Source organism: Callospermophilus lateralis, chromosome 3 (assembly GCF_048772815.1).
Source record: "Callospermophilus lateralis isolate mCalLat2 chromosome 3, mCalLat2.hap1, whole genome shotgun sequence".
Lineage (NCBI taxonomy): Eukaryota > Metazoa > Chordata > Mammalia > Rodentia > Sciuridae > Callospermophilus > Callospermophilus lateralis.
The window spans coordinates 11,546,311-11,616,665 of record NC_135307.1 but is presented as its reverse complement, the minus strand read 5'-3'; the positions used below and the strand labels follow the sequence as shown (position 1 = coordinate 11,616,665).

At 54.5% G+C, this 70,355-nt stretch overlaps 2 long non-coding RNA genes across 3 annotated transcripts; both read left to right on the top strand.

Annotated features, from left to right (window-relative positions):
* The first annotated feature begins 31,570 nt into the window (after positions 1-31,570).
* LOC143393609 (uncharacterized) lies at positions 31,571-34,074 on the top strand. Of its 2 annotated transcripts, XR_013090640.2 has the most exons (4): positions 31,571-31,773; positions 32,112-32,148; positions 32,536-32,660; positions 33,552-34,074. It is a non-coding gene; the product is annotated as an uncharacterized LOC143393609 (long non-coding RNA). The 2 variants fall into 2 exon arrangements; XR_013090641.2 differs by lacking the exon at positions 31,571-31,773 and having other exon boundaries at positions 32,101-32,148.
* Positions 34,075-39,039: 4,965 nt separating this feature from the next.
* LOC143393608 (uncharacterized) lies at positions 39,040-43,703 on the top strand. Its single transcript, XR_013090639.1, has 3 exons — positions 39,040-39,686; positions 39,997-40,117; positions 42,727-43,703. It is a non-coding gene; the product is annotated as an uncharacterized LOC143393608 (long non-coding RNA).
* The last annotated feature ends 26,652 nt before the right edge of the window (positions 43,704-70,355 follow it).

Below are 70,355 nucleotides of genomic sequence, written 5' to 3'. Positions count from 1 at the left end.
CCCCTGCCCTCAAATCACACTTGGTGGTCCCTCATGGCCCATTATGTCCTCGTGGCCCTGTGCACAGGGTGGACAGTAAACAGCAGGTGCTTGATAAATGCTGACGCTTTCTTCCAGATCTGAATCTGGCTGATGGGTGCTGGCCCAGGCAGAGGCGCTGAGGATGGCAGGAAGTCCATTGGCACCTCTGAGCCCCGGGCCGGCGGGGAAGTGGACTCTCTTCACTGATCATTTCGCTTCCCACCAACATCCTGAGAGTGGGGACGCCCTGGTGGGAATGTGTGCATGGAAGAGGGCTGAGCAGGCCTCTGTGCAGGCTCAGCTTGAGCCGTGGCAGCCTGAGAGCTCTCCCTGCTCTGAGGCACATGGGGCAGCCGAGCAACCTGGGACTCTTGGCCCCCAGCATGGAGGTTGGGACTCAGCACACGGCACGCAGCCCACGGAGACGGACGGCTGAAGACGATCCCAGCCACGGGAAGTGGACGGAGCCTTGAGCTCTGTGCCAGGCGGCAGATCTGGGGGACGGCAGGGGCAGCAGGAAGGGCCTCTGTTCTGTGGGGTCAGGAGAGGCTTCCCGGGGAGCCACACTCGGAAGGTGGACGAGAGCCCTGTGGCCATGAACGTGTCACTTTTCCTGAGCAGGCTCTCTATCCGTCCACGGGGTTTGGCACCTGGCTCTCAGAAGGGTATGACCTTGACCCAGTGTCCTCTGTACCTCCAAGAGCAGGTGGGAAGCAGAGCAGGTTTCCCTTCAGCTACCAACCATGAGCAAAGGTCGCTGAGTGGGAGGCTGGGGGGACAGTCAGCTGTGACCCTGCCGACAAGAAAGGTGAAAACCTGGTGGCAGAAAGGGCTGTCCCTGGAAGAGAAGCTGGCTTCCCAGCACCCTGCCAGAATGCACCCTCGGCCTGAGATTCTCGCCCTGGGTGCCAAGGCCCTGCTGGCAAGCTCTCCGACAGCACGTGGGTCCTGTGCACTGAGCACGTCCTGCCTCCCGCACATCACAGCTGTCCCTGAGACGGACAAGCAGTGCTCCTACCTCTGACTGTCGGATTCGGCGGCTCTGGCGAGGCTGTCTTGGCAGAGTGGCTCTGATGGTCATCGGCTCTAACCGAATCTGCAGAGGGGCTGAAACGCCGACACCGTCCGCAGCCGTGTGCCCTGGGTGAGGCGGGCGAGCACGTCCCTCTGGTCAGAGTCGCTGCCGAGGCTCAGGCACGACGACCCTTCTTGGTTGCCTCAGGTGGCTCCCGGGTGCCAGCCCATCACATGACCTCAGGGAGACCCTCCCATCCCACCGCAAGGCTTTGTGTCTGGTGGGACCATGAGAAGGTGACAGTGTGGGACTGTAGCCCCTGCCCCAGGCCCTGGTGGGCCGGTGAACTGGGAGCTCCAGGTGTCTGGGTGGGGTCAGTCGGCCTCAGCAGCACTTGTTCCTTTATTCTTCTCTGCACCTGCCCGGAGCACAGTCCTCCCAGGGCTCGTAGTCCAGGGGACTGAGGCTCTAGCTAATGGTCACCTGCACCTCACAGCATGCCGGTCACAACATGCTACATCAGTGCAGTCTGGACACCCAAAGCGTCAGAGCCCGAAGGACTTCCTGGAGGAGGAGACCCAGCCGGTACAGCAGAGGCAGGGCTGGGAGCGGGAGTGTGGTGGCAAGACAGCCAGGTGAGGGCTCTGCAGCCTCCTCGTGGGAGGGTCGGAGTTCCCAGATGCCTGGGAGTCAGAACACTCCTGGGAGTGGGTGAGGAGGCAGCCGGGTGGGTGAGGACTCATGGTGCCCATCCAGCCCCCTGCGTGGCTCCCTCCTTGCCAGAAATGGGCACATGGGGAGGAGCAGCTCAGGGCAGGACCCTCTGGTGAGGCCCTGGGAAAGGAGGCCGCTCTGCGTGACTTCAAGCTCTCTGTGGCAGCCCACCGCAAAGGCTGGGCTGACTGGTGCTTCACACGTTCCGGGCCTCGAGTCCTCCCTAAGAGTGGCCTGAGCCCTGTCCCAGTGAAGGGGACAGAGGGCTGGGGGGTCCACAGCACCGGAGGAGCACAGGTTGGCCCAGGCTTACAGTGGGGAGGCAGGTGGGGACCAGGAAGACAGAAAGCCTCTGCGCAGACAGGCAAATGGGAGCTTTGGTAAGTGCCCTGAAGGTGATAAAGGAAGACGGGAGGCTGGGAGGCAGGGAGGCTGGGAGGCTGGGAGGTCGGGATGAGTGAAGGAAAAGGGGACAAAGGAACGAGTACTCTCAGTGAACCCCGGGCACGGTCATGATGCTTCCCAGCACGTGAGGACTGCAGCTGCCCAGGGCAGTGGGTAGAGACAGCGGAGCCCATCGCCTGTGCCCTGCCCAGCCTGGCAAGCTCTGGTCACACGGAGCCCTTTACCTATGTCCTCGTGCCTTGGTTTTCCCATCTGTGAAGGGGGACGGTCACAGTACCTATCTCGTGGGGTCAGGACATATGTGCAGTCACTGCTTTGGTCCCTTATAGGAGGCCTGGCACACACTAAGTGGCCAGCCCAGAGGTCCTAAGTGGGACTTGCTCTTGGTGCCCTGGGTTCAGAAGGACCATCCCAGGCTCAGAGCAGAGGCAGAGGGGCAGGATGTGCCGTCTGCACCCTCATCCCAGCCAGGCCACCCTGGGCCGGTCCTACCCTGAGCTGCCTGCTGGAGGAAGCCCTCTACTCTCCGGGTCCTAGCTGTGGCCAGCGTCCCTGCCTCCTGGCCTTTCTTCTTCCGTCTTCCTCTTTCATTCCTCCTGTCCCTGGGCCGCTGTGGCCATCAGGGTGAGGTCAGACAAGGCAGTGGTGGTGCATCCACAAGGGGACAGGGAGCTGCGGCTGGGAGCTTCCCACTCATGTCATGTGGAAGTGAGAGGAGGGACATTCAGAGGAGGCCAGCCTGGGAGGACCAGGTCCAGCTGGGCTGCTCCCCATGTGAGTCCTTGGGCCCTCCACCCGCTCCCTGGGCCCCACTGTTCTGAACAAGGAGGGGCAGCACCCTTCAGAGAGGGGAGCCCGGCAGTGAGTGGACTCTTCTGTCTTTGGTGCTTGAGACCTGGGGCCCCGATCCTGGAGGGCTCCCTGCCTCCCATGGCAGAGGGCCAGCCTGCTTCAGCCCTTAGGCCAGGTGACCTCTGGGGCCTCTACCACCAACAGTCTGGGGTTGGGGGTTCTGAGCGTTCTGGGGGAGTCCCCTCCTTGCCCTGGTTGGGGAAGTTGTGAGGACGGAGCCGCAATGGCAGTGGGAGAGATGGCCACAAGTGAAGGGCAGTTGAGAGGGGGCCAGAGCTGTGGCTGACGGCGGGCACCCCCAGGCCCATATGTGGCCTCTTGGAGCGTGGGCCTCGCGTCTCAGGAGAGGCTGGCGGTCATGGCTGGGCACAAGAAGAGGGGCTGGAGGAGAGAGGCAGTGGCCCCTCTCACACAGTCTGCGGGGCCCAGCGCCTTGGAAGGAGCCCTGGGCCAACGCGGCTCATCACTCAGGAGCCTCCATTTGTCCAGGGTTCCTTCCGCGCTCGTCGCCCCGCCCTGCCCATCAGGCCCCTCTGGTGAGGCCCGTCCGCGGTCCCCTGGGGCGGCCTTCTCTGCCGTCTGCCCAGAAGGCCTCCCCTGATGGGCCAAGCCCCACGCGCTCCTGGCCAGCACAGGCCTCACTTCCTCTGGGCTGGCTTCCTGGTCCCCTGGGCTTCCTGGTCCCCTGGGCTTCCTGGTCCCCTGGGCTTCCTGGTCCCCTGGGCTTCCTGGTCCCTGGGCGGGTCTCCTACCCAGGAAGGCGCCGGGCCCAGCTGGAGGCGGCCTCCCCAGGTCCTCAGCGCCCCTCCTCCTTCCCAGGGGCATCCAAGCCCCGCCCTGGCAGCACCTCTGGGTGGTGGACACCGGCCTCCCTCCCTCCCTCCTGAGGCTCGTCACTTACAGTGACCTGGCCAACGGCCGGGCTGCGGCAGGTGCTGAGCAGGGCTTCCCTGGACACTGCGCTGCGTATCCAGTGGTCACTCACTGCACCCCTGGCCGGCACAGCACCCCGGCTGCGGAGGACTGCGGGGGCTCGGCTTCTTTTCCGTTTTCCCGTTTTGGGGCTGGGGATGGGAGCCCGGCCCTGCGCCCGCGGGGCACACACTCTACCACTGAGTGGTGCCCACCAAGACCTGAAGCTCCTCTGGGCCTGGAGCAGCGGGTTGTACTCTCCTGGGTCAGCCTGAAACTTGAAAGGCCTTTCTTGCCCTCACATGTCTCTCTGAGACAGCTAGACCAGGATTGTTGACTCCCCCTTTACAGCAGAAATAGGCTCAGAGAGGTCGAGTCACTTGTGCAAAGTCACATAGCTAAAACCCAGAGCCAGGGCGCGACCACGGGCTCCCTGGACCGCGAGTCTAAGCCCTTTTCCCTTCCGCCCACCATCTTCACGCTCCCCAAAAAACACACCTGAAACCTGACGCCGAATATGGTGCCTGAAACTGAAATGGTTCTTTTCCCATCTTGACAGTGACCGGCCGTTCTGCAGGTGCAGGGGGAGGCAGTTGGGGGCTTCTAACAGCCACTGATGGGGTTCTGGCCTTGACCGCCCCCAAACTCAAGAACTGTCCCCACGGCCTGCTCAAAACCCACTGAGGTTCCAGCCGAGCTCAGTAAGGGTAGCAGGGTGTGTGTGAGTGCTCAGGTGAGAGCGTGAGAGCATGTGCGTGAGCTGTGGTGTGTGTGATCCTGTGTGCGGGGGTGTGTGATACGTGGCGTGATGCACGTGTGTGTGTGGACAATGTGGATGGGGGTGTGGTATGTGTGCAGTTTGCATGGGGCATGTGTAATGCACATGTATGGCATGTGTGTGTTGTGTGTGTTGTGGGTAAGATGTGTGTGGACTGTGTGCATAATGTGATTGTGGTATATATACATAATGTGTGTATAATGTGTGTGGTGTGTGTGGTGTGTAATGTGTGTGTGCATGTGTGTGGTGTGTGTGTGGTGTGTAATGTGTGTGAGCATGTGTGTGGTGTGTAATAAGTGTGTGTAGTGTGTATGGTATGGTATGTAATGTGTCTGTGTTTATGGTGTGTGTATAATGTGTATGATGTGGTATGTGTGGTGCGTAATGTGTGTGTGGTGTGGTGTTGTGGTGTGTGCTGTGTATGCATGTGATGTGTGCGTGTGTGGTGTGTGTGTAATTTGTGTGGTGTGTGTGGTGTGTGTGTGTGTGGTGTATGTGTGTAGTGTGTAATGTGTGTGGTGTGTGTAATGTGTGTGATGTGTGTAATGTGTGTGATGTGTGGTGTATGGTGTATGTGTGTGTGTGTGAGTGTGGTGTGGTATGTAGTGTGTGTGTGGTATGTAATGTGTGTGGTGTGTGGTGTGTGTAGTGTGTAATGTGTGTGTGATGTGGTATGTGTGTGTAATGTGTGCAGTGTGTGTAATGTGTGTGTGTGTGGTGTGTGTGTGGTGTATGGTGTGTGTGCGTGTGGTGTGTAATGTATGTGGTGTGTATAATGTGTGTGTGGTGTGTGGTGTATGTGTGTGTGTGGCGTATGGTGTGTGTGTGTGACTGTGGTGTGATATGTAGTGTATGTGTGAGTGTGTGGTATGTAATGTGTGGTGTGTGTGTGTGTAATGTGTGTGTGGTGTGTGTGTGTAATGTGTGTGTGGTATGTGTGTGTGTGGTGTATGGTGTGTGTGTGCATGTGGTGTGGTATATATATAGTGTGTGTGTGTGGTGTATGGTGTGTGTGTGTGTGTGCGTGTGGTGTGGTATGTAGTGTGTGTGTGTGTGTGTGTGTGTGTGTGTAGTGTGCGTCTCCAGCCTGCCACTCGCTGCTCCTGCTAACGGTGACAGGGTCAGGGAGGAATTTTCTGTGACTAATTAGGTTTCAACTTGCCAAAGAGAAGGTGGACACTGGCAGCCGACTGCAGGAGAGTGCACCGGAGTTTGAACTGGAGTGAACTTAATTTCCTTTGCACTGAAAGGAAAGAAAGATTAATGAAATATCCCCAAATCCGTCCTGTTAGTTTTTATTAAATCAGCAAATGAAATTTAACCTCCGATTCTGTTAGAACGTCCCTTCCTGGAGATTGGGTTTCAGCGGTCCAGTGAGAGGACGCGCTCCCTCTAGAGCGACACTGCAGTCCACGCCGGGTTACCAGGGAACAAGCCACTAGGAAAGCAATTAATTCCACAAAGAGCAGAGTGACACATTCGTTGCCTCGAATTTACAAGAGCCACAATGTTCTCATTAAGCCTCGGAACCTTCCGTGAGGTTCAGGAAAGAAAAAGAGAAAGAAATCCGCTGCTCTCGGGTCGTAGCAGCCTCAATACTTTTATCTTCAACAGGGGGGAGGATAGAGGGGACAGAGGACAGGCACGGTTACCTCCCATGCACCCGCTGTGTGCCAGGCACGGTTGCCCCCTGGCCGCCCGCTGTGCCTGGTGGGGACAGGAAGAGGAAGCAGCCCAAGGAAGGCCAAGGGCGTGCGGAGGTCAGAGGGGCCTTGGCAGCCCCCATGCATTCATGGGACCAACAGCGGCGGGCTGAGCACCCCCAGGGCAAGTGCCCTGCTGGCCTAGGGAGCCCTTGGCACCCGTGTGCTGTGGATAGCGGCTCCTGACAGCCCTGGGCCGCCCTGAATTGCTCACCCTCACCCCACACGGCCTCAGTGCGGCCCTGAGAGGGGCTGCTAATGCCCTTTTGGAGTTTCAGAGAGGGACGTCACAGTCCCCAGCCACCAAGAGTAGATGGTCATGCTGTAGCTGAGCGCCCAGCTTCAGCCTCAAAGTCCAGGACAGCAAAGCCCGGCCCCCCAGCGCCCAGTACCTCCATGTCCTGCTGGTGCTGTGATAAGGACAGACGCAGAACCCATGCTCACCCCAGAGATGGCTCTCAAGAGAGCCACACGGCGAAGCCTGTTTCCTCCTGTCTTTCTGCCGTTACTGGGATGAAGGAAAGAAGTACAAACATCTTTCCAGATACCAGGCCTTTGGGACTCCAAGGCTTGCTGCTGCCGGACAAGGGAGACCATGGACCTGTCTCTGGGTGGGGAGATTGACAGGGATGTCACCTGGGTCCCTATCACTCAGTGACTCTGTGCTTTAGGAGGCTTCTCCCCACATCGGCTCAGAGGTGGGCTCTGTGAGCCCCAGGGCACCAGTCAGGAGGCTGCCCCCAGCCAGGTTCTCACCTGGACTTGGGACTCCTGCCTGCCGCTGGCTTGCCCCCCTGAGCCTTGGTTCTCTCATCTGGGAACCAGCGACCAGGACTGGCCCCTTCTCGCCAGGCGGTTGTCAGGGCTAACTGAGGGGGTAAATGCAAGCTCTTGGCGTAGCCCAGGCACACAGTAGATGCTCAGTAAAGGGGGATGGTGATGTCCTTCCAAGCATGAGAATTCACGCAGAACTGACGTGGAACCCCGAAAGTTCTTAACACCTTGTTTCAGGGCCTCCCGAAAACTGCCCTCCAGCGCAGCTGACACCCTCAGAACACAGACACACAGGAGACCCTGCAGATCTCCAAGTGCCCACATTTTGGGCCCCATCGAAACTCTATTAGCCCCATGAACTATTGGAAGCGATAGGCAAGAGGGAGCCCCTTGGCCAAGGCTCCCCCAGCCCATCCTCTGGAATTGATTACTCCGCGCCTTCCAGAGAGGCAGAAGGAAACCGCGCCAGGGCGAGGGACCAGGGGGCCGGCTCAGGTTTCTCATCCAGCAGCCCCCGCTCCCCCACCCCGGAACAAAGTCTTCTCCAGCTTTTAGTAAACTTAACTTGACAATCGTCAAAGGGAATCAAACAGCCCAGAAACGAAGCCTCTAAAAGATGTCAGAAGAAGTCAGAGTCAGTGGAGATCCACGGAGCGGCCCCCGCCCCCGCCCCCGCCCCTGAATTAGTTTTTAAATCTTTTGGAAACAGGCTCCAAGGCCTTCAGGAAGGGCACTGGTGTTGACTCTGGGTCTTCCCCCCTCGCCTCCTCAGTGTGATCTCCAGCCTTAATCTGAAGGTTATCAGGAAGGCACCAATTAGCAGCAATGCCCCCTCCGGTCCCCATGGCAGGAGAGAACCCCCTAGAAGGTAGATAATTAGCTGGAGGCGCTGCTCTGGTCTCTGCAGGCGGAGGCTGGGAGCTGGCCCAGGACCACCAACAGACTGAGGGGGGCTCCGAACAGGCTGCCTGGTGTGTGTCCCTAATGCACCCTGGTGTCCACCAGCTAAGGGGATTGTCCCCACCCCCTAGGCTCACTAATAACTCCAGCTGGGGGCTTCTCTCCACACAATGCCTCTTTACAGCCCAGGATTTAGCACTGAATAGGCTGAGGTGCATCCTCAACCTCTGTGCACAGCTGCCTTGTTGCGACCACACCACAATTAAGGTCCCAAATCTCTCAGCTCATTCACAGTGTGACCAGATTCCTGGGTCCGTGTCCTGATGGGGATGGAGGGGGGCGCAATTCATCTTGGTTGATCAACTTTGCATGCCAAGTGTTGGGCGGAGTAATTCATAAATGCTTTTTAATTTAATCCTCTGTAAAGACCCTCCCACATCTTTGCAGCTCCACCCCCATTTCTGGGCAGATGGAGGCCCGGGTAGCTCCATGTGGCTGTCCCCAGATGAGCACTCTGGGCTGCACAGGGAAACTCAGACGCTTCTGCCCCTCGTGGCCATTGCCTGCTTATGTGTCCCTCTGCTGGGGACTTCCCATGTAGAAGGGCAGCAGTTGGATTGCAATGGGGTCTCGTTGCCCAGTCCTGGGGGCTGCTGAGGCTGCTCCTTTCTGGGCTCCATTTCCAGGCTCAGAAGGGACCGCTGGAGACAGCAGTCCAATGGCTAATTTCTGTCATGCAATGAGTTGCAATGTCTGTGGCCTCCTGAGCAGAGGGGTCTTCTCCCTGACCATAGGCCAGGTGGTCGTGCAGGGCATCTGAGGGGCCTGGGAGAAGCCAGCGTGGAGCCCTGAGCAAGTTGGAGATCAGAGCTGGGGCCCAAAGTGCTGCCTCTGTCCAGACCTGAATGGGCATGTCCCCCCATCTGTGGGGCTGGATGATAATCCGTTTTCCAGGGCTGTCCAGCGGGCCACTCGTGGTTGAGTATGGCGTTCCTGGCACATTCTTGGCACATTCTTGCACATTCTTGGCACAGGGGAGAGACTCTTGCGTGAGATTCCCTCCCTGTCTCGTGAGTTGAGGTTGCAAAGGTTCCTGAAGGCTTTGGCTCGCGAAGGTCCTTGCTCTGATGGAGACACAGTCCACCTCCCAAACAGCTCCCTGATCCTGTGGAGAGTGGCCAGGCCTATGGTTCCTGCCCAAGTTGGGCTCTCTCGCCCAGGGGGAGGCGTCCACCTTCTCTGCTGTCCTGAGGAGCGGCAGGGAGTGGGCAGGTAGCAGGCACACAGGGTGAGACCACGCGGCCATTGTTAGCAATGCGCATTGTTAGAGAGAGGTCAACAGGGTGGAGGCAGAAGCTTTGGTTCTGAGCATGTGACGGCACCAGGCAGTGTCCTGAGGGGCGCACTGCCAGCTCTGTGGGGCCACTCCATGGGCTCAGCCTTGTCCTGCTCTCTGGGCCTCCGTCTCCTCATTGTCTCATGGAGTGGCGTGTACAGTGTGCCTCAACTTCCCAGGTGACCCTTCCCCCCAGAGCCTTTAATCTTGACCCCACACCACGGGACACATGTGAACTCCCGTGCTGCCCAGTCACGCCTGTCCTCACTGATATCCAATCAGCCCTTCCCTCACTAGTTGGTGGGAGCCCACACAAGAACCCCTACGGGAACCCTCCACCTACAGACCCCAAACGAGGTGACTACCGAAGCTAGACGCTGCCGGTGATCCCCAAGATCCCTCCACAGGTTGCTTCCCTGGGCTCCTCCTCACCCCTGCTCTATGCACACAACCCCACGTGCACACACACGCCCGAATGCACACTTTGGCGTGCACACACATGAGGGTGCATCCCTCTCAGCAGTCTTTCTTGCACACAGAGGAGGGGGAGCGAGGTGGAGGGGGTCCTGGAAGGCCTGCCCGTGGTTGGCCACTGATTGCTGGGCAGCCCCTGGTGAGTCATGCCCTCAGAGACGGCCCTGGGAAGCGGCCAGCCAGGAGCAGCCCCCCGGAATTCAGTAGATCCCTTTCCTCCCTCCTCTGCAAGGAAATATCAGGGAGAGGGCAGGGGGGTGAATTAAGGCAATAGATGCGGTGCTTTATGAAACACAAGAAGAAAAACACTCTAAAACCCATAATCATAAACAGCATATGGAAAAAGGCAAGAACGGGTTGGAATGAGCAGCATCTTTTATCTGCTCCCCTCCTGCTTTCTGGTCAATATTAGATAATCAGAGCAACGCTTGAATTTCACCAAAGGCCTGCTCCAGTTGGAAGGTTGATTTTTCTTTCTTTTTTTTTAAGAAATTCTCGACATCCATTCTATGGCAGAAGGATTTTCTTTCTCAAATGCTTTCACCTGTCAAAATCCCTCTGTCCAGAAACTAAACAGACCACTCCACTCACTCTGTAGAGCATGGGGGGGGGCACGTTGAGCCGGTGTCTACTGTGACATCTGGCATCTCCTGCTGGCCTCTTGGAGGGGTTGGCAGAGCAGGGGCTGCCGATGGGCTCGGGCTCGGGGGCTCAGAGAGGGAGCGAGATTGGCCAAGAGCCCCTGCGGGGGCGATGGGGAGCCGGGATTCTGCCTAACCCCAGAGCTCGGGGTGACATCTCCCTGGGAAAACAGAGATGGGCCTGGGGCGTTTTCCCCACAAAAAGCCCAAGTTGATGCCCCCAGAGTTCCTGACTCTTCCGTATTTGTTATTTCTCTCCTAGAAATAGCCACGGGGAAACCATGCCACCCTCCCGCCATTCCTTCCCACCTTCCCTGGCCCCCCCCCCGGTCCCTTTTCCTCTCTTGATTATTATTGTTCTTCCTTATGGGGACCTGGCACACGCCATAACATGCACACTCTTGCAGCAGGTGAAGAGTTTTACATGCACCTGCAACACGAAATCCGCACTCGGTTCCAGGCGTAGGGAGGTTCCGACTCCCTGTGGCCCTTCCCGGTGGCCCCCGCCCCAGCTGAGGAAGGACCATCCTGACCTGTAGCGCCTTCGTCTGATGGAATCGGGCTTCTTTTGCCCTTTATTAGGTCTGTGAGATTCCTCCTGCAGGTACTGGCGGTTTGGTCTTTTGATCTCTGTGTATATGCCGTTGGGTGAGCAAACCGCCAATTATTTGTCCTTCCTACTCTTAATGGACTCTGGTTGTTCCCAGTTTTCAGCCAGCGTGTACGGTGTGGCTACGAGGACTCCTAGAGCTGCCGTTTGGTGGACTCAAGATCCGATTCACTTTTGCAGATAACTGAGAGTAGAACTACTGGGTCTTGATGTATAGAGTGTTTGTCTTGATTATTATGATTTGTATTTTATATCCTTTTTAAATATGAAATAATGAAAAGTCAAACCCCATCCTCCCAGAGTCTATTCTAGCATGGTTGTGTACGAGTTCATACAAAATATCCGGACACACACAATATGCGTAAGGGTTTTTTCTTCATTTCTTTCTTACATCTCTCTTTTCTTTCTTTCTTTCTTTTTTTTTTTTTTAAATTTTGAGACAGGGTCTCACTAAGTTGCTCAGGCTAGCCTTGAATTTACCATCCTCCTGTACCAGCCCCCTGAATAGCTGGGATTACAAGAAGGAGCCAGTCCTTGCTTTTATTTATTTATCTACTTATTTATTAATATTTATTTTTAGTTTTAGGTGAACACAATATCTTTATTTTTTTTTAATTTTTATGTGGTGTTGAGGATCAAATCCACTGCCCTGTGTATGCCAGGCGAGCGCACTACTGCTTAATCCACATCCCCAGCCCCTTGCTTTTATTTTTAAACAAAAATAAGACCATTCTCTAATATTATTGGTGCCTTTTTTGTTTGTTTGTTTGCCTGAACGTCTCCCGTCTTGGCCATTCTCACAGACCGACACATGCTGATCTACTTGTCCTGGTTAATAGTGGTGCAATACCCCAGAACATGAATGTACAATCAGGTTTTCAATCAGATCCCCTTCTGAGGGAGGTAATTTTGGTTTTCACCTTGACACACAGTGCTACGGTGAGAAATTTGAGACCTATGTTATGTAGAATGGCTCCTTTTCCTTTTCTTTCTTTCTTTTTCCAGATATATCAAACTCCCAGAATTGCAATCTCTAGGTCAAAGGATACATGCATTTTAAAGTTTCAGCTACTATCTGAAACAAAAGGTCAAATGCTGTCTGATTCCACTACCTAAGGCACCTAGAATAGTCGAATTTATAGAGTCAAAAAGCAGAACAGTGGTTTCCAGGGCTACAGGAGGGAAGAACAGGCTGTTGGTGTGTAAGGGGCCCCAGAGCAGCTGCTGGGATTGTGAAAATGCTCCTGATGCACAGTGGTAATGGTGGCACACAGTGTGACCACAGTAATGCTAGGGAACTGCACCCTGAAAAATAGTGAAAATTGTGAATTTTTTGTTGTTTATATTTTACCACACTAAAAGACTTAAAAAATAGAAATTTAATATGCCCAGTGAAGTGTTTCTAAAGTCATTTATTTAAGCCAGGCATGATGTTATTATACACCTGTAATCCCAGTGGCTGGGGAGGCTGAGGCAGGAGGATCTCAAGTTCAAAGCCAGCCTCAGCAAAAGTGAGGCACTAAGCAACTCAGTGAGACCCTGTCTCTAAATAAAATACAAAATAGGGCTGGGGATGTGGCTCAGTGGTTGAGTGCCCCCAAGTTCAATTCCCGGTACCCCCGAAAAGCAAGCAAACCTAAAGTCATTTATTTATCAATTACAGTAGACTCCACTTTACAGGGTCCTTTCCACAATTCCAGTTAGCCACGGTCAACTACTGTCAAAAGTATTAATAGTGGTCTTGAATCTTGAGAGGGAAACCCCACATTCACATGATTTTTATGGTAGTATGTTATTGTAATCGCCTCATTTTATTATTGTTAATCTCTTGCTATGCCTAGTTTATAAACTAACCTTTCTCATAGGTGGGTGTGTGTGGGAAGAAATCTAGTGTGTGCAGGATCTGGTACTTTCCCGGTTTCAGGCTCCGCGGGGGTCTTAGGATGCCCCCCACAGAGGGGCGTCTGTACAGCACACATGTCTCCCCGCCACCTCCCGCACTCCTGTGCCGTGTGTTCCAGCTGCACACTCCTGTGCATCTCCAGCTGGGGGCTTCCACGTGGCTCAAGGGAAGAATGCTCCCGGGCAGCCCTCGGCCAGGGAAGGATGGCGGTAGAACAACACCCCAGGCCCTTGCCTCTCGGGGAGGGCCACTCTGAGGCCAGCCTGCACGGTCCCGAGGTCCCCCGTGGGACTGAGCCTCAAGAATCAGGGTGCTAATTTGCTTGGTCAGCATCTTCCCCTGTCCTTCACCCTCCCTTCCTCTCTGCCTTCGCTGCCGACTCTGGGATCACCTCCCCAAGAAACAGTGACACTCCACCATCTCAGGGTCAGCCTCTGGGCCAAGACAGCCTTGGCTCCAAGGCTGCCCCAGGCCTAGGGCTGCGCTGAGCCTCCTGGAGAAGACACAGTGAGGCAGCGCAGCACAGCCAGCGGCACGGTCCCCCACAGGGCTCTGGAGCCTCCACCACATCCGGGAGCTCGTCCAGGCTGGACAGGGAGCCACATCCAGGGCCCCTGGAAGAGTCCTGTGCCCGACAGCAAATGTGGCCAGGATGGAGGGAGTCCCGAGGGTGCACCTGCCAGGAGAGGACCTGCAGCCTGTGTGGTGTGAGGGGCACCCTGGACCCCACCGTGGGCTCGTGGCTCACCTCTGCCTGCAGCAGGGGAGGGCTGGGCCAGTCACTCAGAAGCCGAGGCTCCATGCTGTCCTCCACCCAACAGGCACATTTATGCCCACCACCTGTCTCCGGAAGATCAAGTGACAAGAGTGCATGGACATGCTTCTCAAAGTGAGGTGCAGATGGCTGTCATCTGGGTATGTGCTTCCTCAAGAGGGCGGACATCTGTGCCTGGGGGTCTAAAAGGCTGCCATAACCACCCCACCAGCCCACCAAGACCCACCTTCATGCTCAGAGCCATGGGGGCGTGGGATTCTGGAGACGGAAGGAGGGAGAAGGCAGCTTCACGGTGTCATCATTGGCAGTGACGTTTGTAATGACCTTACGGCTTGATCCCAGGGCGCTCTAGCAACACAGAGGTTTGACTAAGTGCCTCCCAACTTCCCCGGTGTTGTGCATGGGCCACAGGAGACCCAGAGCAGGAGGATCCACAGGCACAATCTGTGAGCAGCTCCTGTCCTGCGGAAACCGCAGACCTGAGAGCAGGCGGTGACTCTGAGCAAGTCATCTGCCTGCCACCAGCCTCGGCGTTCTCATCTGTGAAATGGGAAGAATGCCACCAACCTCACACAGCTGCTCAAGAGGCCTTATCAAGGTGACAGATGGGAAAGAACCCTTGGGGCCTTTGCCTGGGAGCCGAGGAATGAGTTAAATAGCTCTGTCCTCCCAATCCACAGCACATGGAACAGGGAAAGGAACTCCACACCCCGCACAGCCTGTGAGACAGAACATTCCAGTTGCGTGGCATTAGGTTTCATTTATCCATTCATCAGCTGATGGATGTCTGTGTTGTTTCCAGGTTGAGCTCTTGTGAAGAACACTGTTAGGAACATTTTCATAGGTGTCTTTGGTGACCATATGCCTTAGCCCTTTCGTGTTGCTATAACAGAATCCCCGAGACTGGATAACTTAAAAAGAATATAAGTTTATTTAGTGCATGGTTTTGGAGACTGGGATGTCTAGGGCCGTGGTGCCAGCATCTGGTGAGGGCCTCTGTCTGCCTCATACCACTACAGAGGGTATCACTAGGCGAGAGAGCAAGTGTATTAGCTCAGGTCTCCCTTCCTCTTCTGATGAAGCCACTCATGCACCATGGGGACCCTCATGACCTCATCTACTCCTAATTACATCCCAGAAGGTCACCTCCAAATATCCTGAACATGATTTGGGGGGTTAATTTTCCAATATGTGGATTTGTGGGAGACATATTCAAATCACATTCACAGATGCGTCCCCTTCTGGCCTGGGGACACTGGGAGTGGAGTTGCTGGGACATAAAGCAAGCACACATTGAACTTTAGCATACACAGCCACCCAATTTTCTAAAGCAAATGGTACTGACATCATGGGCAAGTCCCTGCAGCTGCGTGACATGGCCAGCCCTTGGTGCTCTTGGTCTCAAAGTGCAGCCATTCTGGGGGCGTTAATTTGCTCTGTTTTGCATTCCCCTGGCAATCTGTTCAATGTGGACCTTTTTCATGTATTTATGGGTCGATTGGGTGTCTTCCTTCATGAACTAGCTGTTCAAATGGCTTTCCTGTTGGCTTGTCTGTTTTTGGACTGCTTTGTAAGAATTCTTCATCTATTCCTACAGCCAATCCTCTGTCCGTTATAGGTACTGCAAATATCTTCTCCCATCTTGAGACTATTTCAGAGTGTTAAATCGTCATGCCCAGGGGCAGACAGAGGGACAGTTTCACTCTCCCTTTTACAAAGACTGATGGGAAATCCCCAGGCACTCTGTCCAGGTGCTATGCTAAAGAGTCTTTGATCAGACACGACCTGGGCCAGCAGACAGCACTAGAATCAGCCACTGCTCTGTCGAAATTGTGCATTGGGATACTCTGAGTTTCTGCCTCGTTGCAAAGACCCTCATTGATCCAAATGTGCCTCCAGGAGAGACCCTTGGAGAATCACCCAACAGCATTCTGACCACAAAGTGACGCTCTTGGTAAATCTCAAAGGCCCTGGTTCTCAAAGTGTGGACCGTGGACCAGCAGCAGGATCTAGGAATTCAGAAATGCAGATTCTTAGGTCCCACCTCACCTACCAAGTCAGAATCTGGGGTGGGGCCAGTCTCCTATGATCCCACAAGATGGGGTCTTCCGGGTGCCTCTGATACCTGGTCAAGGTCGGATAACCCCAGTTATCATCAGCATCACCTCTGTCAGGATACTGAAGGTCACACTGAACCAGAGCGTCAGCTTTTCATGGCAGACACTTATGGAGCATCTCCAGGCCTTACCCTGTGTAGGGACTTGGCAGATTTCATTGCAGTAAATGATACGAGGTGTGATGTGACCATTTCCACATTACTGATAAGGAAACTGGGGCCCAGAAGTATTGAGTGACTTACCCAAGGCCACACAGTTCACAGGTTGGTGAGGCAAGGGTTCCAGCCTCTGCCAGTGTGACTCAGGCCGGTGACTGTCCACATGCTGCTCCTGAGGTCACCTGTGTACAGCGTCCAGGCCCATCATCCCAGAGGAAAGCCACTGTAGGGACCCCTCCTCCACACACTCTGAGAACCAGGACTCATCAGACATCAGATTCTAGAACCCCAGACTAGGAGACCCCTCTGTGTCTACGCAGAGCAATGCAGCCACTGACCAAGTCCTCCCACCTGCGGGGAGCTCTCCTCCCACCTGGGCAGCAGACACCCTCAGACTCAACCCCTGCCCTAGAGCCGCTCCCTGGTAACTTGGGCGGAAGCTGGTCAGAGCTTTGGACGTCTCTGATGGGTTGTGCAAGAAGAGAGAGGGGGAAGGGAGGAGGGGTTTGTTGAGCCTGGGGCCTGGGCTGGGTTTTGCAGGAGCTGGGTCCTAAAGGTCACCTAGGGATGTGCAGGCAGGACCTCAGAGGACCTCAGCGATGACCCAAGGCACTGCAGGAAGGGGACTCATAGGAGCAGGACACGAGGAAGAGACAGAAGCTCATGTTTGTGGAGTGGAGGGGAAGCAACGTCTGGGACAGGAGGAGCAGTTCAGGGACGGGGCTCAGCAAGGAGCATTTCTCTCTCCTGTCCCCTTTTGCCCACGGGACTCCCTGGAGAGGACAGGAGGGTGCAGGGCAGAGAGGGGGAGGTGTTGGAGTGGTCGATCACAGCAGTCATGACCAGAGTATTCCCCAAGCTGGACAATGTGGCACTGGCCCACCAGGTGGGCGTCAGCCTTGAAGGACCTGTCACAGTGAGCTGGACGGATGAGCCACCTGTGCAGGAGTTTCCCACGCTCTCAGGTGAGTGCTGCCCCTTCCCAGCAGCTGCTGGGGCTCCCTGGCTCTATACCCCTGCAGAAGGTGCCCCACGGCTGCAAGGGGACACGGTCCACACCTGCAGCAGCATCACCTTCGGGAGCCAGGAGCAGACCCAACCGGGGACCGTCCAGTGGCAAGTCCGCAGCATGTAGCAGGCTGGTCTTTTTAAGGGTTTGCGAATCTGTCAAAGGTTTTTAATTAAAGGTGAAGGGACCCTTGAGGAGCCGGGCCTTCCCGGTGTGTGTGGCTGTGGATCAGTGCTGGCTGACTCATGTGGGTGGCTTTGAGGTCCCCGGGAAGCAGCCCGCTGGCTTTTACGGGGCTCGGTCTCAGTGAGGATTGCTGAGCCCCTGGTGGCTTCATCTCTGACGCCTGCTGTGCTGGGAAAATCCAGTCTCCAATTCCAGCTCCTTTTCCCTGGGAAGCCCAGGTCCCTCAAACTCTCGTCCAGGAGTCATGGTGACTCTGAAGTCCTCTTTATTTTTAAAGCCAAAGGCCAGTGGTGATGGCACAGCCGGCACTTTCTAACATTCCTTCTGTTTTTGACCTGTTTTCCACGTCCTAGCCCACAGCGAGGCCTGCTTTCAGGTCGGCCTGGTGGCAGCCCCGATTTAACAGACAGGTTCAATTTTAGGAAACCCAACCAACGTAGCGAGGCCCAGAAATCAGAATTTAGGAAACGAAATCCCTGAGGGTGGAGAGGTGGCTAATGGAGTTATCAAGGCTTCCCGCTTCTGCAGAGCCTTCCCTGGGGGACCGGCCTGCTCTGCCGCAGGAGGGGTCTGGCCAATCATAGCACGTCCTTTGCCCCTACCAAGGGTCAAGCACCAGGGAGTGCGAAACCATGATGGTGTACTGTGACACCCGTGGTGACAGAAGCAAGGGCACCAGAGAGCAGGGAACAGGAGAGCCAATCCCAGCTGAAAACCTCCAACTTATTCCCCTTCTTCTTCCTGCAATCCCTGTGCGCCCACAGACCTGCTGAGGAGAACCGGTGGGCAGGGGCATTCCAAGATCTGGGCTCACAGGCTTCTCTCTGGCCTCTGGTCCTCCTCCACCTGCTGATTGGCACATGGTAGCTGCTCAATAAATCAGCAAGTGGATGATAAGGCTGGGCAGAGAGAGGCTCCCGAGCGTGAGACCTCTGCCAACTGAGTCTCAGAGGAGCCCTACAGAAGAAGCCAACTGGAAAATGAAATTCCATTTCTTAAAAATTCAAGTTCCATGCAGTATTTTCAGGTATTCCAAAGGTGGAAATGCTGTGTTGACGTGTGTAACTGTGATGCTTGGTCCTGGTGTGGTCTAGGGACAGGAAAGTAAGAGGAAGGACCACTTGTAAAACGATTGTGGGTTTGGCTGATTCAAGCAGCGCGTGTCGAAATGCCCCTCCCGCTGGCGGACCCGGGCTGAATAGAGCGGGGCTCAGCGGCAGTTGAAGGTGGCATCTGAGACCCCACTTGGGCTTTGCGTCTACTCTGAGGTTTGGAAACCATCACTGTGTGCTCCTTGGTTTCCAGGCTCTCCGTACAAATCCCCGTATTCCATGCTGTTCCAGAACCACAGAACATTCAGGCTAAGAGGGGTCTTCAGTAGGGTGACCAACTGGGACTCTCCGGGTCTCAGTCCTGCATCCTGGAGTCCCCTCAGTCCTGGTTTTTAGAGACCATCGATGGACCCAGGCAGGACTAGCTGGTGCCCTCAGTACCCGCCTGCTTCCTGCCAGCAGGATTTCGGGTGAGGTGCATTACCCTGCTGAGCTCAAGTTTCTTTATGTCTGAAACAGGGAGCTCACCCAAGTCCTCCACGGTTGTCATAAGCACATACAGCGCCTGGCCAGCCCCTGGCCCCTGCTGCGTGGCCATGCTGGAGCTGCCCATACTGTACTGACATTGTCCTCATTGTCACCATTATTACATTCCAAAGGTCCCGCCTTACAGATGACACCCAAATGAAAACTGGCTGGGGGAGGCCTCCCAGTGGGGCAGAGAGGGACAGCCAGGGTCCAAGCCAGCATCCCGACTCCTTGTCCAGTGCTCTTCCTTGGAGCAGACCAGTGGAGGCCTGGCCTCCTTCTTAGCGGCTTCCAGCCTCCACTGACTCTCTTGGACCCACACTTGTCCCATGTTTAGGGCCAAGGGCATGGCGGCTGTTGGAGCTCTCTGGAAACAAGCAACCAAATCAGGTTTCAGTTAAGAAGGAAGAGTTGACGGGAGGAGCGCAGGTCTCACCAGACCACAAGCAAAGCCAAGGATCCTATTTAGGACCCGTGGGTCAGGCAGTCCCTGACAGTGGGACTGCACAGCCGTGGCACTGAGGGGTCGGCGTGAGAATGGGTGGACTTCACCATTTTCTCACCCTTGAATCCACCCAAGAGCCCAAGGTCCACTAGCTAAGTCCCTCTGGATGGACTCCTTGGCTGGAGTGAGCAGGGAGAGATGGGCCTTCCATTGCTTCTGTGCTAGGAGGACAGGCACCAGTACCTGGACCCCTACCAAGACTGCACCCCCAGGGCGTTCCCCCAAAGGAAACCAGGGTGCCATCAGGAAGGGGACACAGTGTTAGGCCAGGGACCCCACAGCACCTCTTCCCTCCCAGCATGGGCTCAGGCTGCCTGCGGTTCTGTTGGGACTGTTAGAACCTGGCCTGAGTCCAACCCCCTTCCAGGAGGGACCTGCCCAGGGGTGGCATGTGCTCATGTCAGATATTCTGCCCCTTCGCTCCCCGACACCACCTTCCTTCTCCAGAGTGACACTCCCCCTTGTCCCCTCCCCGGAGCCACCTGCCTTGATCTCCCGGCCCCACTTGACTTCTTCCAACGGGGGCCTCTGGGGAGGGAAACCCATCTGGGGCTGGACTGAAATCACAGCTGCCCACAACCTCTGAACCCACATGAAACGCAAGTCAAATGCTCTCCTTGGAGCAAAGTGGCTGAAATCTGGGGAAAACCACCGAAATGAAACAGTAGTGCACGTACCAGGAACCCTCAGCGTGAACCAGGCCCAGAAGCCTGTTTTCCTCCAAATGGGTCCATTTTTCACTTTCTATTTTTCCACAATGTTCAGAGTAACGACTTGCTGAAAACCTGGAATATACCACATTGTTTTGAAGTCCAGGCTGTCTTCAAGGTTTCTTTCTTTCTTTCTTTTTCTTTCTTTTCTTTTTTTTTTTTTTTAACCTCCGATTTAACTTGCTGGGCGCCTCTGGAGTCTGGTATTAATAATAAATATTATTGCCGTGCATCCTTATTTTTTCCCTTAATTTAATTAGAGAAAATGTAATAGCCCTTATGAAAACAATATATGAGTTTTCAAACCTAATTAACATGATACAAAGTGCGCAGGTCAGGAAAATTGTTGTTTTCTCTGGAAAGTTTCCATGCAAATAGATAAAAACAAAACTCCATTTAATCCCACAGCCCGGCTAACAGGCAGCTCTGAGATGACGGGCTCTGGCCCGAGGGCTCCGTCTGCCTGGTAATAAATACTTTCCTTTTGTCACGATTCAGGGGAGAACCACAGCGATTTGGGAACCCTGTCGAATCTTCCAAGGTGGGTCAAGTCAGCCCAGGCGCGCGCAGCCTGCCCCGCTGGCCACGCGGAGCTGCGTAGCGGCCCACGAGGGAGAGGGAGCGGCCTCCAGCTTGGACTTTTTTTTCTTTTTCTTTCTTTCTTTCTTTCTTTATTTGGTACCAGGGATTGAACCCAGGGTCACTTAACTACGAAGCCACATCCGCAGCCCTTTTAAATTTTTTACTTAGAGACAGGGTCTCGTTCAGTAATTTGGGGATTTGCTAAGTGGCTAAGGTTGGCCTCCAACCTGTGATCCTCCTGTCTCAGCCTCCCAAGTTGCTAGGATTACCGGCACACCCCAGTGTGGCCTTTTGTGCTTAGCCTTTGTCCCAGTCGAGGCTGGCCTGACCCAGGCACCAACTGACCTCCATTCGCATCCAGTGAGCCTCCCTGGACACAGACAACTGGCCCATCACAAGGGGGATGGACAGATGGTGCTAGATGCCAGGCTCACTGAGCAGGGCCTGAGCCCCTGGCTATCCTCCAAGGTAAACCAGGGGAAAGAGAGCCCCGGAGGCCCGGCTCAGCTCCCCCAGGACCCTCTCCAGCCCCCGATCATGGCCATGTGGGGTGTTCAGAACCTCCCTTCCTTTCCATGGCAGCCCCATGACCCAGGGCTCACCCCACTTTCCTCTCCTGGGCTTGATCCAGCTCCCCACACAGGGAGACCTGCTGGGCCTCCCACCTCTAGGCTGCTCTGTGAAGCAGAGACACCAGTGTCCACCCAGGGGGCAGTGGAGGCCCGAGGTGTGGTCAGTGCTTAGCTGGAGACTCCCCCACTTGTGCCAAATGGGAATGAGCCCCTCCCCTTCCGGGCAACCAGCTTTCCTGCTCCCCCTCACCGAGCAGCCACCTGCAGTCCCCTTTCCTCACGGAGGCTTTTGGAGAAGGGCTGGATCTCCGTTCTCAGGCTGTGTGCAAACCAGGGCGCTGCAGGCCCAGAGCAGGTCCAGCCTCAGGGACAGAGGCTTCAAGGACCGGGATGCCAGCAACCATGGCTACCTCTTGGCCTCACAGGGAACTGAGGTGGGGACCTAGGACACCAGACCCATGTGGCAGGCCCCATCCCCTGAGGCAGTGCCACTCTGCAGGCCTGGAGGACTCTCAAGACACCAGGATCACAAGTTGGGCCCACGTCTGTTGGTTCCAACCCACGGCTGCTTCCATCCCTCCTCGCCCTTGACAGTGGCACACCATCTGGTTACAGGACTGACGTCGGTAGAGAGCTCTGCTTGCTGTCAAACAGGGTCACACTGCCATGGTGCTTGTTGATATCAAGACTCTTATTTAAGTGGTAATGACTAGCTGGGCGCAGTGGTGCACACCTGTAATCCCAGCGGCTCGGGAGGCTGAGGCAGGAGGTTCGCGAGTTCAAAGCCAATACAAGCAGCTCAGTGAGACCCTGTCTCTAAATAAAACACAGAATAGGGCCGAGGACGTGGCTCAGTGGTTAAGTGCCCCCAAGTTCAATCCCCAGGACTCCCCACAATGGTAATTACTATTTTACTCATCAGTTAAGGCAATTGCTTAATAATAACCTGTACATATTACAAATGCATGTGCTACAATGTAAACACACTACATTTTAAACAAAATGTGGATAAAATAAAATGATCTTTTATAACACTCTATGATATTGTAAATATATGACAAATGCTTTGAAACACAACAGACACCAGGTGCTTCAAGTGGTTGCTGATTCTAATTTTTGCAAATTCATGTGGCTGTTATTGGCAAGTTTGAAGTTTCCTTTAGCTGAGCGGGTGTGTCTAAGTGTGTGGCACAAAGAAAGGAGTACCCAGGAGCTGGAATGAAAAGGGCCTGACGAGGTAGTGGGCAGGGAGGGTGGAATACTGGGCCTCCCTCCCCTCTCTATAGTACCTTCAGACCCACAGTGCAGGAATGCTGCAGGTAGGGTCTCACAAAAACCAAGAGACTCATGGGGTGTGGGCCCCAGGAGCAATAAGAGGTTACTGGAAGAAGAATCCTTGACTGAGCAGAGCAGAGCCTGCTGGAGATTGAAGGTGAGAGGAAGCTGGCCCCAACACCAAGCTGATCCAAGAACCACACCCCCAGACACCAGAGGCCAGGAGTAAGGCATGCTTGAAACAAAAGAATGGGTCCCAGAGCTGCTTCCCTTCCCTCATGCTCTTTCATGTGGCACCTGCCATGAATGTTGGCCAAATAGATACCCAATGATAGCAGGTACAGACCAGGCCCAGGTGGGCGCCATATTGAAAATGGTAGATTGAGTAAGAATTGGAGTTCTAAATCATGGGCGTCCTGGTCCTTCTCCCTTGAGAATGCCAGAATGCCAGAAGCCAGGTTTATCCTGTGCATGCATGAGCTTGGAGGAGACCCCTGTGGAAAAATCTGACCAGTCTGAGAGGAGATCATTATAGCGACTCCTACTTGGGGATCTCTCAATGGAAAATGAGGATTCTAAAAAAGCTCACCAATCAAAAAGCATTGACTGCACCCAGTGTTTCCAATCAGCTTTTCAGGGCTTTGTTCTTCAATATGAACAGATGGCCAAGAGTCACAGACATTAGAGGAAAGCACTAGAACAAGTCAGCCAACCAGTGAACAGAACAAAGGAACATGAGAAAACAGAGACTTCAATAGTACCAATGAATATCCTCAGAGATAAGAGAAAATATTCCATCCCAGAACATGATGTCATTCATAGAGCTCTTGAAGCTGCAACCTGCTTCAAATACAAATTTAATAAAGGGTTGGGAAATAGAATTGAGGCAATCTTCCAGGAAATGTAACAGAAAGACAAAGTGTTGGAAAATACATCAACCAGAGAAATTAGAGGGTCCATCCAGGAGGTCCAATACCAAACCATCAGAGTTTCCAGAAAATGAGACACTTGAGGAGAGAAGGAAAAGGTTATTGAAGAATAGAATTAAGTTTTTCAAAATGTGGCCAAATGAGTTTCCATATTAAAATTTTCCACCAAAAACCTAGCTTAGGTGGGAATAAGAGACCCTCACCAAAGCACATCATCAAGAGATTTTAGAAAGTCAGGGGTACAGAGATATTCCACATTTCCAGGGGGAGAAGGGGAAGGTTGTATACAAAGAATCGTGATCACAGCACCTCTAAACTTCTCAATAATTAGAGTACAATAGATAATAATAAAATAATGCTTTCAACATTCCAAGAAAAATGATTTCTAACTCCAAAATTTTATACCCAGATAAAGTACACAAATTGAGTGTGAGGATAGACATGTTCAGACATGGAATATGTCCAAAAAATGTACTTTCATTAACCATGTCTGAAGAAGCTACTAGAGGATGTGCTCCACCTCAATAAGGGAAGGAGCCATGAAAGAGGACAACATGTTTCTTAATCTGCTCCAGCTGCTGAAACAAAACACCTTGAACCAGAGGGTTAAACATCAAAAATTTACTTCTCACAGTTCTGGAAATTAGGAAGTGCAAGATCAAGTTGCTGGCCTATTTGGTTTCTGATGAGATGAACTTGTCAGTAGCCACTACTTGCTGTGTCGTCATCTGGCCTTTACTTGGCATGCTTCACCGCACATCCCAAAGGCTGCTCTTGCAGAGCACACATTTAACAAAGGAAAAAAAGGATGCACGCAGTAAATCAAAGCACTGTGACATATAAGGAGTGACAAGAACTGTGGGCAAAATGGCAATGAGGACAGGGTAGGAGAGGCTGGGAAGGCTGGAATAGGAGGGGTCGATCTACAGCTCTCAACAGGTGGCCAGGATAGGTCTCCTTGAAAACGCAAGTGTAATGGCGAATTTTATGTGTCAACTTGACTGGACCACAGGGTGCCCAGGTTAAGCACCGTTTCTGAGTGTCTTGGCTTCTGGACGAGATTCGTGTTTGAATCAAAGGACTCACTGAACAGAGCCCTCCCCCCCCCCGATATCAGGGGGTGCCATCCCATCTGCTGAGGGCTGAATAAAACCAAAGAGGGAGCAGGGATGCCCTGGCCTCTTCTGCTTCCTGCCTGTCTGCTGCAGCTGAACCTCCTGCCCTTGGGTTGGGGTCCACTCTACTTGTTCCCCTGCTTCTCGGGCCTTCAGCCTGTAGACAGCCGCTGATGGGACATGCAGGGTCAATCTCTCACAGTCGCTCTCACTGCACATACAAATGTGTGTGTCGGTGGGATCTCCTAGGGTGCAGATGTGGTCTCCATTGGTGCTGCTCCTCTGGAGAATCCCAAGCCACACAGCGAAATGTGCACCAGGACTTTAGCCAAGCTGCCTGCTGAAGGAGGAGCCTCGGGCCGAGGGAAGGACGAGGACCCTAAGCAGGAGGAGGCCAGTGGGCCTGGAGGGAGCCAGAAAGGGATGAAAACACAGGTAAAGGGGGTCAGTGTCCTAGAAGCCTTTTAGGCCATGGTCAGGGCTTTGACTTTTATTCGGAGGGAGCTGGGGAGCCGCTGAAGGTCTCTGAGAAGAAGAGGGACCTGATCTGGCTCATAACTGCTGAGGGACCAAGTAGATGCGAAGGCGGCAGTGCCGAGAACTGGTGATGAGAACTTGGCCAAGATGGGTAGAGAGGATAGACGCTGGTTTTATCTTGAAAGAAAGAACAAAAACAACCCCTATCAGATGTCAGATTTTCTTTAGAAACCTGGAGCCCCAAAGCCTCAGTTTAGAATTTGGGTTTGGGGAGAGCTGTTTGCTTTGACATGCAGTTTCTGTTTTCTGAGGGACCTGGGTGCGAGTCCACTCCACTCAATCCAGCCCACATGCTGGGGGGCCGTGGTCCAGGAGAGGGAGGGCTTGCTGCAGGGGCGGAGCTGGGTCTGGAGCCCGCCTCCCCCCCCCACCTCCACCCGCTGGCATCTCCCAGGGCTGCTGCGAGGTAAGTCTGAGGCCAGGGCCTCCCCAGAGCTCAGCCACAGCAGGGGTAGGCAGTGGGACCTGGTCCTGGCCCAGAGGTGGCATTTGATTGACTTGTCCCAGGCAGCAGGGAGAGCAAAGAGAGGGGACATGCTGCGTAGAGAAAGCCGGGCACGTGCTGAGCTGCACCCAACACACGCCCTCCCCCATCAATTCCTGCACACCCCTCTCTCAGGTGAAAAAACCCAGGTGGACAGAGACAAGGTGGCTTCCCTACGGTGACCCACAGGGAGTGTTAGGACCGGACCAGGCCCAGGGAGCCAGCGGGGGTCTGCCTTTGGGTGAAAGCCTAACCCGCTACAGAGGCTGCCAGGCTGCCCGTCAGGGATCTAACCCAGCACAGCCCCGGCTCCTGTGCTGCAGAGAAACCCAACGCTCGCAGCGCTGCTCTGTGGTCCCCAGGAGCTACCTGTCACTCAAGACCACGGGCATCCTTATGAATCTTCCTGAGGTTTCAAAACAGGGGGCCCTGGAGGGGACCACTCAGAGGCCCCGGGGGTGCTCACCCAGGTACCCCCACTTCCCTGCATGCAGCTCTTGCCACTGCCAAACACCCGCAGTTCCCTGACCTTCTGCCCCACAGCAGCCTCGGTGCCTGTGAAGAGGGTCCCGTGGGCTGCAGCTGGGTCTCCCAAGTCCCCTTCCATAGGACCTGAAAAGGAGCAGGGCCCACCCTCGCCCACTCCTCCTGGTGGCCCTGAGTGGGTAATGGAGGGGAAACGGCAGATCCAAACTGAATTTCTCTTTTCTAGATGAAACACGGAAACTTGGCACCAGATGGGCCAGAATCTGAGGCTCCCCTCTGCCCCTTTCTTAGGTGGGACCTCTGGCCAGTCCGGAGGGCTCTGGGGCCTTGGGTCACTCTCTTGCAACACAGGGAGTCCTGCAGCCCAGGGCTTGTGATCATGTGTGAAGTCGCCTGCCCAGTGCCTGCGCCAGGATGCCCGATGCCCTCCCTGAGGGCTGGGCACGCTGGCCCAGGGCAAGCCACACAGGGACAGCATCTTCTATCTCTTGTCACCTGAAACCAAACTTTTACGTGTTTGGCACTGGGAAAATATACATTTGCCCACATGTATTTTTCATTATTTTATTTTTTAATTTTCTCCTTCCTGTAATCCTATGAATTCAGCATCATTATTTTATTTAAGGAAGGGCAAACCCTCAGAGAGAGGTCTAAGGTCACACAACAAGTAGACGTGGGGTGGACTCCACAGGCCCCAGAGTGGGCAGCCTCGCTGGGAGAAATGCCTGCGACGGCCTGTGGGGGGCGCCTGCTCCAGGGGAGGACGGTGACTGGGGCATGTGGGGCGGCACCAACCACAGTGACAACTGGGGAAGGCCACTGTGGGCTAAGCCTTTCTGTGCCCTTCCTCCTGCAGTGCCCCACTCCGAGCCACCCAGCGGGCAGCCCAGGAAGCAGGAAATGGAGCTCACGCCCAGCTCCTCTGCTCTCGGGACAGGAGACCCCCCACCCCACCCCACCCCCACCCCACCCATCAGTCTCCTGACCTGGAAAACAGGGCGATGACTACACCAGCAGCCAAGGGCTGTAAGAGCCCGGGAGCATCCACAGGAGCAGGCAGGACAGGCGCTGCTGAGTGTCGCCCCCTGCAGGTCACTGGCCCAAGGTCGCCGGCTCCTCAGGGCTAAGTGTCAGATATATCAACAGCACAACTCACCAGTCACCGCTGAGCACGTGCCATAGACCAGGCAGTGCAACAGGCAGGGGATGACGTAGAGAGGGGAGGCAATTCAAGGGCATTGGCCTGACCCCACTGCTGAGGACTAAACAAACGTGTCCCTCCAAAGGGCAAAGAGGGAACCGTAGACCCCAGTGTGACAGTGGAGACAGGGCCTTTAGGAGGTGATTAAGGGTAGTGAGGTCCTAGGGTGGGGCCCTGATCTAACTGGACTGTGGCCTTGTAAAAAGAAAAGTGGGGGAGGGGATCCTTTCCTCTCTCACAGCGAGTTAGGGCCATCTCCAGCCAGGCAGTGGCCCTGGGGTCCCACCAGAAACAGAATCTACCTTGCTCTCAGCCGTCCAGCCTGCAGAGCTGTGAGAAAATGAATGTCTGTGGTTTGAGCCCTTTGCTCTATAGCATTTTGTCCTGGGGCTCCAAGCTGACCAGTGCACCCACCCAATTAGAGTCTATTAGCAAAGTAGGTCCAAATGGGCCACTACAGGTGTTCCCCCACAAAGCCAGGCCCCGCTCGGTGAGAAGACAAAGCCCTTCTCTAAGGGCAGCCGTGGAAAAGCACTCAAATAAAACACGTGGAGAAAAAGGCAAGCGGTTGAACAACTTGCAAAGTAAAATCCATTTACAAAAAGCAAAATACTGTACACACACACACACACAAACATGCACAAACACAAAGCAATGCTATGTAGTTGTTCAAGATCTTCTTTAAGTGTAGAAGGAGGTCAGGAAAAGCGGACTCATCAAACTAATTTCCCTGGTTCCTCCTGAGGAGGGTGTTGGGATGGGGAGGGAGGGTTAAGAAGGATTTTGTTCATTATTTTGAGACAGGGTCTTGCTAAGTCGCTGAGGCTGGCTTTGAACTTGCAATCCTCCTGCCTCAGCCTCCTGAATCACTGGGATTATAAGCATGTGCCACCACGCCCAGTGAGGAATTCAGTTTTATCTGAAATATTTTACTTTTTACATTGGAAATATATTTACAAAATATGCTTCTCAAGAACTAAAAAGAGTAATAAAGGTCACACACACGCAGAGTACCAGGGGAGAAGCTGTGGGTGAGCTTTGCTCCCCTGGCATGTGTAACAGCAGTGCAGGATGCTCTGACGCCCCTTCACCCAGGCCTGCTCCATCTCCTACGTGAAAGATGTCTTGCAAACAAGAGAAGGAAGAGGACAGGAGGGTGGCACCGCTGTGCATTAGGTATTTGGGAGGAGGCAGGAGAGGAGGGCAGAGCTGAGCAGGAGGTGAGGCAAAGGGCGCTTCATCAAGGGCTAACGCAACAGGCCTCACTTTTGTCCTCCCAGCTGAGTTCTGAGCGCTGCCTGCTGCTGCTCTGCTCTGCTCTTCTCTGCAGAGGTGCGGGCCCCAGCCCTAGTCGGCCTCCTGCAGGAGGTCAGGCCTCAGCCCTGGCTGGAGGACTCACCCAGCTCCTCCTAACAGCTTGCCTGCTCCAGGGTCACCCCAGCACACCCTGCCCAGAGTTTCAGGCACCTGTGAAAACCGCGGCCAACTGCCTGCTGCTGTGCCCTGGGTTACCCAGTGCCTGGGGTGTCCTGTAATGCCAACCCCACCTGGCTCTGCAGGCCCAGTGCTGAAGAGGAGGCTGTCACCTTTGGGTAGGGCCAGCAGCACCCTCAGGGACCCAGAGCACTGTTTGGCAGGGGTAGAGATTGTCCTTGCACATGGGTCACAGTCCAAAGACTGGGGCACCAAAAAGATGGTCTCTTCAAAGGATGTTTAAGACTAAAAAGGAATCAGGAGACCCGCCCCACACTTCATAGCCTCCTTCACATCAGAGCGGCTGAGAACTTGAGAAGAGCCACAGCAGGGCCTGGGGAGTGTAAGGGGGAACAGAGAGGTGTTTGGTTGCTGTTGCTGTTTGTTTTCAATATTAATGAGATTCTTTTCCTAAACAGAGCACCATGAGTGCCTGGGGTGGAGGAGAGTTGGAATACAAAGAGGTCTCACTAGAACGTCTCCTTCCAGCCCAGAATAAACGCTGTCCCTGGTTCCTCTTCTCCTGCCACGCACACGAACATCTGGAAGTAGACTATACATACCACTCGGGACTTTGTTTATTTTTCAGTTGACAACATAGAATATCGAGGGAGCAGTCTCCCAGCCCCAAGCCTTCTCAGCACCTAGGCAGACCTCGGCCCAAGACCTGGAATCGAGAGTGTTGCCTAAAGATGAGGTCAGAGGGCATTTGCTCAGAGGCCCCCGGGAGGGACAAGCACGTGGCAGAGAAGCCCTTGGTGCACAGGGAGGGTTCCAGGCCTGACTGACAGGTGCAAGCTCTGCTCCAAAGAAGAGAGAAAATGCGTGGAGGAAGGAGGAGGTGGTTCTGATCAGAAGCACCCCAAGGAGCTGTGACATGTGGCCCTCAGGCCGGGGACGCTGGCAGGAGGCCCACCTGGGGCGTGGAATCACGGTTCGAAGACAGCACTGCAGACGGCACAGGAAGGGCCCTGAGTCTTTCAGGGTTTAGGAAGCCGTCCCACGGAGCCCTCGGTGCAAGCCAGGCAGCTCTTTCAACCGAACACGCTACTATATCTTTTTTTTTTTAATTTTAATATTTGTTTATTTTTTTAGTTTTCAGCGGACACAACATCTCTGTTTGTATGTGGTGCTGAGGATCGAACCCGGGCCGCACGCATGCCAGGCGAGCGCGCTAACCGCTTGAGCCGCATCCCCAGCCCCCGAACACGCTACTATACCTCCAGAAAACATTTTAATAATTTTGAGTTGTCAAAGCTCTTTGAATTTCACAAATACACGGAAGGGATTGTGGAGCTTAATGAAGGACGTTCCTCAAGAAGAAAAATACTAAATCCAGGAAGGAGCAGGTTTCAAGAGAAATGAAATCAGTGATTGTGTCACTCAACGTAAACACGCGTTGTTTGTATGAGGCTGAAACAGTCATGCCGTAGGAGAGCATTAAACACGAGGAGGAACTACAATTCATGCAAACAGTAGATGAAAATAGGGAGAAATAATATCAGAGTGAAAAATAATATCTAACGACACGATGTCCTGGAGGGTGACAGACATACTTTTTAAGTTAAAAGTCACACACTCAACCTGAAAAAAATGTCAGGTCAAACACTGAAGTTATAAAAGAACGCAGTGTATGACTCCCAAACAATCAAAAGCAGGGGAAAAAGCCCATAAGGATTGAATTGAATGTTATAAAGCAGGAAGAGAAAAGAGAAATACAATGGGAAATCACAGTGAGCAGAGAACAGAAAGCCCGACGGCAGCCGGGGCACAACAGCAAACGTAAACGCATCAAACTCGCCTACTAAAAGATGGAGAATTTTTCAGATTAATATTTTAAAGCCAACTATATGATGTCGTAGAGCTATAGCTAACCTATGACATCACAGAAATGCAGAAAATAAGGAAACAGAAAAAGATACACCAGGCAAAGAATAACTCAGCCAATAGATCTCGGCTCACACTAGTCCTTCAGATCAAATGATCTTAAAGGGTCAGCTGTGGCTCAGTCAAGACAAAAACCCATCCGCTGTAGGAAACATATCTAAATGTAAAAGATAGAGGATCACCTGTAGGTTAGTGCTCACACGGACCTTGCAGGGGAAGGTGCCTGTGAACGTGTCTGTGTTGGCCACCAGACTCTGAGTTCCTGGGAGGAAGCAAGCTGTGTCTTATTAGAAGCCACTTAGCCCAGGTCTGACTTGGAGAGTTCCTAATAAATGTTTATTGAATAAACCAGTGTTTCTCAAGCCTGGCTGCACATCAGAATCTTCTGGGAGTTTTTAAAAATACCCAGGCTTAGGCCCCACCCCAGACCAATTAAAAAAGACTCTCTAGGGGTGGGACCTCAGGGTACTATATTGTTTTAAAAGCTCCCCAGGTGATTCTGGTGTTTGGTCATGGCTGAGAACCACTGGAATAAATAAATGACTGAATGACCAAATGAATGAGCGTCTTTTGATTTACAAAAGGATTTGTTGCAGGATTCCTCTTTTAAAAACACATTCCCAAGGTGCATTTTCAATGTAATTCGATTTTAAGAAATTTGATTTACACCCAATACTGCCCAGACAATCTATTTTGTAAAGCAAGGAACATCTGTATTATCTATCAATTTTATTTTTATGGATTTGGGAATATTCTGTTTCTCCATTTAGAACTGAGCTGAATACTTGAGCAAAGACTGTATCATTTCCTGTGCTCTGAAAAAATGCTTTCTCCCACTCTGGCATTAAGAGACCATTTCCCGGCAATACGAAGCATGTGATTACTTAACGAGACACTTAAAAGCCGTTTTGAGAAGCATAAAAACATCATTGTTTGAGCTTCCTACACAAGTGACAGATGAAGACTCCAACTTGGTCGGGCCCCAGTGTATTAGCTGGTCGCTGGGCACAGGGGGGCACATAAGGGCCTGCTTCACAGGCCACACACAGGACAAGGGACGTTCCGGGGTGAGTTGAAGTGGGCGTGCTTTTGCAGGAAAGCGTTAATCCAGTGCTGGGAACCAGAGGACAGACTGACGCTCGGTTGAGGCTCAGGTAGGTGAGAGGGAGAAACGTCACAGCCTTTGAGCTTTGTGCTAGAGGGCGGGGAGGGCTGCCACCAGGCAGAAGCTGGGGGTGGCACGCTGCAGAGGAGGGGACGGATGCGGGTCTGGGGGCTGCTGCAGAGGAGGGGCAGTCAGCTGAGACTTCCTGGTGTTTTCTTCAGGGCTCTGTCTCCCTTGAGGTCTCCTTACTCCCAGGTCCCCAGCTGGGCACCCCCTGAGACTCCCTCTTCCTTCCCTGACCTCTGCTCCCAGATTAGCCCCGGGGCTGCTGCAAGGAAGTGCCACACCCCAGGTGACTTCAAACAACAGGAACTTATTCTCTTGCAGTTCTGGAAGCTGAAGTTCAAAACCAAGGTGTCGGCAGGTCAGCGCGTCCCTCTGAACCTGTGGGTGTCTGTCCTCGCCCCTTCCCAGTCAGTTGACAACCTGTGTCACTCCCTGGCTCCTATGTGCGTCAGTCATTCCATCTCCCACATTCCCAGGTCATCTTCCCCCTGTGCGTCTCCCCTCTCCGTGTGTGACCATGGCCAAATGTCCTCTTTTCATAAGGACACCGCTACGTCAGGTTAGGCCTGGTCCCCGTGACCCCATCCTAACCTGATGTCCTCTGTGAAGCCGTCTCTCCCGTGGATCAGGCCCTGCCGTGGGGACCGGGGATTCACTATCTTTTGCTGGGAGCACAATTCAGCCGGTGACAGCTGTAAAGTTGGAAGATGGCCCACTTCTGCCCTTATTTCTTAACTTTTTCCAGGTTTATCCCCCTTCCCCGCCTCTCAGCATGTACGATTTACTCTTCTCCTCCAAAATCCGGTCTTCGTGGTCTCCTCCTCCCCAGCCTCCCTCACGGCCTGCAGACCCCTGGGCGGGTTGGGCCATGTGAGTAGCTCAGCCCGGGTTTCACGGGGGCCTTGCCCTCTGTCCTTCCTGTCCCTGTGGCTCGGCAGGCAAAGCTCCCCTCTCATCCCCAGCAGGACAAGGCGCTGTCCCCCAGCCCCAGGCTGTTCCCTAGCCGCCCCTGGCCGTCTGCTGCAGATGCAGGGCTTGGCTGCCCCCACCTCTGGGACCATCCTGCCAGGCCCCAAATCCTCCATTTCCCCCCTTCAGTAGCAGCACTGCAGAGGTCACCCAGGGTTTCCCCACAACCTCTGTCCCCTTCTTCTCTCTCCAAGATAATCCGAGCAAAGTCCCGTCTTAACTTGTCGGAATCTGTCTTTCTCGGCTGGCGGCTCCCTTCATCTGTCTCCTGTGCATTCTTGAGTGTCTGCAGCCAGAGCTGTATTTCTTCTCTCCCCTGGTCCCCTCCCCTCGGCCTCTCCCTGCCTTCCCGCTTTGCTCCTTGGTCGTCTGTTATTGACATCATGTCCCCCTCCACGTTCTTCATCCTGCGCAGACACCCTGTGGGGCTCCGAGGGACTTGGAGGACTTGGTTGGGGCCACTCAGGCCTTCTCGGTCCCCTCCACCATCCCACGGGACGTGTCTCCCTGCAGGGCCCACGGGGGGTTCCACTCGGCCAACTTGGTTGGGGCCCTCCTCAGTGATCAGAGCTCAGTTCCACCCTCTGATGGGCCAGGGTGGATCCTCAGTGTCGTTAGGTTGTGTGACGATGGCAAACTTCTTCCCTTGAGAGTGGACTTCCCAGTCGCTAAGGGTCAGGGAATGGCATCTATCTCCTGGAGGGGAGAGATGAGTCAGGCCCCCACAGGAAACAGGTGGCGATTTTGAAATAGAACATTCTGGGGTTACTCAGGAAGAGTTTGTCTTCACAGGGTGCGTCCACCAAGTGGCAGAGTGCGGCCATCTGTAACTACCACGGGCCCTAAGAAATTGAGGTGATGGAGACAGGCAGCGGGGAGTTACTGGAATCCCAAAGAAGAAAGTCCTATAAAGTCAGCTGCCTTGAGAGAGCAGGGACCCAATGGAGCACCGCAGCCAGCCCTCAGGGCAGGGGACAGAGGAGCAAAGATCCTGTCCCTCCCTCCTGCCACCTCCTGCCACCTCCTGCCACCTGGAGGGGCTGTGGGAAGTTGGAGGGGGGAGGTTTGAAGGAGCAAACGGAGGGGTCAGCAGAGTTTCGTAAACCAGATGGCCTCGGGCATGCAAAGTCCAGCCCTGGCATGCTTCACATGATCAGTAAGTGAGACCTCTCCTCTCCCCCGCTCCTCGTTTTACTTAGTCGAAGCCACGCGTGGTCTTTGGTCCTTCCTGACTTTCTCCGCAGTCCTAGCTCTCCAGGTAAAGAAAATCCAGGAACAGCTTCCCCTCTGAATGGTTGAGGCGTGCTGGCCAACTTCCGGTTCTCTTCAGGAGCACCCAGTGTGTCCACCCTGGCCTTAGCTGATGGGACCAGGATGGCCAGCCTCGCTCTCCCCTGTCCACGAGACCCACCTGCCTCAGCAACTGGGCCTCAGCTGATTGGACCAGGGACAGGCACCTGAGTCTGGTGATTGATTGGATGGTGACTGACCCACCCCACCAGAGCCCTCTTAGAGGGTCTAGTGGACAGGTGAGGGGGTGAGCAGGTAGGTGCAGGCCTCGGGGAGCCTGATGGAGGGCACCCAGCATCACTATGATGGTGTTAGAAGAGACCGACTCTCAAGAGCTGAGGATCACCAGAGCTACTGCCCTGTCCCCAGTCCCCTGACCCTGCTGTCCCTAAGGTCTGGACCAGCACTGACCTTTCCCTCACCTCTTCAGTGAACTTGTCCTGGCCTGCTGCGACCTCAAAGCACCAAACAAAGACAACACAGCATCCTACAAGCAACTTCCTAATCGCTTCTCAGACCCCTCCCCACCACGGTCAGCTCACAGGGCAGGTAGGCAGGAGGTCCCTCGGGGGCTCCGGAGAGAGGTGCAAAGGTTCACCACCAAAGACACAGCCCTCTCTGGCTTGTCAAAGCACGAGGGGACGGAGATGAGGCCCTCTCAACTATTTAAGGACCTTACTTGATTATGCAGTTACTTGGTTTGTTATTTTTATAATCAAGGAGACCCACTAATATGTTAAAGGAACTCATTCAAAATAAATACTGAACAAATATTTAAGCCATGCGGAGCCGTGGGGGAGGAGTGGGCATGGTCACCAGCCCTCACCTCACCCTTGCCGGGCAATTTCCATACCTTTTTATAATCAGTTGTGATTGTTTTCATCTCCGGATCCAAAATGTTTTACTCTGTGACACATCTGTTGGGCATTTGACGTGTGTTTTCTCCTTTCTCCTTCTGAATGGAAGGCCGGTCACATGGGGCCAGCCTGCTCTTCAGTACCCCAGACCTCAGAGGTAGAGACGGGGAAAAGGGACCAGAACCCTGGGCCCACGGGCCTTCAGTGCTGCTGCCAGTAGTCCACATGTCCGTCTGTCCCCTCTGCGTGAGCTGGGGGCACCTTGGGCCTCCTGAGCTTTTTTTTTTTTTCCCTAATCATTTATTTTGTAGTTGTAGTTGGACACAATACCTTTATTTATTTTCTTTCTATGTGGTGCTGAGGATCGAACCCAGGGCCTCACATGTGCCAGGCGAGCACTCTACCACTGAGCCACAATCCCAGCCCTCTTTCTGCCTGTTTACCTCCTGCTGTCGTCTGGCCACTCCATAATCGGCAGCCCGTGATGGCGTGAGAGGTGACACAGGGTACGCGAGTCTAACTCCCACCCTACCCGCTGCTGGCCCTGTGATCTCCCTGTGCCTCCATTTACTGGTCCATGGGTAGTAAGAGTCTCTAGGATTAAATAAGAGAAGGCAAGCAGCAGCACGATTCCTAGCATACAGTAAGTGCTCAATAAATGCTTGACATTAAACCGGTTATTATTGTTGGAGCTGGAAATCATCCCACCCCACAAGCTTCCAGGACCTTCTCTGTAGAAACAGGACCTGCCTCTTCTATTAACACTTGGTCTCTTTTTTCTATTTTGATCTGAAGCTTGGTTGCTGGCTCCACCCAGCCCCTCTCCTCTCAATCCTTTTAAAAGTGTTCTCCACCTTCGAGCTCAGACTCAGAACCTTTTTCCTTTTGTCATCTTCAGCAAGGTAAGTGGTGTGTGTGTCCCTCAGCTCTGCTCCTGGGCCTCAGCGTCCTGGTCGGGGCTGGGGACAGGGAGGGAGGGTGAAGTTTTCCCTCAGACAGGAAATCCAGGTGGGCTCCAGGAATCTCAGTTGTCATGAGAAAGCACATCTGTGCTGGGGAAGCTCGCTGATGAGATTTGTCACGTTAACATGTTCAGGGGACAATTCGGGGCCTAAGGCACGTTCACAGTCTTGTAAACCACCGTCCCCTGTCCACTTCTGAACTGTTTCATCATCCCAGCTAGAAATTTTGTGCCCTTTAAACAGGAGCTCCGGGCTGGGCATGTGGCTCAAGCGGTAGCGCGCTCGCCTGGCGTGCGTGCGGCCCGGGTTCGATCCTCAGCACCACATACAGACAAAGATGTTGTGTCCGCTGAGAACTGAAAAATAAACGTTGAAAAATTCTCTCTTTCTCTCTCTCTCTCTCACTCTCTCTTAAAAATAAATAAATAAATAAATAAACAGGAGCTCCTGAGACAGGATATTTTGCTGCACGATTTTTAAAGCATCAAAATGAATACAAAAATATCTCAACGAACAAAATTATCAAAATTAAAAAAAAAAAATCAGGCTCAATAAACTGAAGTGAATTAAAAATTCTTGAAGATCATCGCATGGCCAAGAGAAATGGACCAACATAGCAACTCTTTTAATTGAAAATAATATTAATTAAGAAGTAGATTTTATAAAAAAATATTATTGACCAGTGCTTCTGTTAAAGCCAGAAAAACTAAGATCATATCAAATCATATTTGAGATAGCAGGAAAATATAATTTTCAATCTCAAAATAATGTGAGGAGTTTTAATACACTGACTTTCCAATTTTTCAATAATCTTACATCTGATTTAGAGTTCTGGGGTTGGGGAAATGACTGAAACTGTACACAAACACACATATAAGCACACACCTGTTTCCTTCTGCCTTGGGTCTCAGTTCGGCTCTGCACAGCCCATCACTGACCTTGCAGATATAAACTTTCCATGTGGAACTTGGGGCATCAGTGTTGATTTTAAACATGACTTATGTTGGTTACTGGTTTTTGGGGGGTGTTTTGTTTCGTTGGTGTCCTTTCCTCCAGTCCTGGCCTTGCCCCAGAGGCGTCCAAGAGTCTCGGAAGACAGGCTTCCCTGTGCCTCTGTGGAGGTGGGACGGGAAAACAGGGGGCCCCGGCACGGGCTTCTCCTCTCACCAGCGACAGCTCCCTGCTTGGCAGGACCCAGTGCAAAATGAAAACGCGGGGCCTCGTTCAAAAATTAACAATTTCAAAACTATTTATCAATTAATGTCCAAAATAGATAAAGAATTCGAAAAGCTGAACCTCAGGCTCAGCTACTTGGAAGGCTGAGGCCAGAGGAGAACTGTGTAAGAGAACAGCCAATTTTAGGGAGACGCTGTCTCACAAAATATTTGGGCCATTAGGGAAACGCAAGTCAAAACTATCTTAGATTATCAAGAAGGACGAACTGTTAAGGTCTGTAAACAAGTCTGGATGGCGCCTGGCCAAATGCCAGAGGGAGTGGTTTGTGAAGTAACAAAAGCGAGCCATTAAGTGTGGAGATTCCTTATTGGTTGACTGCCCTATCTATTTTATGCTAATTAGATAAGCTGTGTAAAATGTATAAATATCGCTCAGATCCTACAATAAATGGCTCCCATTCCTGCTGTATCAAGGTACACAAGTTATTCGTCACCCCCCGGATATTTTGCTGCAGCCGGACTGCGGCAACGAACAATAACAGGTGCAGGTGAGGATGTGGAGAACAAGGCTCCTCCCCACCCTTGGTGGGCAGGCGGGTGAGCCCAGCTCCCGAGAACTGTCAGGAGGTTCCTCACAGCCCCACACACAGGGCTGGGCTGGGCTCAGTGGTGGAGCGCCTGCCTGGCATGTGTGAGGCACTGGGTTCGATTCTCAGCACTGCATACAAATAAAAATAAAGTTCCATCGCCAACTAAAAGAAATATGTATATCTTTAAATTCGCAGTTAGAACCACCAAGTGATGCATACTTCCTGCTTGTGGCAGCTGGAATCCGGAATGTCCCTCAGAGCTCCTGTGTGGAGGGCTTGGTCCAGGGGAGCAGTGCTTAGAGGTGGGGATTTGGGGAAGTGATTGGATCCTGAGGGCGCTGACCTCATTGGGGGACGAACGCGTTGATGGCATGGATATCGCAAGAGGTACAAACGACAGGAGGCTGGCCTCCTTGGAGGAGTAAGGCCGCTTGGGGAGTGCCCTAGAAGGGTGTGTCTGGTCCCTGGCCCCTTCCTTGCTCTCTGCTTCCTGCTTCCATGAGCTGAGCCCTGTGCCCCACTCTGCCCTTCCACCGCCGTGACGCTCCACCCCACAGGCCCAGAGCAGTGCCCCCAGCCAGGGTCTGAGAGCTCTGAAGCCAGGAGCCAAAGTAAATCTTTCCTCCTTTAATTTGGTTTTTGGGAATATTGAGTCACATTGATGGACAGGGGGATAGCACAGCCCTCCAGGTGTGTACCCCTCAGGAGGGCACAGGTGCCACCCACAGCACTGTGCCCAATAGTCAAGTCGTGGAATCGGCCCAGGAGGCCATCAACAAATGAAGACAAGGGGGCCAATGGAATATTCTTCAACCACAAAGAAGAGTGGGATAGCGTCATTTGCAGGAGAATGGATGAAACGTCATGGTCAGTGAGCCCTACAGAGACAGCTTCTCATGTCTTCTCTCCTAGGTGACGTCCAGGGGGAAACAGTGACCTGAAAGTAGAAGTGGAGATATCAGGGAAGGGGACCTGCAGGCATATATGGAGACGCCACAGTGAAACCCACGATCCGTACAACTACTAGAGTTAATAATTACTATGATTATTCAAAGATTCAAGGTGGTGGCAGCAGAGCCTCGGGACTCTTGCTGGCCCTTCTGAGCGTGGCGGGCGGGGCCCGTGTCCCTGCTCAGGTGATCTCCTGTGAAGCTGGCTCTGCTCTCTCCCAACCAGCTGCAGGGTCTAATCAGAGGCCACCAGAAAACATGCAGCCTGAGGTCCTCTGCAGGAAGCTCCTGGGCTGCCTCCCCCCGAGCCTGAAGCACGGGGCTGCGTCTCCCTGAACGGAGGGGGACCCGTCGCTCTTCCCCTCATTCCTCCACCCTTTCATTCGCTCACCACTCACCAAGCACACAGAGTCCCTGTGTGCCAGGCACTGTGCGAGGCCTCCCAGATCCAGGAAAAAATAGCACCAAAGCCCTGTCTTGGGGCCTTAGGGGACCTGGTAAGAAGAGGTGCCCACAGCGCAGGTGCTTCCCAGGACTGGAAGTAGAGCGCAGGGCGAGGGCCGAGGAGTAGCCTGGTGCTGTCCCCACCCTTCCTGCTCACCCAGGGGCCGACAACTGGCGTATCCGTGGCTCTGCAGGAGAAGGGGCACACGGCTCTGCTCTCTAACCAGGAGTGGGGTGCAAGAGCCCTGACTCAGGGGCCAGGTGTGCAGCTCCTCCTCCTATCAGCCCAGAGGCCTGCACAAGCTGTCCCCTTGCCGCAGTCTGGCTGGGCACAAGTCACGAGCCACTCAAGCCAGAACAAACTTTGTTTCCGAACTCCACCAGCACACTCCCCGGGAACTCTCCCCAACGCCACCCAGGCGGCTCCTCTAGGAATACGCCACACACCAACCGGAACTCCCACCATCGGAACTTCATGCGAACTCTTCAGGAATCCCCAAGAGAGCTCAACCGGAACTCAACGGGAACTCCGCGAGAACTCAAACGTCATCATCTTAATGGCTTGCTGGTGTCACCTCTCAACCACTACTTTCGGGCAAAAATGCCAGGCGTCATCCCGACTCAGCCGTGGCCCTCAGCATCCCCTCCCTGGCAAAGTGGTAAGCAATTTTCTGGCCACTTTCCAGGTGTCCCAGGGAGCAAATCAGTGAATGTTTGTGAAGTTCCCATGCACGTGAGGGAGCCTCTTGTGAATGGATTAGGCTGTGGATCCAGGCACCAAGAGCCACCGCCACCCAGCTGTTGGGCTGTTTTACAGCCAGGCAGCAAGCCCTGGAGTGCAGCACCAAGTCACCAAGCCCTGTGACATTGGTGCCACATTAAGGATCATTAAGCTTTTCTATATATTCTATTTTTTCCTTCCTCCAGAAGGAGATACTTTTTTTAAAAGTTTTTATTTATTCTTTTTAGGTGTCCGTGACAGTACGGTGTATTTTGACCTATCCTACATACGTGGAACATAACTTCCCTTTCTTGTGGTTGAACGTGGTGTGGAGTTTCTCTGGTCGGTGCTCAGAGGAACACAGGAAAGGTATGTCCGATTCATTCCACTGTCTTTCCCATTCCCATCCTCCCTCACTTCCCCCCCTCCCTGTCCAATCAGTGAACCTCTGCCTACCCCCCTATTGTGAGGCAGTATCTACATATCAGAGAGAGCATTTGGCCTTTGGGTTTTTGGAACTGGCTTATATCACTTAGCAGGAGAGTCTCAGTTCTATCCATTTACTGGCAAATGTCATGATTTCATTCTTATTTATGGCTGAGTAATATTCCATTCTGTCTCTATTCCACAATTTCTTTATTCATTCATCTGTTGAAGGGCACCTAGCTGGTTCCATAGCTTAACTATTGTGGATTGAGCTGCTATAAACATTGATGTGGCTTTGTCACTGTAGTATGCTGATTTTAAGTCCTTTGGGTATAGTATAGACCCAGGAGTGGGATAGCTAGGTCAAACGGTGGTTCCATTCCCACTTGGAAACAAGGAATCTCCATACTGCTTTCCCTATTGGCTGCACCAATTTGCAGTCCCACCAGCAGTGTATGAGTGTGCCTTTTCCCCACATCCTCGCCAACACTTATTGTTAATTGTATTCTTGATAATCGCCATTCTGACTGGAGTGAGATGAAATCTCAGTATAGTTTTTATTTGTATCTCTCTAATTGCAAGTGATGTCAGACATTTTTTCATATATTTGTTGACTGAGAGTGTTTCTTCTTCCGTGAAGTGTCTGTTCAGTTCTTTTGCCCACTTATTGATTGGGTCACTTGTTTTTTGGTGTGGAGTTTTTTGAGTTCATTGATCCTGGGGATCTGTGCTCTCTCTGAGGAGCAGGTGGCAAAGACTTTCTCCCATTCTGTGGGCTCCTCTCCATGTTCCAGAAGGAGGCCGTTGATGCTCAATGCACTTTCACAAATAAGAAAACTGAGGCCCAGTTACGTTGAACCCTAAGTCACTGGGCTATTTGGGGGCAATCTGAGACTTGAGCCCCTCTGTCTCTGTGTCCTGTCCCCCTGTGGTTACATCCCAAGGTTTCCGCGGGGCCTTCTGCTCTGCCCTTCTCCCAAATCTGGCCCTGGGAAGGAATTCCAGGCAGGAGTTTCCGTCAGCCTCTTGTACCTGCTCCTGTGTCCCTCGTCCCATCCCTGGCCTCCTAAGTCACCTGTTGTGTCCTCCTGCACTCCTAGCAGCACAGAAGGGGCATTTGGAAGGAAGAGCTCGGGGTGGGCAGGCTGGGCCTCCAGTCCCACATGCACTTGGCTGGCATCGACCTTGACCCTGACCTTCCTGCGTTCTTCTGCACAAGGGACAGTGGGCCCCTGGGCGCCAGGCTGCGGCGAGCACCTCCTGGGGAGGAACGTGCAGAAGGACCTGGGTGTGGAAGGTGCTTCTTCCCCAAACAACAGGAGCCTTGTCTTCACCCTGAGCCCATCCGTCAGTCAGGCAGTGTCCGCAGGTCCCACCCTCTGCCTGAAAGCTTGGTTAGAGGAACCCCCATTGCACCCTGCTCCAGAGTCGCCCCAACCCTTCCTCCCTGGCTTACAAGTGCCTGAGAATCCTCGTGTGTTCCTGAGGCTGTGCCCAGCCCAGCAGAACACCCTGGGGAAGCCTGGTCCCTGCCCCCAGGAGAAGGCCTGAGCTTCCAGCTGAGTGGGCCTGATTCCCAAGGCTCCTCTCTAGCCAGTGCCCGCCCCTGTGGCCTGTGGCCCAGCCTCCCTGGTATCCACACTCCTGGTCCTCCGCCTGGGGCCCGTGACCATGCACGCTCAGAAGCTGGTCACAGGAGTGGACTGCCCTCGGCTATTCCCATCACACACTGAGCGCCTGTTGGGAGCCAGGCGCCTGCTGCGCTAGAAGGATTCCACCTCACTTAGGTCGCCACTGCCTGTTTGTGGAGGCATCCACAGAGGCCGAGAGGCGACCCGCAGCTGGCACGGGCCTCCAGCCTCTGCAGCTTTCCCTGCAGACACGCCTCACCTCCACCCTCCAGAGCAATGCCTGCTTCTGGGCAGTGTGCACTCTGGGAGGGCTTCCTGGAGGAGGAAGAGGCTGAGAGTGATAGGAGCTCATTCCTCCCCCAGGGAGTGCTGAGACATCGACCTCTAGAAACGGTTCCATTCTTCTTCCCCTTCCCGCTATTCGGAACCCTGGTGTAAGCCTGGATCGGCTTTTTCACTCACTAAGTGGAAATGAGGTGGTTCCAACGATGAAGTGATGCAGACGGCATGGCCTTGTGGACCAAATGCCGGTGCTGGGGGACGCAGCCCGGGGGCCTGCTGCCTTCCTGGGGTCGCCCTCCTGACTGGGCACATATCCCTGTTGGCTCCACTGGAACCAGGGCCCGGGCTCACGCTGCTTCCTCCTGCTCACAGGGGCTCGAGTTCGGACCCTGCCTGGGCCTTGTCTCTTGGCCCCTCCGATGGACCCTCCAGGTGGACTGTGGGGAGAATCTCATTTCTCAGGGTCACTTTGCGTGTGTGGTGAGATATGGATGACCTACAATTGACCACCACGACCTTTTTAAAATGCACAATTTCTTGGCTTTCAGGAGTTCACACTGTTGTGTAATCTATCTTTTCTTCTCGCCAACCGAAACTCTGGACCCACTAAACAACAACTCCCCATCCCCGCCCCCCCAGGTCTCCACCCCATTCTCCTTCCTGCACCCACGTGTTCGATGACTCGAGCAGCCTCCTGGACGTGAACTGTACATGAGCTCTCCCTTGGCGTCTGGCTTATTTCACCCACAGGATGTCTTCAAGGTTCATCCATGTCGTATCGTGTGTCAAAATTTCCTGTCTTCTTCGGGCTGAAGAACATTCCATCGTGCGGAGACACGGCATTTTGTTTATCTGTTCATCCCTCAGTGGGCACGTGGGTCGTTTCCTCCTTTGGGCCATTCGGAATCACGCTGCTCTGAACCCCGGCGAGACGCACAGCTATTCACGTCCTGCTCTCTGTGCTTTGGGCCTCTACCCGATGTGGAATTGTGGGATCGTATGGTAGCGCCATGCATAATGTTTGGGGGGAACCACCATACTGTTTTGACATTCTTGGGGTCACATTGTGCCTGCTTCTTTCGGCCCCTGTGCCCCTACTTCTTCTGTGACTGGCACTGCTGAAAGCCCAGAAAGAAGGGAGCATTTAACAGGAAACACAGGGAGAACGGCAGCGTGCGCCCGTACCTCCAGCAAACACCGGAAGAGCAAGCAGGAGCATTCAGGGACTAACCCTGAGTGTGTATCAGTGCCAACCGATGTGCACAGCTTGCCCTCTTGCACTGCCTTTGAGTGTGCCTGTAATCGTGGATGATTTTATTACTTTTCACCAGAGGCGTGGTAGACCTCTCCATATAAAAAGCAATAATTTTTCTTTTGCCAAAGGACTTGGGAAATACCTATTTTGAAACTCTGAATACCAAGGGCTACCAAGCACAGAGCAAGAACTCCAATGCAAATGCGTCTAACTTTCCCCATAAAGAACATTATAGGAACAGAAGATTTTTTTTACGTGCTCATAAAATGATTATACTTGTGCTGAGATTTTCCTGGTTTGAGCATGGCTGTTACAGACTTATTTCATAAGTTGACTTATTCTTTTAACAAGTATCTGCAGGGACTGGTGCTTTAATTCCAGTTGGATTTTTTTTTGGGGGGGGGGGGCAGGGGGTGTTTTCCTTTTCCAGTATCACATCTGAGAATTCTCTTTGCACACTCTGTATTTGGAAGTGGCTAGAATCATAAGAGGTCCTTGGCGCTCCAAAATCCTGTTCGTGTTCTCAACTGCTAACAGTCTGGTTGAAGAGTTTTCCTTGCCTTGAATATTCATTGGCCATTCCTGTTGTTGCATTTACCAAAATAAAATCCTTTTCAGCTTGTTCCTCTCCGGGAAGGGGCTGGTGAGCAGTTTTCTGACAGTTGTATATTAAATGCAGGTGGCTTCATGAATGTGCTTTCTGTCTGGCTCAGAACATTAACCATAACCCACAGTTTCTTCCAAAGGAACTGGAATGAATTAAATTGTTTAATAAAACCTTACTTACCTGGATAAACTCATTTCTATTTTGCATTTAGATTCCCTGATGCATCTTTCCAGATTGTTATTTGTAAAATAAAAAGCTAGACGTGTTTACTTAGAAAGCCAAACATCAGACCCTAATCCTGGTTCCGCTCCAAGTTCACGCAGACCTTTTTTTCACATTTCCTACCACGTTATGAACCGTTGCGTATTTCATTTAGCATGAATTGATAACTCCCACCGCAGGCCCAAATTAGGACTTACTTAGGCATTGGATTTTCTTCTCTGTAAAAGTTCGTCTCCATCCCTCTCCTGAACCTTGCACTGTTTCAGGCAGAAAGGAGCCTGGGGTTGCCCATTTGCTAGTTGATTTCAAAGCTGTGCCCGTGCAGAAGGCCTTGAGTGACTTCTGGGTGCAGCACCCAGGACTCTCAAGGGTCCATTAAAGGAGCTGCTCCTAGGAATGTTGCCCCGGCTCTGGGTGACCATTCTAGAGCCGGCATGGTAGACTGTGCTTGGATTCAGCCCCTGCCGCAAGCAGGACCTGCAGAGTCAATAGCCTTCTCTCCTCCTTGCCAAAGGCAGGTTCTGGCACATAGTGTGCCCCAAGCAAATGCCGGCTGAGTTGAGCAGCTGAATAAATGAATAACAAGGAGGATGCACCTCATCTCATTTCTCCTTTACAGTTTTTTCACAAACCCAGTGCCAAATTTTGCATCCAAATACAATTAAACTGTATTTATCCAGATATGTGATCTAATTGTTTCCTCTCCTTCTCAATTTTTTTAAATTTTTATTTTAAAATTGTATTATATGCCTGCCTTAATACATAATACCAAAGAAAATGTCCTTCTAAATGAGCCAATATTCACTAAACAGATATTTTTCCAAACGTCACCTTATTTGATCTGTTCATCATGTGCCCAAAGTGCTGGAAATCATCTCTATAATAGACCTGAACGTTTTTGTCTTTCATTTTCTTTTGAGAGGTGTGGGGGAGTTGGTAGCTAATTTTGTATAATGCCTACTGTGTGCCAGGTATTGTCCTAACTGCTTGACTTAATCCTCACACAGAAAAGTATTCGTGAGGTAGGTACTGTGGGGACTGTTGGGATGAGGAAACTGAGACTTAGGCAGTAGGAAGTGGCAGAGATGGGCTTTGAACCCAGGACTTGCACCTCCCAGGCCAGCACACCCACCGTCACCCACAGGTGCAATGCAAGATCAAGGTGTGGCAATGTTTCCATTCAGATGCAAATTGTCCTTCCCTGGACGGCCACAGTTCAGCTGCTTCTGTGCTAGGAACTGGCCTTAGGATAAAAGCAAAGTGGATCTCATTGCAGCAGGAAGTGACTATTAGACCAGGCAGTGAGGGATCAAGAAAGAGAGTGGCAAGGTCCACCGCTCAGCTTTGCTGGTGTTCTAGGGCCCTCAGTGGAGGAGCTGGGCTGGAGGGAGCTGGGCTGGAGAGCCCAGGCCTACCCCAGGCCCTGTCCTCACCTTACAGTTCTGGCTTCAGGCAACAGACCTCCCCCTCTTTGGGAATCGTCTCCCCAGATGGAACTCAGGCCTTGGACTGGGTGTGGTTTTTCCTAACCGTTGGCAAGTTGGAAAACCTTCTCTTGGCTCTCCTGTCCTGGCCATTTGCAGGAGAGACCCTCTGACTACCCCCTGTCTGCAGACCTGCTGCAAAACCAGCCAAAGCGCTCGAGAAACTCGACAGGAACCTCAGAGATGAGGTGCTTGAGGTTTATCAAGTTTTCGAGATTACACCTCCATAAACCCTTTACAAGGCCGCTCGGCCCGGCTGGACAGCCTCCCGCGCATCACTGTCACCTCTGGTAGAGGCCGCCAGGAGTCGGAGCACCAGACGGCCCCCGCCCACCCACCCACCATCAGACCCACAATGGCATTGTTAGGGGGAGGGAGAGAAAGAGCAGAATGGGGCACCTTATAATCAAATTTTCACTGCGCTCTCTGACAGGTTTTTAAGTCACTTAAGGGATCTATTTATATGTGAAAGCATCAGCATCGTGCAGTAAATCCAACCACAAGCCAGTCCCATATTTTATTAAGTTTAAGTTCAGTGAAAGTGCAGAGCGAGCGAGGGCCCTGTGTCTCTCCCTTACATCTGATTTGCGGTTCCCATAAAAGGTCCACATGCCGCTGGTTCAGATGTGTTTTGGATTGAAAATAGGATTAATGTGCTAAAGTGTGATTAGAATGGTTAAACACGATTAATTGGAACAGACTTCTGCTGCCCAGGGAGCTCCTCCGAGGCTGGCCCGGCTCCAGGGTTACCAAGTGAACAAAGAGGGCCAACCGTCCGGCTCCCCCCCGCGCGCCCCGCGTGCCTTGCCCCTTGCATTTTCTCATCGCCAGCCTGTCTCAGGGCAGATTAAATGCAGCTGAGAATGCTGGGCTCGCTCAGCTGCGGCGTCCTTCGGGAATAGGCAGGAACCTCGGCCTGCCTGGCCTTGGCGGTGCCGGCCGAGGGCTGCCGTGCACTCGGGGCAGCGGGCCAGGTGCTGGGCCGGGGGTGGGGGTAATTTGGGGTTTTTTAAATGATCTATTAAACCCCTGAACTTTAATCAAGCTGCTACCTCACTGACGGCTCTGATTTACTCGGGGAGCCTAGGAGGGGCAGGAGGGGCCGCACGGGCCTGGAACCTGGAGCCCGGCCTCCTTCAGGCCACTTGGCCGGGCAGCAAGGCCAGGCCGACCTGCACCCGGGCATGCCAGGGCCACCTCTGCTCCCAGAGGTTCTGTCCTTGGCCACGGAGCTGGGCAGAGGTGACCCTTCCTCCTGCCCCTTCCCCAAACACAGACCTGAAAGGCTTCGAGAAGGAGCCCAGCCAACCTCCTCCCCGCTGCCGAGCCGGGCCTTCCCCTCACTGGGCTCCCCGGGCTGTGGCCAGTCCCCCACGGTCAAGTCCACAGCTAAGGTGAGGAACCCTCAGGCTGCAGCTGCTCCCCAGCAAGTCCTGAGGGGAGGTGGCCTGTGGGACCCTTTTATTAAATTCTGCTCCCCATAAGAACTTTCCTAAAGCGGCAGTCTACCTACCAAAGAGCCTGAATGGGCCTGTTCTTAACAACTAAGAAGAAAACTCACTGTAGGCCCTAAAATTTAAAAGCATGTCACCCCTTTAAAAGGGACAACTGGATACTAATGGAAAAAAGTCCTAGAAGTGACCAATCCCTACAGGTCCTGAGTTCTACAAGTGGGTCCCTGGCAATGGCTGGTGTTTGAGGGAAATTTACCACGGGAAACTACACTGGCTTGGCCAGGTAAGGAAGGGTGTGTGTGTGTGTGTGAGAGAGAGAGAGAGAGAGAGAGAGAGAGAGAGAGAATGTGTGTGCCCATACACGTCTATGGTATGTGGTAGCTGTGCATGGAGCACACGTGTGAGATCTCTGTGTGTCCACGCATGTCTCTGGTATATTGTGTGTGTGTGTGTGTGTGTGTGTGTGTGTGTGTGTGGTGTATGGCATACAAAGGTGTATCTGGGTGTGTTCATGCACATCTGTGAAGGTTTGCGTTTGTGTTGCTGATGGGCAGGGACTGGAAGCAGAGACGGGACCTTCTGGAAAGGTCCACACCTGCAGGCTTCAGCCTTAGGTAGGAGAACCTCACCAGGAGGCAGGAGTAAGTCAGCCTGTGATCCAAGGTCTGGGCAGGACACCAGAGAGAAAAGAAGGGCCCCTCAGTCAGAAGTGAGAGGAAGGGACCATCCCTGGGCACCAGGACTGGCATGGGCAGGACCCCCAGGGATCATCTGAGCCCCCGGCAAGGAGACCTAGCCAGAGAGGGAAGGTCGGCGCCAATGTGGGTAGGGGTGAATGGGGCACCTCTCTGCCTGCTGCCCTTTTTGGGGACCCATGTGGCTTGTGTCCCATGCCATCCCTGCTTCCATATTATTCTCACTCCTCCTAGTATATTTCATTCTTTGTGTTTTTTTAAAATATATATATATATATATATATATAGTTGATGGACCTTTATTTTATTCATTTATTTGTATGTGGTGCTGAGGATCCAACCCAGTGCCTCACACATGCTAGGCAAGCACTCCACCACTGAGCCACACCCCAGCCCTTAAAAAACACTTTTATTGGTACATTATAATTATATTTAACAAAGGGACCCATTTGACATTTTCACACATGCACGAGGCGTGATTTGGCCAATTTCATTCCCGGTACCTTAACCACCCCCAGCCCCTCGCTCGACTCTGCTGCTCTCCCCTCGGTTTTCATGAGATCCCCTCGACTTTCCCCCCTTTCTCTCTCTAGTTTCCGCATGTGAGAGAAAACACATGACCCTTAACTTTTGAGTCTGGCTTATTTGGTCATAATGGTCTCGTTCCATCCATTTTCCTGCAAATGTTATAATTTTCTTCTTCTTGATGGCTGAGTAAAACTCCATGTGTATATAGACCACGTTCTCTTTATTCATTCATCCCCTGGTGGACACCTAGGCGGGTTCCAGAATTTGGAGGCTGTGAATTGTGCTGCTGTGAACATGTGTGAGCTTGGGTCACCGTAGTAAGATGACTTCAGTTCCTCAGGATAAGTACTGGGGGGTGGTACAGCTGGGTCACATGGGGGTTCCAGGCCCCCACACTGATCTCCACCCAGCTCCCCTCCCAAGCCTGCACCTTCAGAGCCCCGTCCTAGAGCCACACTGGGTTTGTCCTTCCCCAGCCGCCTCCGGCCCCCAGAGAGCCAGTCCAGCCAGGGGGTAAGAGCTGGAGCTGGGGACAGCTCTGCAGCTCCCCATCTGGGGGACTCAGGCCAGCGACAGAATGTTTGTGATTCCATTTCTTCACCCAAATCCAAGAGCTGCATTTTCATAGCAATGCGGGCACGTTTCACTACGAGAGACACACTGAACGAGGGCGACCTTCTTTCTTTCCCTAAAACGCTATTCAGGTGGTAGTGGGTGTCCCCGTATGGCCATTAGTACTAAAGGTGCCAGGATCCTGGTCGGCCTGCCTGTCAACTAGACGGCACCGCGAGGTCAGCAGCTGGCGTCAGGGCGGCCCCAGCCGGGCGCTGGGGCGCCAGCGTTTCCAGTAGCAGCCCGAGTCGTCTGGCGGGTTCACCTCCCTCTCACACGGAGTTTTTTGAGATGACGGTCACCGCTCTGTCCCCAGAGGGAAGGCTAAGCCAGGACTTCTGCTCGGGCACCTGCTGTAGGGCCCTGCTCTTCCCTGAGCAGGGATTGGAGTGTCCCCAGGAGACTTCTTGTCCCCTTGCCCTCCCACCCCAGCAGGGCCTGGAAGACTCACACTCGACACACCCTAGTTTGAACACCACCCTCACCCCAGCAGGCCACCTCTCTTGTTGACTGTTTTCTCACCTGGAAAAGGCACAGAGCCAGCAGCCCCATCTGGATGGAGGAATTCAGTGGCGTCTTCACAGGTTGCTGCCCCAACACGATGGGCCACGTCCATCGGTGACGGCAGCTGAGTTCCCCAAAACCAGAGCCTCAAGACGAGATGTTGGGACTCAGGAGTAGGCAAATGGTTTAGGAGGTGATCCCAGGATGCCCAAGGGAGTAAAGAGAGGAGGAGGAGGAGGAAGGAAAGCCAGCGTACCTGGTCACTCTGGTCACTGCTATGGGCCACTAGACTCGGTCCCTCTGGAGACCCCCATGAAGAACTCCCCAGAATGTGCCTGCTGTCCCTCAGAGGAGCGGAGGTGAGGCCACGAATCCAGCGACTCCCATCTTCTTGGGCAAAGGTCTTTGAGGTTGCCTCCCTCCATGCTTTGAGGCTGCTCTGCTCTCAGGCTACACGAACTCACCCTTTTTCTAGAAAGTTCTGTGGCAGAAAATCTGAGTGGGTGCTTATGTGGGCAGCCTGGGCATGTCATGATGGGTTTACCACGTTTAAGTCAGAGACCGGCTGAGGTGACGAGGTGCAGGGCACCACCAGCGTCCACCACAGGTGGCCACTCTTTCCAGCCCTGCCCTGTGCCCACCTCTGGCCTCCCGTTCCGAGCAGCATTATGACTTTCCTGGGCCTCTTCCTCACTAAAAATAATTTTAAGTTTTATTTTATAACCGCATTTGTATAAAGGTGAACAAAATCTGGGCTGGACTTACTCTTACAGACGTGTTACCATATTCATATTTTCCTTTTGATTTAAAAAATTGCAATTAGGACATTTTTGTGGGCCCTGGGCATGGTGCCTGGTGCGACTAATGGAAAAATCAGTCCATTCCCACAGCTGGTGGAATAATCCACCTCGTGCCACACCGCCAGAGGGTTTGGGCTCTAGTGTCCCCTACTCCTCCGACTCTGGCCTGCCCTGAGCCTCTCATCCTTGGGCCCTGAGCACGGAGCTTGGCATACATGTCACCTCTTCTCAGATTCCTTCCCTGCTACTTATTCTGCCACCGCTTCCTCTTCTGTCCCTCAAAACGCCAACCACCCCAGGATACCTGGGAATGCACACAGCAGGGTGGTCTTGGACACCCTCCCTCACCTTCTCCGTAAGCACCAAGGACTGAGTCAGCAGGTCCATCGCCGTGTCCCAGGGCTCAGCCCAGAGTGTGGGGACCCACGGTGGCTGCTGGCATGAGCTGCCCAGAGCCCCTGCAGGGGGCATGGACTTGCTCCCTATGGCAGGAGGGCCTTCAGCAGACAGGACCCGGCTCTTGGTCCTTCTGGATGGAGCTCCCTAGCCCCGTGCCCTCCCTTCCCGGGACAATGACCCAGCCTAGCCATGGTGGCACTGTAGCCCAGCCCCCTTCCCACTGGAGAAAGCTCCATGTGCCCGCTCCTCTGTACAACTCCGCAGCAAGCCCAAGCCTCGCCCCGTCCGCGGCACCCATGCTGACCCTAAGGCACCGCCTGCCTCTCCTCTCCCTCTCTGCGCCCACTGCTCCCGCGTCTTTGCAGACACAGCCACCGTGGCATCCGCACAGGATTAATGAGATAGGGCATCAAGCACAGGATTGATCGGGAGCCATGGCATATTTTATGGGTCTCCGAGGAAGAGGGTTTAAAGTGTTCCTTGGTCCCTCAGGGGTCGTCAAGGGGGTGGTTGAAGGGGTTTATTTGGAACCAGCACAACCCTCCCCACTTCCCTCCCAGCAGGGCTTCCCTGTTCCCAGCTTTGGCCTGGGCATCTGCACGTTTGAAGAAAAGTTTCTGCCGTTAAAACAACAACAACAACAACAAAAACGGTTTAAAGACCTCTGACTTCCTAATGAGGCTGGTGACATGGTGAGAGCAAGCATTGACCTAGGGGCGCACCTCCAAGCACCTGGTGCCTGTGCCATCTTCCCCTCAGCCCACTGGGGCAGATTCCATGCTCTTGTTCTGAGTCGGGATGTTGAGGCACAAAGGGATCAAGTGGCATGTCCAAGGTGACCTGCTGGTGGCTGAGGGAACTGGGCTTCCCTTCTGCACGACTTCACTCCAGGGCTCACGGAGATGCGCGGTGTAGGCTGACGGCCTGGGGCACAGAGCTGGGCGGGTGGAGGAGAGCACAGGACAGCAGCTGCCCTCCCCCGTGCCCTGGGTGGGTCTGGACATGAGCTGGGGGCAGGTCGGGCTGCGGGGGACTTCCAGGGGAAATAGCAGCGGTATATTTTAAAAAATGACCCTGACAACTCTCTGAGATCCCAACTCCTTGTTTCAGAGTGGGAGTGTGGAGGGTGACTTGCCCGAGGTCATAAAAAATCTCAGCGGCTTCCAGACTCCCAGCCAGTCCAGGGCACTGCCCCTCTGCCAGTCTGCTTCCCGGACCTTCAAAGCCCCGTCCTGTGAATATGAAGCCAATTCCCCGAGAGTGTGACCGGCCACCGTGCCGGGTCCCAGTGCTCCCGGGAAGCACAGCCCCTCTGGTCTCCAGACGTCATCTGGTCCACTCACGGAGTTTGGCCGTTTTCCCCGAAGGTCCAGGCACAGTGGAGCTCACGTTTGGGATTCCGCCAGGTGGCCCTCACCCACTCCGTGCAGCCCAGCCTCTGCGGGACCGTCCCCAGGTCACCTGGGGCCACCTGTGACCCTGACCCAGCCTGGGCTCTGCAGCTGCAGGACATGCCAGGGCGTAGCCTGGGGCTCCCGAGAGGAATTCCACACTCGGCCACCTCTCCCGGGCAGGCAGGAGGGCACCTGCTCTGGACAACTGAGCCCTGGGTTGGGAGAGCAGGGACCAGCACGGCTCTGCCAGTTCAACTTGACCGATCATCTCGTCCCGGCCACCTGGTCGAGTCTGGCTTCTGCAACACCCTTCCACGGATTAGAGGCACTGTTCACTGAACCCTTTTGGACATGACCGTGTTTGTTGGGCACAGTCCAGTGATTAAGGCAGAATGAAGGGAACATTAATCAGTCTTCTGAGCCACCGTCTTGTCTCGCGGGAATATGTCCAGTTTCAGGCAAAGGTCAGCGAGCCTGAGGTTTTGCATAGGCCATGAGGTCTCTCCAGGCTTTCTATTAGGTTTCTATCAGGTTTGGGCCACATCTGGATGAGGTCTCCTCCACCCCCTATCACCTACTCCTGTGTCCTACCTGTCCTGGGACAGCGATCCAGGCTGGGAACCACTGAGAACTGCAATCCCAAGAAGCCACCAGTTGTGGTCCCGCAAGCCAGCAGCGCCCTATGTCCCGTGCACTGTGTTCCCCCCAGTGCACACTCCTGGACGTGGCCTGGGCATGGCCCGTCTGTCCCATTCTGTCTTCCTGGGCCTGAGCTGAGGGGTTCACTTGGGACCCAGGCTTGGGCCCGAGCTGTTCCCTCGTCTGGGAACAGGGACGGTTGGTCCAGTCTCTTCCCTCACCTATTCAGTAAGTGACGTCCATCTGTAGGATTCAGGCACCGTGGGGTTGCAGTCTGGGGTGGGGACCACGGGTGGTGACAGAGGGGAACCCAGACCCCCCAGGGAGGGGGTATTCTGTCAACAGGACTGAGGGGCCCCAGCATGGCAGGACTTCCCAGAACCCTGTGTCTTCATTCATTCCACGGACACTCACGGAGCCTTCTGAGTCCTGAGCTCTCTCACACGGCTGTGAGTGACTCAGAGGAGACCAGATGCAGCAAGCTGAATAAACAAGGAGGCAAATAAGTGGATTGTGGGTGAGTGAATGTACCATATTATACCGTGAGGGAAGGCGGGGGTGGAGTATGTTATAAACTGTAAGGAAAAAGAAAGCAGGCCATGGGGCCAGGGGTGCTGGGCAGGGTACAGTTACCAACTCGCAGGCCCCTGGGGAAGGTGACACTTGGGCAAAGACACAAAGCAGATATCAGGATATCAGGAGGAAAAGATATCGGATATCAGGAGGAAAAGCTCATGCCAAGGTTCTGGGGTGCCTGCGCTGGAGGTGTGGCTGGCAGGTGTGAGAAACAGTAGAGATGGGTGAAGATGGACCAGGAGAAACCTTCATGGGAGGCCACTGTCCTCCAGAGATAGGCCTGCCACAGGGCAATCAGGACTTGCAGAGGCTAAGACAGGGGTGCCTGCAGGAGGGTTCATGGGGAGGAGTGTCAGAGGGAGTGGTCAGAGCGGAGATGCATTCACGGCCGAGGCCTGGCCCATCCGACCACTAGCTCTGGAGCTGGAATGGCCTTGGGGAGGCTTTGGAAATGGGCCACCCTAGAAGGGGAGCGTGACCTTGGACAAGACCACTCCTTCCAACTGGCAAGCCCTGGAGAGGGACCCCCAGAAAGCCATTGGCTGCAAGCCCTTGTGGCTCTGGCAAATGGGTGCCTCAGTGCTGTGGGGGTCTCTGGCCACAGCACGGCATTCTCTCCACCCGCCATGCCTGTGTCCACCCGTCGCAGGAGGCCACCTCTGCTTGTCTAGCCCCCAGGTGCACAGGAAGCTCAGCGAGGGAGTCAACAGGCCGTCCTGCCCACAGCTGGGATGGCAGGGAAGTGACCCGGCTGTGTGACTTGAGCTCAGTATGTGAGCCTCAAGGCACCTGGGGCCCTGGCACCCTGCGGCGGGGACAGGCACCGTAGTGGCTGAGCAGCAGCTCCAAAGACATCCAGGTCCCCGGGGCCGGGAATGCGGGGTTTTATGACAGAAGAGACTCTGCAGATGGAATGACAGTAAGGACCTTGAGGTCAGCCTGGTCACCCAGGGCCGCCCAAGGGTCCCTGAGGGTCCAAGGGTCACACAGGGTCCCCGAGAGAGAGGGAGGCAGCAGTCAGCTGCGCGGAGGCTGAAGGAGGCCACACTGGGCCTTGATGGTGCGGAGGGGGCCCTGGGCCAAGGAATGCAGGTGGCGGATGGGAGTCAGCGGAGACAACGGAGTCACCCCAGAGCCGCCAGAGGGACCCCGTGCCTCCACCTGAGGACTTCCCAGAAGAGGAGGGTAAGGGGCTCTGTTTGTGTAATTTGTGTTCCCGGCAGTGTGTGCCAACAGCAACCAGAGCCTGGTAGTGCCACTGCGGGGCTCGCGCAGGCACCGGCGGCCTCTTGAACTTACAGTAACACGGAGCCCAGCGTTGGCTACGCAGGAGGAATCCAGTCTCGCGGCTCCCTCCCCTCACACTGGGCTCCAGCCTGCAGCCCCCACTCGGTCCTGACAAGCCCCTCTGCCTGGGGGTCACCAAAGCAGGTGTGAGTACCAGGCCACAGGCCAGGAGTGCCCAAACCAGGCCATTCAACTGCAGGCCTTTGGGGACGATTTTTCTTCCTGAAGCAGCACAACCACACTCGGGGGCAGAAGCTCATACGGGGAATGGGGTACAGTTCTTCACCCCAACCCTCTCCCCGGAGGCAGCCAGAGATATCAACCTCTGGTGCACCCTTCCAGAGACAATATTCACAAATGGATTTGTGTTCTTCCTTCCTGTTCGAGGTGAGCAGTCGTGTATGATATACCCTGTGGGCACCTCACGTGCCTTCCTCCCGTCGAAATTACCCGGAAGAGATTCTCCATCGCCAGACAAAGAACTTCCCAAGGTTCTTCCACTGCAGAGGTTGTATTCTGTTGGATAGAAATTTGTTACTTTTTTTTTTTTTTTGGTGCTAGGGAATGGAACCCAGGTGGGCTTAATCATTGAGCTATCTCCCCAGTCCTTTTTATTTTCTATTTTGAGACAGGGTCTTAAAAAGTTGCTTAGGAACCTCACTAAGTTGCTGAGCTTGACCTCCAACTTGAGATCCTCCTGCCTCAGCCTCCTGAGCTGCTGGGATTTATTTCACTTCTTGATATGTTTTGTTTACTTTCATTCTCTTTTGGGTTGGGGGGTGGATACCAGGGACTGACCTCAGGGGCATTTGACCACTGAGCCCCATCCCCAGCCCTATTTCGTATTTTATTTAGAGACAGGGTCTCACTGAGTTGCTTAGTGCCTTGCTTTTGCTGAGGCTGGCTTTGAACTCACGAACCTCCTGCCTCAGCCTCCTGAGCCGCTGAGATTACAGGCGTGCACCACCGCACCTGGCTAGATCAGATCTTACTTTAATTTTAATTTGAGGTTTTCTTGCTGTGATTGAATTTGCACACTTTGATACTTTCCGGAGCATTCCGTTCTCTTAAAGGCACCACCTGCTGGGGTCCACCTTCCCCTGCGCTATTGATCTTTTTCTGACTCATCAGCAGGGATCTTACTGTATTTGAGAAGTATGAATTACAAGTATTGTTTGCCACATTGTTTGTCTTTTGACTGTTTTCTCATGGTTTTGCCCTAAACGTTGATACTTACGGATCTAGATTGGTCAGTCTTTTTTCCTCCTGTTGGTTTCTGGGCTGCCTGTCTTAAGAGGTCCCCTCCAAAGCTATAAAAAAATCCTCTCATGCTTTCTCTTACTGCTTTTATGTTTTTCTTCACACTTAACTATTGAATCCAGTTGGAATTCATCTTGTGGGTTATAGACCTCAAATTATCTTTTAAATTATTCTAATTGTTTTTAATCAGCAGTCTCTGCACCACTGAAGTCTCGCTGACGTAAGACTTATTGACTGATTTCTGCTGAACTGGTTTCCCCTGGAGCCTGCCTTTGTCCCACTGTCTCTTACCCCAAGTCTGCACCCTCCTGTGGTCTCCCGGCCGCTCTGTCTTAGCAGCAGGAGGGACCAGTTTCCCCACCTTCTTTTTCAGAATTTTTCCAGATGTTTTGCTTATTTACTTTTCCACGTGGGCTTTTGGTTCAGCCTGCCTTGTTCCGGTGGAAAACCTCCTCTGGTCTTTTAATTGAAATTCACCCCACTCATGTTGAGTGTCAGGGACTCCAGGCTTTACTGATTTCATAAACACAAATGAGCAAGTAGAGGCTCCCTCTCAGCGCTGGGCCTCACAGCCCTTACATCTGCAGGATGCTTCTCCTCTCTCCGGAAGAGCCTCCTCCGTTTCCCTCTTCCTCTAGAAATGGCCTTGAGGGGGAGGTGGAAGGGGAACTACTCTTGGCGCTTTGCAGAACAGGAGGCTGAAATTCAGAGACATCAAGCAAGTGTTCCTGTGTCACACAGCATGTCAGGACCTCCAAGCTTAGCAGGCTTATCAGCCTCAGCATTGCTCTAGCTTGCATAATTAGCAGCTGCCATGTCTATGCTCCCTGGCACCAAGGTTCCTGAGATCCTGGCTCGCATTACCCATCCCTGCCCCCGCCCCTGGCAGTGCTTGGAAAGGTTTACACTGAAAGGCCTTGGTGGAGCTGTGGGTTTGTGCGGACCGGAAGCAGCTGCTGGCGGGCAAACCCCTCTTCAATCTTAACTCCCACCAGCTCAGGGCCAGCATTTGGGAAATAACACTGACCGCCACCCCCCAGAAACCCGCGGTCAGCACAGCGCTCGCCACAAGACCACGCTTCCTTGTTCCTGTGTCTGTGGACTCACTGCTCTGACCCCTCGTGAGGGAAGGCAAGGTCCAAGAGAGAAGATATGGCCTTATGTCCACCACGGTATCACCAGCACCCCGCCTGGGCCTGGCAGAGGGTCACGGCTCAGGACACATTTGCTAATGGACAAACGCACGACTCACCGCAACCAACGCCGTGACACGTCCCCCGAGGGGACCTATTCCTCTTGGTCACAGTTAAGGATCGCCGTCTCACAAACACCCCACACTTAACGGTGGAAACGACAATTAGTCCCCACAGTTCTCCACGTCCCCTGGGCCGGACGGGGCCGTGCTCCCAGGGGTCTGATGCCGTCGGATGTCAGCTGGACCAAGCTACCCGTCCATGGTGACCTACCGGTCAGCAGCCAGCTCAGCTGGCCTATTAACCAAGTGCATGCGTGTGGCCTCTGGTTCCTTAGTGGAGAGAATGGGTTCCACAGAAGAACGCCCCGAGGCGCTGAGATATGATGGAGTGAAATGAAGGTGAAAAGGACAGGAGGGAAAGCCGGGTGGGCCAGAAAGGTGGAAGCCCCATTACGGGAAGCCCCTCTGAGTCGGGAGAGTCTGGTCCTCAGGGCCCCCCCGCAGGTCACACCCGGGTGGTGAAGTCCTGCCTGGCAGAGCTGCATGAGAAGCGGGCAGCGCTGCCCTCAAAGTGCCCAGCACACGCCTGGTATACAGCAGGCGCTCACAGAGGGTGGCTGCAGTGAGCAGGGCAGCCACAGACACTTGCAACTCAAGACAAGAGCTGAGAGGGGACTGTGGACAGATGAAACCGTGGACAAGAGAGGATGAGCCCGGTGGCCAGAGTGGGGGGATGGCTTAAGCCTGGGGAGGAGCAGACCAAAGAGGGCTCTGCTGTCCTTGGGTAGAGGGGAAGGCAGGCCCCTGCTGGTTTGCCTGGGACGGAGCAGGTGGCCCAGGGTGTGAGAGCTCCAGCACGCACCCCAGGGCCCAGCAAGCCTGCAGCCTCGTCACGCCCAGAGGGGAGCAGAGTGGTTTCTTTTCCTTCTGCATTTCCAGAGGGGCAGACACTTGCTGGCTGTTTCTCTCTGGCTAATCCATCTCTACCTACTCGTTTAGGCAGAAAATGAGAAGAAATGAAAGGCTTTGTTTGTGGTCAAATTAGTAGCACGTGGGTGTGGTGAGCTCTGAGGTGAGAACAAATCCGCGGCGCACACGTAGATCCCGCCGGCAGCCAGAGCAGTTGACAGAGGGAAACCTGCCAGAGACCTGTAAGAAGGAGGCGGAAGGTCTGCCAGGCGCTGCAGGCAAAGGAGTTGAGGGCTGCATTAGTTTGCGTTGCTATAACAAAAGACCCGAGGCAAGCTACTTGTGGAGTAAAGAGAAGTTAAGTTAGCTCAGAGTTTTAGAGGCTCAAGTAGCCCCGTGGGTCTGGGCTTCTCACGAGGACAGGTGATGGCAATGACGGGAGTAGGTATAGAATGAGCAGCCACATCTAAGCCAGGAAGCAAAAGACTGAGAGACGGGTCCCACGGTCCCCTCCAAGGCACACCCCCAGTGATCCAAGGACCATCCTCTAGGTCTGACCTCTTAGGGGTTGATTTCCCAGGACTGTCATCCTGGGGACCAAGCTCTTACCTATGGACCTTTGAGGGACACCCAAACCACGGGGAGGGCCTTTAGTTCCAGAAGGTGCCAGCCAACATGGACCTGTGTCTCAGCTGGTCAAGAGAAGGGGGCAGACATTCCCTGAGGACCAGACGGGACCTGGCTACGCGGCAGAACCCGTACAGGGAGGTGCTGGAGTTCACTGGACCCGCCCTGGCACGTGGCAGCCACCAGTCACTGGTGGCCAGGGAGCTCTGCCTTTGAAACGCACCTCAGACGTGCCGCGGGTGGAATACGCCGAAGACTTAGAGGCGCAGGAGTGGAAAGTGCCCGCGAGTGGACGTGTTTGGAAGAGGCCGGAGCACGCTGCAGCTCCCTGGTTTCCAAGGAGGCTCTGCTTCCTGATCCTCACGTGAGCTGCCTCCCTCCACCACACGCTTCCTTCATGATGCTCAGCCCCACCGTGAGCCCCAGGGGCGGGAGCCAGCCTTCCATGAACTGAGACCTCTGAAACCAGGAGCCCCCAAATACACTTTTCCTCCTCTACAGTGATTCTTGCCAGGTCTTTCCGTCTGTCGCAGCAGCGAAAAAGCTAAGACAACGGTCAATATGGTCAGTGTGATCAATGTCTCTTTTACCAGGTGCTTAGCAACTGGAAGGACACTTCAGGTTCCGGAGGCTGAAGTCCAGGGGAAGGTGCGGCAGCGCTGGCCCCTCCGAGGCCCGTGGGAGAGTGGCCCAGGCCTCTCCACGGCTCCTGGGGGCTTGCTGGCGATGCCCCTCCAGGTTCCTAAGCCTGCACGAGCCTCACCCCAATCTCTGCTCCTGTCCTCCTGAGGTGTGGCCCCTGCTCACGTCTGTGTCCAAATTTCCCCCTTTCTAAGGACGTCAGTCCTCTTGGGTGAGGGCCCATCCTAATGACTTCATTCTAACTTGGTCACAGCCGTGAAGACCCTTCGCCCAACGAGGTCACATTCTGAGGTCTGGGGGGCTCAGCACTCCAGCGTTGGAGGTTGGGGTCACAGTTCAGCCCACAACCTGGGCTCCGATCCCCTTCCTGTGGACAGCTCCGCTCCTGCCTGGAAAGCAGCTCACCCAGTCTCGCCCCGGGTCTCTCCCTCGTGGCCTTCAGACACGGCCTGTCCCGGTTCCGAGGACTCGGGCATCAGTGCCGGGCTCTGTCAGGTGAGTCTCCACTCCCGAGAGGCTCTTCCAGGCCGGGGTCTGCTTGGGACTCTGAAAATGAGCAAGTCCCCAGGGAGCCTGGCTCTGGGGCAGACGCCACTCTGTGAGAGGCTGACCTGGGGCTCCTGGGCAGCTACCCCAGCTTTGCCTGCAGAATGAGAAAACAGGTGCTTTCCTCGAAGGCCACCGGCACACAGGAGCTGCTGACCCACGGCATGACGGGGAGTGAGGTCCCGTCACAGGGGTGCTTAAGCAGAGTCCAGGGGAGGCCCTCTGCTGTCTTGGGGCCCACGGGGTCATCAGGGCCATCTTGTCTTGAGATCCTCGACTGAGTGTCACCTTCCCTCCCTTTGGCCGCATGAGGGAACAGTCGCGGGTTCCTGGGATCAGGTTCTGGATACTTGGGGGCGGGGGCCGTGATTTGTCACTGCACCCCCTCTGCCTGGCCAGGCCACCTCCTCACTCTGAACTGGGGAAACTGAGGCTCGCGGCCCAGGTGGGCTCAGCCCAAGTCAGGGAGAGGACTGGAAGGTGCTCCCACCTCCAGGGGCGTGGGGACGAGAGGGCTCGAAGGGCACAGCACCCTGAGGCCACAGGAGGAGGGGACCCCTACACCAGGCCTAGCTGGAGCCTCTGGGTCCAGGGGAAGGGGATGCGGACATGGGAGGAGGCTGGAGCACGCTGCAGCTCCATGGTTTCCAAAGGTCTGGGTCTCCCTTTTAAAACTACTGAGTCTCCCAAGAGCTTCACTGATGTGGGTTGTACCTATGAATATTGCTCATGTTAGAAATTAAAACTGAACTTTGAAAAGTCTCTTTATTGCTTCATTTAAAAGAAGATAGAAGCCCATGCATGCTAACGTGACATTTTCAAAGGAAAAAAAAAAAAAAAGAAACCTCTCTTTTCTAAAACAGAAAGTTGAGCAAGAAGAGTGGTCTTGTTTTATACTTTTGCAAAGCTCTTCAGTTCCTGGTGTAATAAAAGATAAAGGATGTTCAAATATGCCCCCACGCTTCGCTGTCATGATATGTTACTTTGATGGAAATACATGAAGCAATCCAGCTTCGCCCAGATGTGTGGTGGTGTTTCCAATGCCTTCTTATTTGCCAAACTTTGGTTTGGTTAGTAAACCAACCCTCGACAGACAGAAGTTAAAAATTCCCCCTTGGGATCGGGGCCACCTCAATGAAACGCTGGTCCTCTGTCATGCTGACCCCGCTGTGTGTCTTGCACTTAGAATAGATGCGTTATCCGTTCCTGCCTTCGCGCCTCCCACGTGGGCCCTAGAAAAATATCCATTCACTGGTTCAGGCAGATTTTCCAAATGTCAACACATGTCATTAGATGATACCAAACAACTTCATTCATCAATGTCACCTCCGCTCACATTTTTAAAAACTCTCTAAGCATTGGGGAGCCCATAATTATAGAAGCAAATTTTCCAAGACTAAAATTTAATTTTTTTATCGGCAATAAACATAATCAGTGGTTATCCTTGGTCCATGCATGTATCACAAGCGTTTGCCAAATGCCCAAGTCTGACCTGTCAGTTGTTCTTTGAGCAAAAGATAGGGTTCTGTGAAAAAAGTATCTCATTCAGAGTACAGCTCGGACCCGCCTCTGTGGGATTAGGAGCCTTGTACAGGTACTTCCCGGTTAGTCCCACGGAATGGCAAAAGATGTGCTCACGGGTCAAGATTTAATGAAATCATCAAACTGCACGCTTTGTCCAGGATAAAGTGGAACCTGCTTCACTTATGTATTCACTTCTGCACGTGGGTGGTGGCGAAGAACTCAGCAACTGCTGCTCCATCTCGGGGCTGCTGCCTGACCCACGCCAGGCCCCTGGACCGCGGGTGCAGATGTTGACACAATGGAAAAGGCACACGTACCATTTCAGTTTGATGCTGACAACAGTTTGGACGGAGCAGACTTCCCACAGGGTCCCAGGCCTGCCCCAGAGGACCCCTTGGGGAATCGCTGCACAACTGAGCAGGCGTCCTGGCTGTCTGTCTCACGTGCCCAGCCTTTGCCCCCCACCTCTTGCACCTGCTCCCTCCTGGTGGGAGCCCTTGGTGCCTCTCTGAGCCCCCGTTTCCTTCCCGCCAGGTGAGGAGGAAAGACACACCTGCTCCTGAGACCCCGGGGAGAGGGAGTGAGAGGAGCCTCACGGGGCACAGGGGCAGGTCAGCTCTGCAGGTCAGCTCTGCCTCCTCTCTGGTCACTCTCCGGTCTTGCTGAGGGCACTGCAGATGGGCTGCAGAGCCCAGAGCCCTCCAGCCTCTCATGCCTGCTGTCCACCCCGGGGCAGGGGACAGCAGCTTGGGCAGGTGCCCCAGAGGCCTGGGAGGCAGAGAAGGCTGGAGGAGCCCCCTCTCTGAGCCTCTGTAAGCGCCAATGGGAGGGTGGTGACAGGTCTGAGCACACCCTTCAGGACCCAGTGAATCCTGCAGGCTGCTTCCCGGACAGCGGCCAGCCAGAACCTCACGTCTGGGTCACCACCCTTGGGACCATCCAGGAGTGTTCCCAGAGCTGTGTGACCTTGGGGGGAGATGGCCGTTAGTCAGCCCAGGTGGCTGGGTGGTCCACTTCCAGGTTGACCCAGCAGCTGGCGACCCTGCCACGTGCCCGCCCATAAGCACCCACTTGCTGGCTGGCTGTAGCCTCATGGGGGTCCCTGTGGGGGACGTGTCGCTCCCTCAACTCCACACTGGTCCCAAGACACTTGGTTTTTTGCCACGTCCTTAATTCCTGCAAGAACAAGGCTCCTGGGCCATCAGTCAGGAGCAATCTCCTCGGCACAGCAAAGAGCTGAGGCCCGGCCACTGAGGAGGCCGTTTGCTCATATAAATGTGACCTCAGGGACAGTTGCTGGGGCTGGCTGGCCGCTGCCTGGAAGACAGTGACCTTCTGGAGAGGGGTGACGCGTTTCCAATTCACTCCTCATTGCCAGGTCCGGGAGTGGGCAGGTCCAGCGAAGACGGCAGGAGGCTGCCCAGGGAGCCCTGGGGAGGGCCTGCGCTGTCTACCCCAGAGGCTCAGCCATCACTGGTCATCTCACCCTTGGGTCCTGCTAGTCTGCCACAGTCTCTCAGGTGTGTTTCTTATGTCCTTTTCCATCCAGAGGAGCAGTGGCCAGAACGTTCTCAGATGGGGCCCGTCTGACGTTCTCTCGTGGTCAGTGGGACGGCGTGGGGGAGACTGCACCGAGGCCAAGCGCCCCTCGGCTCACCCCACCTCAGGTCTGTGCCTTCCCTGGGCCCGACCCTGAGGACACTGACCTCCGCCCCTGGGTCCAGGTCCCGTTGGCCAGCCTTCTCCACTCCACCTGGCTCTCTTTCCCTTCCACATCCGACATTTGGGTGTCGCCCACTGTCCAGGGAGAGGAGTCCTCTCTTGGACGGCGGGGCTGGATTTCCGCCGTCTTTCTTATCAGTGAATTCTTGGGAAACAATCCTTTACCTCCTCTCTCCCATTTACTCACTTATTCAGTCACTGGGGACTCGTGGCCTTGGTCGCCTGCTCTGGGCTGTGGTCCTTTGTGCACTGGGAGCCCCACCGTCAGACTGTTCCAGCTTTGGCCACTGGGAGTCCTTTTGGGGTGGCTCCAGGAGGAGCAAGTTGTTCTCATTAATGTATTTATTTCTTCTGTTTAGTGATATGTGACAGTAGGATGCATTTGACATCATTTACATGGGTATGACTTCCCATTGTTGTGGTTGTACATGATGTGGAGTTACACTGCTGGTGCACTCACATATGAACATGGGAAAGCTTGTCTGATTCATTCTATAGTCTTTCATATTCCCGTCCCTCTTCCCCCACTCTTCCCTGCCCAATCCGGGGAACCTCTATTCCTCCCTGCCCTCTGATTGTTGTGAGTCAGCATTTGCATATCAGAGAGAACATTCTGCCTTTGGTTTTTAGGGATTAGTTTATTTCACTTATAATGAGAGTCTCCAGTTCCATCCATTTACAGGCAAAAAAAAAAAAAAATCATGGCAAACACCATAATTTCATTCTTCTTTATGGCTGAGTACTATTCCATTGTGCATATATACCACATTTTCTTTACCAGGAGGAGCAAGTTTGATGAGACACTTCAAATGACCACTTGAGCAGTGGGTGCTCCTGAGCAAAGGATCCCTCTGACATTGACTGTGTTCCCAGCCCTGGAACCCAGGGCTCCGACACATCCTAGCTGAACCATCAAGGCAGTGAAGGAGAACGCCCACACTAAAGCACCAAAACTTAAGAAAACACCCAAGTTAAAAACAGAACTTTACAAAGAGTGTGATAAAGGGAAGCGGGGTGACTGGAACACAGAGGGAGAAGCTGTGCCTTTGGGGTTCAGGTCCCAGTTCACATCCTGACCTCGTCTGATGTCTCTGGACCTCTGTCTCCTCCCTTATAAAAAATCAGAACCTCTCTCCCATCTCCAGGGAGCCAGGAAGACTAGACGCCCATCCCCCCATTACTGCAGAGTGTTATTTACTGATCAAGTGGCCTGGGCGTCTTCTTGCCTCTTCTTGATTTCAACAAAAGGGGGCAATAAAGTGCCCGGGGAGGGCAATAGGTGGGAGTAAAAATGGGGAGGGGGGAGTGACCATCTGCTCAGAGCAGCTTGGGGACCGGGCTGGGGACACGCCGAGCCTAGGCAGTGGGCACTCACTAGGTGTGCTCGCCATCGACACAGGCATGCCAGAATGGACAGTGGCGACTGGCTAGGTCCCTGGGCTCGCGCTTAGTTTTCCTCTTAGGACCTCTCCCCTCTAGGGCTGCCCTGGGCCCTTCTGTCCTCACTGAGCACCCGGCTCCGCGGGGCCTCCTCTCTGGATCACCCACGCCTCAGCTGAGGGTCCTCCTTGGCTGCCCTTCTCTGAAGGCAGTGGCAAGGGGTGGTGCCCCGTCCAGTGCCGGGAGCCCGCACTCCCTTTGCCACCTCAGGCTGGCTGCGTCTGCAGAGGGCCAGCCCGCCCCTGCCCCTGCCCCTGCCCCTGCCGCTGCCCCTGCCGCTGCCCCTGCCCCTGCCCCTGCCCCTGGCCCTGCCCCCGCCCCTGCCCCCGCCCCTGCCCCTGCCGCTGCCCCCGCCCCTGCCCCTGCCCCTGCCCCTGCCCCTGGCCCTGCCCCTGGCCCTGCCCCCGCCCCTGCCCCTGCCCCTGCCCCTGCCGCTGCCCTGGGACACGTCTTGGAGCTGAGCGCAGGGCGGGAGCAGGGTCTGCGGGGACAGATAACCCGGAGGAGCCGCGAGGTATTATAAACGGTGTCACGTCAACTCAGGATCCTGCCTTGAGCGCGAGGAAACGGGGCTGTGACAGGGAGACGCTTCCTGCCAGACGAATGTCCAGACGTGTCTCCGACGGCGCGATGACAGCTGCGGGCGGGGGGGGGGGGGGGGGGGAGGGCGGGGAGATAGCCGCGACGTCCTTCCCTTGGCCGGGGACACCGAGCGGGACGTCCTTCCTCCCTCCAAGAACTCCCCGCGCCCGCGGGGGACCCCTGCATCCGCCCGGAGACTCCCGTCGGGTTTCACTCCTCCTGGCTGGAAAGCGTCCCGCGGCGCCCCTGCACCTTATCTCTGCTCCTGGAGACGGCTCTGGTGGCTTCGGAGGAGGACAGCTCGGGAAGGGCTCGTGGCATACATCTGAACCCTCTGGAAGCACTCGGCCTGCAGCCATGATCCTGAGAGGCGCCAACCTCGAGAGTGCACCCCTGCCCACAGCTGCAGGCGACCAGCAGGGCGTGGAGCAGACCCTGAGGGCGGCCCAGGGTGCGCATTTGGGTGGACAGCAGGCCCATCGCCTGTCCCAGTGAGAACAAGTGGCTCAAGCCTCAGCTTCCTGATCTATCAAGAGGAGATCATTCTATGGAATGGATTTTCCGGCACCTTAGACCCCAAACTTTCCACACGCAGTAGGGCAGCTCTGCAGCCGGGCCCCATGGAATCATGAGCTGGCTGAACGTCCCAGCTGGTCCTGCCATGTCACCTCTCTTCAATATTCAGCTTTCTGCATGGACAAAAATTTGCATGTTTCCAAGCAAGTGTTGTTGAACACATTTTAATCCCCTCTCCCCTCAAAAAGGCTAACTGGAAAGTGTCTTATACACTAGTTTTCATCTACAAGGAGGATGGCAGGCAATTGAGGGGACTTTAGGAGATGATACTGGGGCTGTGATTATGTATCCATTTACTTCACTGGTTGTAGGGACACTCTAGGGCCTGGGGGAGCTTTGGACACCACCCTTGCCTCTCAGTGCCATGGTCTTGGGGAAGACAGGCCCTTGAAGATGACGGACACATCCTAACCACAGGTATCAGGACCAAGGCCAACGAATTCACACAACCTCCTTCAGAGGGCCCTGGGGGAGGAGTCCAGAGCAAATGAGAGCTGAGTGTGTCTTAGGGGTAAGTGAACTTGGGGGGAGGGGGACTGAGCAGGGCAGAGAGCAAGCCCTAGAGCAGGACCATCCGGGAGGCTGGCTGTCCACCCTGTAAAATGTCCCATTATGACCACGACTTCCGATAACCATTCCTTCACACCATGACAACCGCACCAGCCAAGGTGAACGGCTCACCCCAGAGCATCTGGCATGGTGCCCAGCATTCTACAGACAGGACTCATCTGATCCCGGTCCTCACCCAGTGAGACGCGCTCCCCCGTGGCCCCCACCTGACAGTCCAGGAGCCCCAGGGAGGATTGGCAACCCGCCTGAGGTTGTGGCCTAGGAGGACCCACAGCCTGGCCACTCTATTGTGGTGCTGTTTTGTGCAGACGGGGCAGATTTTCCCAGGTAGTTCTCACTTCACCAACCCGACAACCCTTGCAGAGGGAGGAACCATCTCCTATTTTGCAGGTGAAAGGTCCAAGGCTCAGAGAGGAGCGCTGCACAGCCCAAGGCCACAGAGCTATGGGAGGGGAACAGGACGCAGAGCCAGAGCTGCTGGCCCACAGTGTAGAGCTGCCTCCAGATAAGGGATTTTCCAGTCACGGGAGGACACAGCCAATGCCCTCCTTGGCCAACGCCCTCCTTGGCCAACGCCCTCCTTGGTGCACTTGGGCTTTGTTTACACCAGACAGGACATTAACCCAAGGAGAAGACTCATCCCAGCTGCCCCTTCTGACCCTGAGGAGGCTGGAGCTGGAGTCTGCCTCTCAGCCTGTAACTCCGCAGGACCCCTGAGTCCACTCCTGCCCCTGGTCACCCGGGGTCCCCTCCTCCCTCCAGCCCCACAACCTGTTCAGCCCGTGTCTGAGCCCCGGATCACAGGCCACCTCCTCCAGGAACCTCTCCCTCGACACCAGAGCACAACCCCATCTTCTCTTATCTCCTTTTCCTCCTGTTTGGTCCCTGAGTGGAGTGCAGGGGTCCTCGGGGGAGGTGGCCTGAGTCCAAACCCTGCTGCATCTCAGCAGCCACTAGCGCCCCTGGAGTTTCGCGTTCCTTGTCAAGTAAAGAGGGAGCAACTAGCTGGACCAACCCCACAGTGCCGTGGGGAGTCGAGATCAGTCCCGGGCTCAGGGTCCACCCAGGGCAGACCCACCAGCCCGGGAGTGAGAAATGCAGGTTCTAGGGCTCAGCCCCAGGTGCCCACAGGAACCCCAGGCTCCCTCCCTCTCGGACTCTCTGCGGCAGGCACTGGACCTCATGAGAACGGCCTGGGCCAGCAGAGGTCAGATCTCCCCTCTCCTCCAATCTTGCTGTGAACATTTGTGCAAATTACCTAGCTTCACTGAGTCTCCACATCTTCAGCTGGAAAATGAGGACATTTCTGCCCAGTTTTCAGGTTATCACAAGAAGGAATCAGGATCATGGCCTGCCTGCCATGCCAGGCTAGGAGGAGAGCTAGGACACCCCTCCGGGGGCATTTCCCAGGCAGGTGGAGTTAACCCTGGATTAGTGCGGGACGAGCTGTCCTGCATCCAACAGGGAGGGGCCACTGGGCACATTTCACTCCTCCCAGCAGACCTGGTGTGCCCCCCAAATTATATGCACCTCTCGGTATTTGGTGTCCCCTCAAAATGGAGGGCACAGAAAGATATTTTCCAACTGACTAGGTTTGGGCAGAACCCAAAGCACGCTTTGCCAAGCAAGCTAGTCACTCTCCAGCTTGGCTCCCGTGGGTGACCCCAGAGACACCTTATCCACGTTTCCGTTTCATAGACCCCTGACTTAACAGAACCCTACACCGAAGCAGCTTCTGAGCCAACAGGATCCCCGAGTGTCCCTGGGGCTCAGGCGGAGCAGGAGAGGATGCGCCTCCCGTCAGCCTGCCCCATGGAGCACCACCGTCCCCACTGTCCCCAACGTCTCTCCTGAGCATAGTTCCTGCATTTTCTGGACCTGGCTCTCCTTGGGGCTCAGATAGCTCCGGGGATGAGGACGCAGGAGCCCTCGCCCTGCCCTCAAGGGACCTTGCTTCTGCACACACAGGCACAGACACCGACACCTGTCTCTTCCCGACAGAGTGTCGCCCTGTGAAGGCAGAGAACTCCATGCACCTTGCTCACAGATTCCCAGCGCCTGGCACACGGCAGGTGCTTTGTAGATTCTGCTGCAGAGTAAAGGAGAATGAACGGCAGCGCCCGGTGGCTCCCATCCTGTCACCGCCTCACCTGGAACACAGAGGTCCCGGTGGCTTGGCAGAGGTGACAGACTGGGTGTGAGGGCTTCCTAAGGGCCAGGCCCAGAGAGCGTGGCCTCCCCTCTGGCCTCCGCGGGCAAATCAGCCACGGACCCAGCCTCCCTGTGCCAGGCAGGGCGGTTCCTGAGTGGGAGGGGACAGCTGCAGAGCCCAGTGCAGGCCTTCTGCCACTTCTGCTCATGCCATCAAGCCGCCCTCCCTTGACCCTGCTGACCCTCAGAGCCCCAGGGACAAGACCAGCCCCAGAATCCAGGGCCACACATGAGGCTTCTCTCCTGGCCCCAGAGCTGAGGAGCTCCACAGACACACCTGGAGCCGCAGGCCAGCGAGCTCGGGGGCCCCTCCTCGGGCAGCTGGGAGTACTGGCCCTGTCCTGCCGTCTTTGTGGCCGTAACCAGGGAGCCCTCACGGTGCCCCAGAGCTCTGAGGTCAGAGTGCCTCCCATGGAGGCCTCCCCCTGGCCCTTGGGGGCTTGGCTCAGGGCAGCCCCAAGGGGTCCCCACCAGCTGGCACAACCTCTAATCTGGACCCGAAGCAGGATGTTCCAGGGGAAGCTTCCAGAAACAGAGCTCACCAGAACCTGGGTCCTACTCTGGGTCCCAGCCCACCTTGGCCCCATGGGAGATGAGGGACTGGCTCACACAGCCCAGGGCTGAGAAGGTCCCTGATCTGCCACCTGCTTGCCGGGGGCTCGGGGAGGCCCGTGGTTGCTCAGTCCAAGCCCAAAGACCTGGGAACCAGAGGGGCCAAGGAACAAGTCCCTGCCAAGTCCAGAGACCCAAGAACCTAGCACCCGAGTCAAGAGCACATGCTCCCTCCTCTGGCCTTTTGCTCTCTTAGGCCTCGGGATTGGAGGGTGCCCACTCCCTCTGTGGGGTGGACCCCTGCAGAAGCTGCAGACTCACCTGCTGGTCTTGTCCAGAGTCGCCCCCCAGGCACACCAGAGCAATGCTCTGCCAGCTCCCTGGGCCCCCCCAGGCACAGAGAAGTTGACCTACAAAATGAGCCATTGCAGTGGGCTCCTGGGACCCCCCCCCGCTTGGCAGGCTCTGCTGCCAAACGCTCGCCCAGACAAGTAGCTGGAGACCCCCTGATGATGAGGGCTCTGAGAAGGCGCGCCCCAGCATTGACTACAGAGCCTCTTCAGCCCCTCCCGCCCAGGAGCAGGTCTAGAAACACCTGGGAAGTCCTGTCTCAGACAACCGCAGACCCAGCTTCAGAGACGAATCTCACCCTGCCCTGGGCCACCACGCCCCTGGGCAGGGGTACAGAGGACGGTCAGATACCAGTGTGGTCAGCGTCTAGCTGACCAGTGACACCCAACAAGACCTGCCCCTCCCCCACCTTCCTTTTCACCCCTGCTCACCCTTCCGGCACGTTCTGCACCTGCCCATCTCATATTCCAGCCCCAGGCCCCCCACAAGGTAACCCTCATAGGGAAGGAGCTGGATCCTTTTGGGTTTGGGAACTGGGGACAGAACCTGGGGATTCGCAGATGGAAGCAGACATCGAGCTCATCCCAGCCTCCGAGCTCATCTTCTCCTGCCTTTCCCCAGCCTCTTCCTGCAGCTGGGCTCCTGCTCAGCGGGTCCCGGGTGCTCACTGATTCGGAGCCGGGTGACTCCACTGACTTCAGAGAACAGTATAGGACCCAGGGCCGGCCGCCATCTCAGGTGTGGGCGTCAGGGTGGGCAGCCAGAGCCTGCCTCCAGTGCCCTCGAACTGACCACTCTGCTCACCGCCTCTGACCAGCGCCAGGCTGCACCCAGCACCAGGCTGCACCCAGCACCAGGCTACACCCAGCGCCAGGCTGCACCCAGTGAGGAAATGACAGAAAGACGACGTTTTTTAAGAGAGTAGCTGAGCCCGGCTCCCCATCCTGCTGCACCTGGTTTGCACTTGACTCTGCACCTGTCCTTCCCAACACCTGTCACAAGCCCTCCCCTGGCCCAGCACCTGGTGGGGATCAGATCACCCACAGCCCACCCAGTGAGGCTGTGGGACCCCAGCAACTGAAGCTGGGTGAACCTTGGGACAGCC